General features: G+C 43.0%; 1 protein-coding gene and 1 long non-coding RNA gene across 2 annotated transcripts; both read right to left on the bottom strand.

Annotated features, from left to right (window-relative positions):
- Nucleotides 1-15,534: 15,534 nt before the first annotated feature.
- LOC113960155 (microtubule-associated protein 1B-like) lies at nucleotides 15,535-37,501 on the bottom strand. Its single transcript, XM_027669551.1, has 4 exons — nucleotides 37,367-37,501; nucleotides 18,851-24,965; nucleotides 16,373-16,611; nucleotides 15,535-15,690 (listed from the first exon to the last, which is right to left on the bottom strand). The coding sequence occupies exons 1-4, from the start codon at nucleotides 37,496-37,498 to the stop codon at nucleotides 15,535-15,537; spliced, it is 6,642 nt and encodes a 2,213-aa protein (XP_027525352.1). The 5' UTR covers nucleotides 37,499-37,501.
- Nucleotides 25,906-32,439, bottom strand: LOC113960156. Its single transcript, XR_003531985.1, has 3 exons — nucleotides 32,364-32,439; nucleotides 30,420-30,426; nucleotides 25,906-25,916 (listed from the first exon to the last, which is right to left on the bottom strand). It is a non-coding gene; the product is annotated as an uncharacterized LOC113960156 (long non-coding RNA).
- Nucleotides 37,502-72,089: the final 34,588 nt, after the last annotated feature.

Below are 72,089 nucleotides of genomic sequence, written 5' to 3'. Positions count from 1 at the left end.
AGTGTGTTATCAACACCCTTCTAGCTACCAATGCAAAGCACAGCACTGTGAGGGCTACTGTGGGGAAATGAACTCCAGCTCAGCCAGACCCAATACAGGTACCCAGGCCCCTGAGCTGGAAGACATGGATGCAGAGCAAAATGAAGCACCAATAATCTAAGGGGAAATGGTCAGTGACCTGCTACACCAGTTAGACACACACAAGCCTATGTCTGGATGGGATCCACCCAAGGGTACTGAGGGAGCTGGTGGAAGCATTCACCAAACCAATTTCAGTCACCTACCAGTAACAGTAACATCTTAGAAGGTGTCTCTAGGGTCACCTAGAGCAGATTACACAGGAATGCAGCCAGGTGGGTTTTGAATGTCTCCAGAGATAGAGACTCCACAGCCTCCCTGGGCAGCCTGTTCCAGTGCTCTGCCACCCTCAATGTAAGGAAGTTCTTCCTCATGTTACAGCTGTAACAGCCATACTCCTTCCCCTTCACTGTTGCAAACCCTGAGGGGGGCTATAGGGACAGTGTTTCCTTGATTTCCTTGTTCTGGAAGTTGAGGATACAGAGGACCTGCAGCCGGACCTGGATCAACTTGCACATTTTGAGGATAAGGAGAGGGAAGGTGATGAAGAACATCCCAACCCTCACTGTTTTTTTTCTTTCTTTCTTTCCTTCTCCTTCCTTTTTTCCCCTTACTACATAAACTCCTGCTTCAGTTTGCTTTAACCATATTTTTCCACATTTCCTTTCAACATATCCTTTCCCAGTATCATTTAAATACAACAACAAACTTTGACAGAGACTAGCGTCATATGTCCCGAAAGAGGGCCATTTAAATCCTCTTGGCAGATCATATTCTGGCCACACAAAATAACAATATTTTACCATTATCTCCTGAGTTACCTTCGAGGGAATGCATAAACTATCCCAAAACCTCAGCATTCTCCCCAAAGGACTATCCTGGGTTATTTCAGGATCATCATCCCTTTTGTCGAGACTTCTTCTCGACTTTCCCTTACTGCCCTCCCTGGGCATCCTCCCATGTTTACTCCCTGAAGTTCCCATTGTACTCACTGGTGGGATGTCCGTGACCCTTTCCTAGGACCTCTTCACGGACTGTTTTGGTCCATTACTGGTCTGTCTCCTGGACAGTCTCGGGTATCCAATCAGTTGTCTGGTTCCAGACTCTGTCAAAGGGAGCTGGTGAGGCACACCGTCAACCCCGTTCACCCCCTACCATCCCTGGAAGGATCCTGGACGAGCCCCCAGATTGTGCAGAAAATTCTCGTCACCAGAGGTTAGCGTCCACAAAGGAGACAGAGGAGTTCTGCCTGAGTAACTTTATTCATGAACAAAGGAAGAACTCACTGGGAATAACCAGTGAAAATCTCTCAAATAACTGGAGGACATAGCCTTCTTTTTATCCTAATTTTTTCTGGTTGTATAATGCCATCTTCCTTTCCTCATTGGCTAAAGTACTTGGAAGGTACAGACTTCCTGAAAATGCCTATTACATACAGTCTGCTCTTTCTCACTATTCTTAAACAGCTATTTCCTTTTCTCACTCTTCTTCTACAAGTTATTATTGAATCTTGTGGCGGTTTGAGACCCTCAAAAATCCAATTTCCAAGTCCAAGTCCCCCTCCCAAAATTTGTTTCAGTGTGAGAGGGTTTTCCAGACATAACACAACTCATTATGGGGGGAAGGGAATTATATTACAGTTTATTACTTAAACAAATAAATACTACAATACATTATATCCACAATTCTAATTATTTCTCCTATGGTAAAGTAATATATTTACATTAGATCAAGTCCTTTCCCTCCAAAAAAAGTTCAGAAGGGAAGAAGGAAAGATCCTTTCCACTTTCAGGGCAGCATTGTCTCTCCTCTTCAAGGCAGCAGTCGTAGCTGGATTTGTCATAGTTGGAAAATCTCTCTCTCCATTACAACACAGAGGTTTTTGCTCACCCCTCTCAGCCCTTCGGCTCCAACCGAAGGTCTTGCCCGTGGACTGCCAGCAGGGACAAAAACTCGCTTCACCACGGTCATATCACAGAATGCAGGGCATCCCGTGAAAGCCCCTTGCTCAGGGGATTCAAGCTCCTCCTGAGTCAGAATGTTTGGGGAAGCTCTCAGTTTAGTCTTTGCCCCAAGCATTCTACCAGAGCTCCTTTGCTCCATCTCAAACTGCCAGTATGGTGAAGGGGGGAAAGGAAAGCCTCTTCCCTTCCCCCCGCATTCCTCCTGGCCATCCTGGTCCAGCTCTAGGACATCTCTGACCTTCTCAGCTCCTCTCTCCGGTGCTGTTGCATTTCAGGACTCCCTTCAAGTGGAAGTCCACTCCTTCCTTCTAAAAAGGGGTCTCCAAAGGTTTGGAGAAAGTAAAGCCAAGTCTCACCCCCAAACAGCCTCCACTGAGCTTGGTCCTCTCTCTCTCCGTCAGACAGCTCTGCGTCTCTCAGCTTGGTTCCATGCCATCTCTGCTGCTTGTTATCTTTTTTGGCTTTTAGCCACAGCTTTCTGTTCAGTACTGCTCTGCCGCCGCTTTCAGTGTCTCTGGCTGTCCACTCACAGCAAGGAAACTTCCCCCAGCTCTTAGCCACAGTACTTGGACCAGTTTAACACTGTTTCGAGTTCCTGCAGCCCCCAGCCGGGGCTGGGGGGCCTTGGCCCTCAGCGGGGCTCCTGACCCCTCTCTCCTTGTGGCCTAAAACATGGCTACTTCTCTTCCAGCTACATCATCTTCTCCCTTCTTTTCCGGTCTGGTGTGATATGTTTTAATTTTGCAGAAGCGCTGATTGGGTCAACACTAAGAACACCATCCCCCTGGAGTTGACCACTTTCCAACTGCAGGGGAAAACCCTTTTTAACTCAGGACAAATCTTTTAATCAAAACAGCTATTTTATTCTTAAACAGCTTTTCCTTTTCTCACTATTCTTGTACAAGTTAATATTGAACAGCTATTTTTATTCTTTACCCACAAATAGCCATTTCCTTATCTAGAAACCATTATTTCCTTTCTCACCAACAACCATCTTTTTACCCACAAATAGCTGTTTACACAGCTTGTTTGTAAAGACACATTCATCTTGTTCTTGTCAATAGGGATTAAAAATATACCTATACTGATATATTATACAGCTACATTTCCACTTTTCCTGTTAAATTATCAAACTAATTATATGAATAAATGTTCTTGTTGCTGAACAGGCTATTTCCTTGCTTATTTTCACCAAAGAGGTCTTGATATGATCTATTAGAGATTATATTGTTCAAACATTCCATAGTAATATCTTATTTAGATGTATCTGTGATTGTATATCATGATAGTGCTGTTATCATGATGCCTTAAGCCCCTAAGGGTTTTTTATTTTTCTAATATTTGTAAGCCTTGTAAGTTTTATAAGTAGATTTTAAAAGCAGCAACCCTCACTCCCTTGTCCCTTTCCCTGTAGCACCCTTAGTTTACACATTCCTTAACCCTCTTACCCCATTCTATGCACCCCGTATCACTCCTACCCCTGAATCCAGTAAAAATGTTTAGTCTTTTGTCAAGGCAAGGCCTAGATTGTTTGCAGAACAGCATATCAGGGCCTGAATAACAAAATGAAGTCAAGAACTGGGTGACTATGTACCCTTTGTGCTCTGAAGATGGTGAAGATGATGAAGTAGAGGGTCCCAAAATACACCCCAGACCCATTTCTCGGGGGTGGACCCTGGGCAGTCCAGAGTAAAGGCCACAGGGTGGACACATTTGGGATTGGATAGATGGTATTATAAAATGTAACATCTGGGGCACAGCAGGTGCACCCGTCGTGTAACATCTTTTGCCTTGGCATAATAAATCCTTTCCTTATCTCACCCCTAATTAACTGCTTCGGAAATTTTTTAGCACCTACATCCTACGGCATCATCACTGTGTCTATAATTTAGCATTAGTATTTATGGATGGATAAGACCATACTGAATTTATTGTTGTTTATGTATTTTATGATTAAGTAGGAATATTGCGTCCTATACTTTCAGATAAAGCAAGACTATATCCCTTCCTTTTTAAGTCATAACACTGATGATAACAATATGAAACGCAAATAGTTGTTCCTTAGCACATAGCTATATGATGAGCACATTTTATTTGATGATTTTATTTCGTAATTGTGCTGTGGAAACAACCAAATACTCCAGGTTAAAACTAAACTGTTGTATAATTACAGAAGCAGTATTGGGTTTACGTGGAAAAGTTTTAGTAGTGGAGTGACTACAGGGGTGGCTTCTCTGAGAAGCTGCTAGAAGATTCCCCTATGTCCGATAGAGCCAATGACATCTGGCTGCAAGATGGACACACCACTGGACAAGGCTGAGCCAATTAGTGACTGTGGATCTGGGATAACATATTTAAGAAGGGGAAAAAAACTTGATGCGCAAGTGCAGCTGGGACAGAGGAGTGAGAATATGTGAGAGAAACAATTCTGCAGACACCAACATCAATGAAAAATAGGGCAGAGAAGGTGCTCCAGGCACCAGAGCAGAGATCCCTCAGCAGCCCATGGTAAAGACCATGGTGAAGTAGGCTGTCCCTTACAGCCCATGGAGGTTAAGTGTGGAGCAGATATCCACCTGCAGCCTGTGGAGGACCCTACAGATGCCTGAAGGAGGATGTGACCCTGTAAAGAAGCCAGTGCTGGAGCAGGCTCCTGACAGGACCTGTGGCCCCATGGGGATCCCATGTTGGAGCAGTCTGTTCCTGAAGAACTGCACCCCATGGAAGGGACCCATGCAGGAGTAGTTCATGAAGAACTGCAGCCTGTGGGAAGGTCTCACATTGGAGAAGTTTGTGGAGGACTGTCTCCTGTGGGAGGGACCCCATGATGGAGCAGGGGAAGAGTATGAGGAGTCCTTCCCTTGACGAGGAAGGAGTGGCAGAGACAATTTGTGATGAACTGACCACAGCCCTTCATTCCCTCTCCCCCTATGCCACTGGGGGGAAGATGAAGAGAATTAGGAATGAAGTTGAGCCTGGGAAAAAGGGGGGGGTGGGGGGGAAGGTGTTTTCAAGATTTGTTTTTATTTCTCATTATTTTACTCTGATATGATTGGCAATAAATTAAACTAATGTCCCTGTCGAGGTTTTTTTGCCCGTGATGGTAATTGGTGAGTGATCTCTCCCTGTCCTTATGTTGACCCATGAGCCTTTCATTAGATTTTCACTCCCCTGTCCTGCCGAGGAGGGGAATGATAGTATGGCTTTGGTGGGCACCTGGCATCCAGCCAGGATCAACCCACCACAACTATCTGTTTCCATTGTTGATGTCATGACCTTTGGACAGTTGTTCTGGATAAAGAAAGTTGTTCTTCTAAAGAAATTTCAGAAATTAAAAGACTAGTATCCTATGGTTTCACCTTACAAACACACACTTTACTCTTATTTATTTTTATTTACATATTTTCCACTAATCTTTTTATATTAAACTTATTTTGTAGGTACTTAGAACTTTTTAATTAAAGTGTTTGGGAATCAGTGGGTGCTCAGCATGTGATAATTATCTGCATGCCCAGAGACACCCTCTAGGAAGCCAAACCTTGCTGTTGTGGTTTGACCCTGGCTGGATGCCAGGTGCCCAACAAAGCACCTGGAGCATTTCTTCCCCTCCATCTTCACTGACCTTGGTGTCTGCAGAGATGTTTCTCTCATGTATTCTTACTCTTCTCTCCCCTCAATTACTTCTGCCCAATAACTTTTCCCCCTTCTTAAATATGTTTTCACAGAGGAGTTACTACAGTCGCTGATTGGCTCGGCCTTTGCCAGTGGCAGATCTGTCTTGGAGCCAGCTGGCATTGGCTCTGTCAGACATAAGGGAAGCTTTTATCAGCTTCTCCGAAAGGCAGTCCCGTAGCCTCCCTGCTACCAAAACCTAGCCACGCAAACACAAGACAGCTGTCATGCTATGAACGAGCTGGATCTATTAGGTATCACCATGGTTATTATTCAAGAGATCCATGGATACCTCCTTTCATCCCATCCTAGGAACCATGAAAAGCTACAGTTTCCTCCCAACCATAAAATACTAGAAATCAGTATTAAACAGCCTCTAGGTGTAGGATGCCTGTCATAGGTTTACTTGTTCTAAAAAACCAAGTGGGAATTTATTTTTTCTTTCCCCTGCATCATTACGAAAGAGGGATGTTGAACGTGGGAGGGGGAGGGTGGTTTTTCGCTGGGGTGATTGACACACACAAAAGAACTGGCCGCAGTCTGCATTCCAGACTGATGGTCCTCAGAAGGCTGTGGGGGGGGAGGTAAGTTTTTTTTCTCTCTCCTCGGGAAACAGCGGGCACTTCACTTTTGCCCTGACTCAGGAAGGGGGTGTGTGTGGCTGCTTCTGGCCCCAGTTCACCTCCGTTCCCTTGTGCTATGTTCTGCCCCAGCCCGGATTTGGTCAGATTTCATCGGAGAGGCTTGGCCCTTCTGTGAAGGAACCTTTGGGGAGTCTCGGTTGGAGCCAGTCACTAACAGCGTGAGTTTCTGGGAAAGAGCCCTTTTTTTCCCCTTTTCCCCTTCCCCTTCTTGATGTGGAGGGGGAGATCTCCATTTTGGCTTCTCCTGCGCACCAGGGCTCCCATGTGGCAACTGCCAGAGCCCAACAGCGCCCCCTGCCGACCATCACAGAGCAACTGCAGGCTCTGGTCCTCCAGAGATCCAACAGCGCCCTCTCCTGATTGTGGTTATAATTGCGCCAAAGGGCAAAAAGTACTGAACTGTTTTTTTGGAGGGGACTTTGGGTACAGGATTAGTGTTTAGTTATTTTTGTGTTCTTTTGTTCTTCTGTCAATACACATATATCCTTTAATAAAGGGCTGTTATCTTTCCTTTCTCCATACTTCCTCAATTGGAGCCTCTTAATTTCGGATTTACAATTGCTTAGAGGGAGGAGCTTGTTCTTCCTCATAACTCATCCTCCTTAGCAAAACACTTCAGTCTCATTAAACTGAGACGATGCCACAAATTTGATCCCTCATTTTAGGTAAAGCCAAGAGAGTAATTTTCCCATGCAATCTGAAATACTTCACAAGCTGATTGAATTTATTCATAACAACACTTGTGGAAATAAAATTTCTTAGCATCTGTGTTGAAGAAAGAAGCTTTCATTTGGCCTCTGGAAGCAGCAAGACAAATCATAGAATCATAGAATCATTAAGTTGAGAAAAGACTTCCAAGAACAAGTCCAACCATTAACCCAGCACTGCCAAGTCCACCACTAAATCATGTCTCTAAGCACCACATCTACGTGTTTTTTTAACATTTCCAGGTACAGTGGTTTCCCCATTTCCCTGGGCAGCCTGTTCTAATGCTTTGAAAACCTTTCTGTGAAGAAATTTTCCCTAATATTCAATCTAAACCTCCCCAGCATAACTTGAGGTCATTTCCTTTTGTCCTATCACTTGTTACCTGGGAGAAGAGACCGACACCCACCTCACTACAACCTCCTTTCAGGTAGTTGTAGAGAGCAAGAAGGTCTCCCCATAGCCTCCTTTTCTCCAGGTTAAACAACTTGCCTTTCATAAAGCCATGCTGACTGGGCCTGATCCCCTGGTTGTCCTGTATGTGCCGTGTGATGGCACTCAAGATGATCTGTTTCATAACCTTCCCTGGCATCAAAGTCACACTGACAGACCTGTAGTGTTCCCTGGATCCCCCTTCCAGCATTTCTTGTAGATAGGTGTCATATTTGCTCACCTCCAGTCAACTGGGACCTCCCCGGTTATCCAGGACTGATGATAAATGATTGAAAGTGGCTTGATGAATGCTTCTGCCAGCTCCCTCAGTACCCTTAGGTGAATCCCATCTGGTCTCATAGACTTGCATGTGTCCAAGTGGTGCAGCAGATTGCTTACCATTTCCCCTTGAATTATGGGGGCTTCATTCTGCTCCCTCTGTCTTCCAGCTCAGGAGGTTGCATACCCCGAGAACAACTGATCTTACTATTAAAGACTGAGGCAACAAAGGCATTAAGTACCTCAGTCTTTTCCTCATTGTTGAAGAAATTTTTGACACTAGGCTCTCATCTCCATTAGATAGGTTTATTGGCACATATCAATTATAATATGTGGTTGTCAGAGACCAGATTAATATCTCACTGAATTGTTTGATTGATGGGTCGAATAAACCATGTTGTCTGTGTGTGTGTGTGGGGGGGGAGGGCTAGGCTTAAGCCTGGAGCCAACATAGCTGCACCCAGGGAAAGCCATGTGCCTGGGCTGTCAATAAGGTCCACCTGGTGGCCTGCCCACACTGCACCCCCTGGAGCTTCTGATTGGCTGTGGCACCCCTCACTTTGGCTAGGGGGACAGTGAGTGGCAGTGAGCCAAAGGTCCCGCCTAGAGGGAGTGGCCACAATAGCCAGAACCTATAAATAGACATGCACAGGTTCTCTATCCACCCCTTGGCCTCTGCCCTCCTGATCTGTCAACATGTGATCTCCAGAGTGATCAATATGTCTCTCTCCTCTCTTTCTGTCTTTATTCTTTCCTCTCTTAATCTCTCTTTCTTTCCTCTTGAGGGCAACTTGTCTGTATTTCACTTAAGTTGTGGTGTTTCACTTAAGTTTGGGTTGGTGTTTGTATAGTATTAAGTGTAATGCATTTGTGAAATTGCATGTTATTTCTCTTAAACCGTTTCTACCAAACCCCCTATTTTCTCACCAAATTAAAAGAAATCTCTGAGAAAAATGTGTAGTTTTTGTCTGGACATGAACTCGAGGTACCAAAGAATCAAAAGGCTTTGCGAGAGTTTGCATGGGCAAAATCTCTTGAAACCTGAAATAAAAGTGTAACACTCAGTAAAGCGTGGAGCTTCTGGACCAGGGTGTAACAGTGGTAGCTCAAGCTAGGTGCCTCAAAAGAAGGATCGTGAACAAAGAAACCCCACGGCATTTATACCCTTACAGTCTATGCACCTGTTCTTTACATACTCTTTACACATCTAGCATGTACCTCTTAGTCCAATGGTGATTTTTGGTCTGGGGTCTTTCTGACACCTTATTGGATTCTTTCTCTGTGTCCATGTGGGCAGGTCATTAACACTTCTTCTCTTGTCACGTTACAGTTTCGGGTGGCGACTTTAACCTCCTTCTGGTTTGTACTTCTTGTGTATAAGCTCAGTTGGCAGAGCATGGGAAACTAAAAAGTCCTTGATTTTGAGTAAGCACTACTTGGAAACAACTAAAACATCAGTGTGTTATCAACATTCTTCTCAGACTAAATCCAAACCACAGCACTGTACAACTACTAGGAAAATTACTTACTGCATAACCTCACGACATCTTCACAGTCCTCCTGAGTTGCCTGCCCCTTCTTTCAAAGGTCATAATATCTCTTTTTTTCCCCTGAGTTCCAGTCAAAGCTTTCTGTTCAGCCAGGAGGGTCTTCTTCCCCACCAGCTTGTCTTTCAGCAGTTGGGGATGCCTGTTCCTGCACCTTTAAGATTTCCTTTTTCAAGAATGTCCAGCCTTCCTGGACTCTTTTGCCTTTCAGGACTGCCTCCCAAGAGACTCTGTCAACCAGACCCCTAAACAGGCCAAAGCCTGCCCTCCTAAAGTCCCAGATGGCAGTTTACTAACCATTCTCCTTAATTCTTCAAGAATTGAAAACTCTATCATTTCACAATCGCTATGCCCAAGACAGCCTCTGACCACCACATCACCCACCAGTCCTTCTCTGTTCACCAATAGCAAGGTTCAGGGAGGCACCTTCCCTAGCTGGCTCCCTCACCAGCTGTGTCAGGAAGTTTTCTTACACACATTCCAGGAATCTCCTAGGCTGTTTTCTCTCTGCCGTTTTATGTCCATCAGACATCTGGTAAATTGAAGTCCCCCAGGAGAACAAGGTCTAGCAATCATAAGACTTCTTCCAGATGCTTATAGAATATTTCATCTGCCTCTTCATCCTGGTTGGGTGTGCTATAACAGACTTCCACCATGATATCTGCCTTGTTGGCCTTCCCCCTGATTCTTATCCATAAACACTCAAACTTTTCATCACCATCACCAAGCTCTAGGACAATCCAAACACTCCCTAACATACAGGGCTACCTCATGGCATCTCCTTCCTTGCCTGTCCCTTCTGAAGAGTTTATAGCCATGCATTGCAGCACTCCAGTTGTGCAAGTCATCCCACCATGTTTCCGTGATTGCAACTTTATCATAGTTTTCCAGCAGCATAACAGCTTCCAGCATCTCCTCTTTCTTGCATTGGTGAATTGCCACATGGATCTCCATCCCCTACCTCCACTGAACTCGCAGACTGAAGGACCTTGCTAGCACACTGCCCCTCAAATATTGGTGTGTTGCCCCCAGTCTTATCTTTAGAAAGCCTGGTTTTATCCCTTTCCCCCTTCAAATCTAGGTTAAAGCTCTTTCAATGAGCCCTGCTAACTCCTGTGTAAAGATACTTTTCTGCCTTTGAGACAGGTGTACCCAGCAGGCTCAGTGTTGTGCAGACCAACCATAATGAAAAAAACCAAAATTCTGCCAGTGACACCAGGCTTGGAGCCAGCTATTGATCTGCTGGCCCTTACTGTTTCTTCCCTCATCATTCCTTGCGACTGGAAGGATAGAGAACACTACTTGTGCTCCTGATCCCTTAACCAGTAGTCCCAAGGCCCTGAGGTCTCTCTTGAATGCCCCTGTTGCAACTTCATCACTGCCTACATGAAAAATCAATAATGGAAAATAATATGAGGGCTGTACCAGAGTAGGAAATTTTCTCTTCACATAGAATCATAGAATTGTTTGGGTTGGAAGACACCTTAAAGATCATGTAGTCCTAACCTCCCTGACATGGACTGGGACACCTTCCGCTAGACCAGGTTGCTCAAAGCCCCATCCAGACTGGCCTTGAACACTTCCAGGGATGTGCTGATGTTTAGAGAGGACATAGCCTTCTGCCAGGAGGACACTATTGCTCCCTGTTCAATCCAGCAGAACTACAGTATTCTTGCTGACGAACCATGCTCCCTAGAGGCTTCTTTTATACAAGGGGCGGGGCAGGGGAGTGGGTTTGTGAGTTGGCTGCAGTTGCTCCTGGCTGTGCCGAGGTCCCATCAGCTACTGTCTCTGAACTTCAGCCTCCTGGTGGCTCTCTTGGCTCCCCTGAGGTTCCCCAATTCGGGAAATCCCCCTGTGCACTGTGCTAGAGCGCCCCGCTGTGGATCATGCTGGCATGGGAGCTGCTCACCTCAGCAATGTAGCTTTATGTGGTATCATCTCTAATACAACTCTTTGAATGTGCACTTACTGAAAATTAGGTGTTTTCTCATGCTGCTGAGGGATACAGGAATGAGAACAACAAAAAGAAGCCACATAATGGTACATCATGGTGTTTTTCATCAAAAGAGATAAAAGTAATATTTGGCATTTATTTTTCAGTTTCTAAATAAAGATTGGTTCTTATCTAGCATTTAAATAGTCATTGAACTTTTGAGAAAAAGCACATATAGTAGGTAGTCATGACTGAAGGAAAGGGAAAACTTAGAAGTACTTACATATAGAATGACAAGAAATGTCAATACTGCTTTACTGCTTTTGTATTTTATTGTGGAACTGAGTTTTTTTCTTTTACATCAAATATACTCAATGGAAGAGGGGACATTGTGCACAAATATCATAAAAGCACTGCATATTACTTTCACTGGAAACTAATTTTCTACATTAGATATTACTGGATAGAAGTGATACAGGATTATAAGACATAATACCATAGACAGCTGCAGACTGACACAAACACCATTCAGAACAAGAGAGGAGGTGTGTGAGGTGCTTCTCAGCCAGCAACAAGACTATTTTTTTCCATAGTTTGGAAGATGATGGCTGCATGCAAATGCATGAAAGCATATTTCAGATTTCCTCTTTTACAGTTGTGATTACAGCCCGGTCTGGAAGAGGTAGCTCTGCTATCTGGAGCTCCTAGCTAGTCTAGTTCAGAGAAGCTTTTTATGACATTGTTTTATTTAGTTACTTACTTTTTTAGATTTTTTTTTTTTGTAAAGTCACAACAGACCTTTTTCTTTTTTTATTTTAAACAAAATTACTATTTCTCTCAAAACACCATAGCAAGAACCTCTTGCAACAGATGAACAAAGAGAAGCCTATGACAGAAATGTCCTAAATGCACAGTAAGTGCTCTTTGGAGCTGACTTGCTTGTGGTAGGATGGATTGAAACCTCAATTAACAAATTGATTAAATCTTAGTAAATGAGTACCATAACTCTCCTAAAATGCATAAGCTATTGTAGACAATTAAAAAAACCCATTCATATGCACAGTTACCTCCATTCACCACAGTATACAAGATAATAATAAAAAAAATCAAAAGTGAATTTTATGAAAGAAGACATGAAAAGTAGAGGTCAATGAAGTCAGGCCCACCACAGGACTTTGAAAAGGCACAAAAGAGAGGCCCTGTCCAAGTTAAGGAGTGGGGTGTGATCTCTAAAGTTAATTCTTCATTGAATTTTATGAAACAGTAGAGTAATAGCATAAAGATCATGACTGGAGATGCTGTTATGGGTAATACCATCATTTTAATGGAGTGTCTTATTGAATCTGTATAATTAATCAATAACAAACCATGCTCCTAGAAATTTATGCTGATCAACAGCACTCATCATTAATGTATATGCCACATTTTGCTGACTGTTACTAACCGAATTGTGTAGTGATTAGCACAGTTAGATTAGTTACACAGGCAGGAAAGACATAAGGGCAAGAGGAGATAATGGAGGAGTTCATTGCTGTGTTACACCCAAGGGAATGGATGGAATAGGCATTACAATACCTCAGAAAAGTCAGACTGGGTTTTTAACATTCTTGTAGCAGCAAAATATGTATAAATGTTTTAAGATTGGCTGTAACTGCCTAATTATTATTATTTTAAAGTAAAATAATGCTTGAGCCATCACAAACTTACTTGGAGAGATTTAAGGCTTGATTCTAATTTCATTAGACCAAATGATTGTAACTTCCCTGATTGTAGTGAAATTGCTCCTGATTCACAAGAATAAGTGGCATAAGTGAGATTAATCTGAGGACCACTGCTGCACTTATATTTTCTACCAAAGCAGAGGTACAAACAATTTCAGACATAATCAGAAAATCAGAAAATTATTTCCCACCCACTCAAAAAGTTTGAAATATGACTTATATAAGAAAGTAGACAAAACAGAATTGTAGAAATTGTACAACTATTCTGCTAAACATTTTGCCTATAACTTTGAAGACTATGTATTACAAAAGAAATTTTAAGTGAATGATTATGAGCCCAGCAAACATGCTTGTTTTCACAATACATTTCCATCTGCCTTTTCTGTCATAGTCATTCTGAGTGAAGTTCTTAACAACTTAAATAGTATAGCAATAAATAAATCAGCACTGCTAGAGATACCTAAAATGAAGAAGACATTAAAAATGAATCAAAAATCTCAACAGTGGACAAACAGTAATTCACAGCATTAAATAGGCCTCAGGAGCCCACATTTAAAGGGCCCTAAAGCAGTATTAAAAATCCCTCATAAAAATTAGGAGTGCAAACATATATCTATTAAACAAAAATATCCTAACAATGTAAAATTGAAATAAATTATAAGTAAAGAAAATAAAATGAGGTCATAGTTCACTACATTGTGAAGCTTAATACCAGCCATAATAGTGAATTGTATAGACCAGCACATATCTTCATTTTGGAGGCCTTTACACCTTCTATAAGTTCAGATTTGCAATGTAACAAGACTTTTTAATTGGGATAAAACTTCTGAGACTAAAAAGTCTAAACTGTCTTAAATGACAGAACTGTTCTACATGCTGTTCCACTGCAAGCAGTCTAGAGAAGGAAGGGAAGGGGGAAAGGAAGAGAGAGAGGAAGGAGGAAAGGACAGGGACTTATTTTAGCTTATTGCTTATTCTATCTTTTTTCAAGATCTTGTGAGGATTGAGAACGTAACTTACAACCCTTGTAAATATTAGGCAATCAACATTTCAAATGCCATTTTCTGTTGTTATCAATTCTACCAGCAGGGTGCCCCTTCCATGCTGCTCCCATAAAAGTGTTGACAGTTGACTATTTGCAACAAATTTTACCTCAATATCCATTCTCACTAGAACCTTAAACAACATTAATTTATCTTACAAGACTACTAAAAAATTGCCTTCACCTGAAAAGTTTTTCTTTGCATTTTCCTGTAAATGAAAACTTTTGTTAAAAATCCATTAAAAGTTCACATGGCACTGAAAAAAAGTTTTCTGTACATTTGTTCCCATATTTGCTCTTAAATTAAACAAATAAAATAAGACAAAGGAAGATTGAATACTGTACAGACTTGCAGGTAACCTTTTTCATCATCCTAAATATTTTACCAAGTTTTACAGCTCTGATACTGGACACCACTTCAATCTTGCTTCCACAATACAAAAGAACCTTTCAAAAAAAATGCTCATCTTGCCTTGAGTTGTCCTGGTGTGTCAATGAGTTGTTCACAGAAGTAACATATATAATTCATAGCACCAAGCTGTTTGATCAGTCTGATAGGTTTCTAGTACACATTTCATGCACACTCACACTTCTTTACTGGTGCAACTATGATTCTACACAGTTCTTTTATAAATTTGCTGTCTCAACATTAAAAAATAGGTGCATCAAGTTTCTTTGTACATTCAAGTCACTTTCTAAGGTAAATTGTCTACTGTATGTACTCCCAACTGCTTTGGTATTTTGTTTCAGTTAATGGACAGTGGACATGGGTGTTTAAGCATGTGTACTGGTCAGTTGTGACTGGAGTGAGTGGAGTTTTACTGGAAGCATGTCTTAGACCAACAATTTTGCATGTTGAAAGAAAGGTTTTAGAATTCTCAATGGGGTTCAGACTACATGCATATTTGGCCTACGATTGTTATGGGATGTCAGTATGCAGGGTTCAAATTAAAGTGGAAAACTGCTAATGAGCATTTAGGTTATATGTCCCTTCCTAGCCACATTCTGCTTCTTATTTTGCACCTAACTTAATTCTGTAAAGTAAGGATCTCCTTTGCAATAGCTCAGATTGATACAAATTTAAAACCTCCTTTTTGTGTGAGTGCATAAACTGCTATTGCCACGAGACTACTGGAGATTTAATTATTTATTACTTTTTCCTCCTACTTCTCTCTCTCTTTTTCTCTCTTTGTAATTCTTTAGAGGACAAATGCCTTTACCTGGCAGAAGTCACTTGGAGTTGCTAGTACATGGTTTCCAAACATTCAGTGGAGATGAAACTGGATCTGTATTTTCACCGTAATTTTGACCCTACTATGGGAACGCTGTTATTTCCCTCAGCAATCACCAAAGACTGAAAAATATTAGTGATTTGCATCACTGTGATACGGTATAGCATTTTTCAGGTATACAGTTCAACAGTTGAAATAGATGGGTTGAATTTTTAGAAAAGGTGTTTTCAAACTGAAGAATTTCTGGAAAAAAGGTAAATCTTGTGGTGCGTGGTCTGATTCTTACAGTTCAATCTTGCATGCGGGGAAAGATTCATCTTGCATAACAACAGTGCTGCTGCTTGCCAAAACCATGATGTTGAGGTCCTGCTGTTTCTCATGGGTCTCTTGGTACCATTCTCTCATCACTTCTGAGTCATGGGTTGGGATTAAGGTCACCTGCAACACAAAACAGGAGAACTCCTGAGGAATGGACAACAGAAGCAACTGATAAGAAAAATGTCTTTGTAAGAAGTCCTAACCAACAAGTATGATTCCTTTTTGGAAAGAGTGGATCAGAAAAAAAATAAATAAACATGTAGATAAGATAAAATGACTGAGAAGAAGTTTATCAAAACAAAACCTTGGTTCTCTAAGGTGCTAAGGTGCACCTTTCCAGAGAAGTAGCAGTCTGTAGTCTGCACCAATAGCTCTTCAGATTATGGCCAAATATTTTGTTTACTTATTACTTCATGTTGGAAAGGCACATGATGTTTCCAAGTGTACATGTTTACAATATAAACCATGAAACATTCCTACTTAAAAAATACAAGGTTTCCAAACTTGGATTATATAGGGTATAGCAACAAGATCAAGTAGACAAATGACCCTGTAAACCATTTCCCAATTGTTTTATTTTCCAGAGACAGGTCAGAAGGGCCAGAAATGGGGAAGCAGCTGAGTATGGTGCAGCTCTGTGCCTCACTTGGGTGTCCTCTCATATCACTGGTAAAACAAGGTGTCCAGGCTGGGAACTCCTGTCTCCAGCAGCCACTGCTCACTCCAGAGGCACTCTGGCTTCCTGTAGTTGCTTCCCATAAAAGATTAAATTTCCAGGTAGAAATACTAGCAAAGAGCCTACCTGCATGTTACTGTCCCACTGGGTCTTGCCCTCCAGCAGGGAGTCCAGAACAGCCCTGCTTGGCTCCTCAGATGCAGAATCATTCCCGCTCACCACATAGTAGGATGACCGCACCCTCTTGAAAAACTCAACATCAACATTTTTTCTATTGCTGTGGTTGGGAATGTACACCAGATCCAAATACATCGGAGGCCCTGGAGGGACCGCTGTAGAGTTTGCAGACTTACTATTCCCAGGTTCTTTGGAAATCAAACAACAAAAGAATATCACAGGCTAGTTAAAACATGCATTTGTTAATTACCACTATAACTGCTGAGATTATATTCTTAAAATTGCTAACATTAGTTAAACATTACATAGCTACAATTGTACTTCTGTGTCCCCTGAAACACTTATGGCATTACCCTCCTACATCTAATAACACATTCCAACTTTGTTGTATGCCAAGTACAATTGTACTGGGAGGAAAAAAATGGAATAAAAATAACTATATAATACAATAATAACTCACTACCACATAACCAACATTTGATTGAACCTTTCCCAGTAATATACTACTATTATCCAACAATTACTATGCGGGTCTGTGATTACTGAATTACCATTCCATAAATGGCAGTATTATTTTCCAAGTTAAGAAGTACAGCTTTTTGAAAGTCTCAGGTATGCATGATTATAAAAGCTAGGGTCACACAGAGAGCCATGCAGAAGTGGTCCTAAGATTTGGAGTATCAGCACATACCAAGACATAGTAGCTGTTAATATGCTCACTGTCTTACACATGCATCAGGAAGATACTACATGTGAGCAGAAAGAGGGGCAAAGGGGAACTTGGGAGAAAAGAGAATCTTCCTAAAGCAATTACTGCAGGAAACTGAGAACAAATGTTTGTTTGCCTGCTGGATCCTTATTTGCATACACAAACTAGCCACTTATCACAAAAAGTAAAGGGAAACATGTTTTTGCTGCTATACATAGTGTAGTATTTGTTCTAAGAAGAGGTCAAAAGGAAGTTCAAAGTTTAAACACTCACATTAAAAATACTAGCAAAAATAGCTGCTTTTGCTGCACACTGGATCACGGTGTGAACTGACAATCAGGATTCAATTAGTAATTTTACCTAGACGATCACTATTTATGTTTTATTGACCTCCTCATGATGTTACAGAGGATGAAGCTTGTTAAACTAAATTATCTGAACAACGCACTCTATTTAGGATCACATATTGTAAATACAGGAAAGTCCAATACAATTGTCTAGTGTGACCTGCCATTCATCATAAGACAATATGTCAAATAAACATCATAATATGATAAGATTTCCTGAATTAGAGAGTTTTTAACTATTTGGTTATGTTACAAAATCTTTTATCATCTTTTATCATAAAAAATCTGTGATACATCTTTCTGAATTGTGGATACCAACATTGGATAAAATATTAGACACTACATTTTACACTTAAATGTCATTATCAAATATAGTTTTGTCTTCAACACTAGAATATACCTGTGAAGTATGCTTCAAGGAAGAAGAATCTAATATAAAACTGAAGTGCCGGAGAAATGTACAGCATGAGGAACTGCACTGCTGCTTTGAAAAACATCTACTTAGAGAGACGTGCAAATAATGGTCTAAGAAAGAACAGTGGACCACTTAAAATGATGAAGCTACAGATAGCTGAATGCTGGTTTGCTTGTACTGAATCCTAGACTTACTCCTTGTAAAAAACACTCAGTAGAACATCAGTCTTGACAAGAGCAAAATCCAAGCATCCCCAAAACACTCTCTAACAAGATCTGACAGAAACAAAATATTAGCATAATGTGTCCTTCAGTAATCTAATTCATATTTCATTACTACTTGGAATATACAACATTAATTCAAAATTACACTAGTTTTCTGTATGTTTAGTCATCACTGATGGCATAAAACTTTAACTGAATTATGTGATATACATGCTCAGCTCACTGAAAGTGCTCTTACAACTGTTATATTTTTTTTAAAATACTATTTCTAAAATTAATCCATCAAAGTAATAAAAGCGTCCAATGTCTGATTGTACCTATGCCTCTCACAATATTGAATTGCATTATTTTATGTTAAGAACATTATACCTACATGAGTCTTACAATGAATAAAGTGATTTACTTTACTGATTTCACTTCACCTACAGAAGTAGTACTTTTAATTCTATTAGTTGGTTAACATTTCAGACAGTATTAAGTTCTTTATATTTGATGTACCCTCTCTAATTCTTTACATCTGAAAAAACTGACACATCAAGTTTATCAGATTTCAAAAGTTAATTCAGTAAATTTCATTCATTTAAATATAACCATAATACATCAGATTTATATTTAAAACATGAACTTTCTTTGGGGGTTTGCTACAAATCACATTGTCAGTTGATATAAAGGCAACCTAACATCACTGCAGCAACAAAGAAAATCTTAACATTAGGGAACTCCTATCTATACCTGTGGTTGCAGTCTTTGCTGACTTGTATGTTGTTGTATTTGCTGCATTCTTGGTGTCCTTGTCTTTCTCTTCCAATTGAGACTTTACTTCTGGATTAGAGATATTTTTGGTTGCTTTCTCCACAGACTCCTTCTTTTTTGGAGAAACTGTTTTGGAATTTTTGTCTAAAGATTCTTTTCCAACTGGTTTGGGTGAAGTCATTTGTTTTGATTTACCATCACTTTTTTTAACAGGAGAAGACAACTTGGTCTTAATACTCTGCTTTTTTGTCTTTGTCTTTTCTTTGAGGTCCTTCTTCAAAGGTTTACCCAAATTCTGATCAGTGGGCAAAGTCTCTGGATCAACCATGGAGACATCAGGGTGCCTAGGGGAAGGGCTGTGATCCTGCATCGGTACAGGTGGTGGGTCAATTTGTTTGTACGTAATCATCTTATCTGCCGGAATGGTTTCTGACTCTTCTTCTGAATCAATGTTAGCATCTGCAGTGATGGAAGGGCATTCCTCAGTCTCAGGGGGAACATCTGAATCAGTCTGAGATGGGGCAGACTCACTCATGGATGTGGGAGGGGTTTCGTCACACTTCTGCCCTTGCTGCTTTCCCCCAGAAGGTGGCTGAACTCTCCCAGATTGAGTTAATGGTTTCTTTTGATACTGAGACTGTTCTTCACTTGCAAACCACTCAAGGGGATTTGGGTTGATAAATGAGGGTGAAAGTTCAGTTTTAGGATGTTTATATTCGCAGGAGGACACAAGGCATAAGTCAACATCTTGACGGGATTCAGCTAAAGGTTTTCCTGGAGTAAAATGTGCACTTGCTTCATAGGAATAGCTAGTAGCTTTGGATGATCTGGTAGTTTTCCCAGTTGTCTCAAATGAGTAATCTGTGGCTTCAGGTGAACTGGTGGCTTTCCCTGTTGTCTCATAGGAATAATCTGTGGCCTGAGGTGACCTAGATTTTGAAACTGCCCCATAGGAGTAGCTAATATCCTCTGGTGACCTAACAGTTTTCTCTGTGGCCTTGTAAGAATAATTGAGTTCTTCTGGTGACCTACTGCTTTTCTCTGAATCTTCTTTTTCTGGGCTGATTAAAGGTTCTGGACTGTGCTTTGTTAGGGGTCCCTGGTAACCAAATGCTTTGACAGAGGACACTTGTAAAGATAACGAAACTGACACAGCTTCTGTGATTGCAGGAGATGAATCTGGAAAACTAGGAGAGTACAGAGGAGAAGATTCCCTTGGAGTTAATGGAGATAGGTCAGACTTTGGTGAAAGCTTTTCTCCTAGGCTCTGCATCTTTTCTGATATAAGAGAAGAATGTAGTGTCATATGTTTGGGTGGAACAGCACCTGAAAAGGTTTCTTCTGGCAGTGGTGAAGTTAACTGGGAATGTGTATGAGCTGATGAAGTCGAGGATGAAACTTCAATTTGAGAAACTGAAATAATTTCTGAAATGTCCTTCTCCTGAGAGTAAGATGACTGCTCCACAGGGGAAATCTTCCATGCAAAAATAGAGTCCTGTATATTTGAAGGGCTGTAATCTACTTCTGTTGGTCCATTTTCAGATATATGGTGTATACTAGTGCCTACAGTAGGATAGTCTGGAGATTGCCTACTAAAGTCCATTGTTAAAGACTGCTCAGGAGACTCCTGACCAAATTCTATTGACATAGTCGACTGCTCAGGAGATCTGTGATTGTGCACTGGGGTTCCTGATTTTGTAGTTTTAGGTGAGAAATCTGGTGGAGAAATTGACATGGGCCTTGGGCATTCTTCCTTAGATGGAGACATGTCTGTTTCCTGAAACGTTGTTGGTGTTTGTACAACTGACACTGAAAGGGAATCATCGACTTCAGTAGAGTGGGGTGATCCAACCTCAGCATGCAAAGAAGGAGACACATCATCAGTAGTTGGTTCTGGAAATGAACTAGTAGCAACAGACGCTGTAGAAACAGAAGCTACTCCTTCTATATGGGAATAGGTGTCTTCTGCTACAATCTCATCAACTGGAGTTGCACATGTGTCAGAAACAGTGCCTTCAGAAATTGACATTTTGGTGTCTTCTTTTAAGGAACCAAACTGACCAATATCTATTTGAGTAGGTGAGAGATCACCTACTAACTTCTGCTCATCCAAGACCAGTGAAGACTGGGAGTTGCTGGGTTCTGTATCCCCCATTTTCCTTTCTAGGCTTAAACCTTCCTTAATTACCATAAACTCCATGCTTTTTTCATCTTGTTTTTCTTGGAAAAGGTCCACAGAGCTGACTTCAGAAGCTGGACTCATCTGAACAGGTGATTTTTCTTTTTCAGGTTTACCCTCAGAAGGATTTCCATAATCTCTGGTGGAGGACTTTACATCAGCACTCAAAAATGTATCATAAGTGGTCTCTGAACCTATCAGTGGTGGACTCCGTAGAGGCAAGAGAACCTTTTCAATAGGAGATTCTAAATCTGGCACAGGCTCATCCATAGGGCTTATTCTGGGTTTTGCAGACTGATCTTTGTCTTCACTGAGTTCAAAGATAACAGGAACTTCTGTTAACTTTTCACTGGTTTCAGAGGGAAGCTGACTGGATTTTTCATCAGTGGGAGATGGATAATAAGGCGTGTGGCCAGCACTACCAGCAGCAGACTGTGAGGGAGATGCTACTTCTAACGTTTTATCATCAGGGCTTGCACAGTGCTCTTTGGCAACTTCTTGATGTACATCAGACAATGTATCAATGGATACAGGTTCAGCCAAGACCTTGATCTCACTGGGAGTGAGTGAAAAGTTCACACTGCGTTCACCCAGTGGTGTTTTGGCAATAGGTGATGGAGGGGACAAACTCTTAGCTGGGGTCTTGACTGGACTGTGTTTTCCATCATCTTCTGGATAGGCTTCTTTGATTTCTAATTTGTCAGTGCCTTGGACTTCATTTCCTTTTTGACAGTATACATCTTGGAATGCAGATTTACAGAATTTGTCTTCCTCTAATGAAGAAGGTGGCAAGATGGTAGAAGCTGAGGCATTATAGTCTTTACCTTCTGTGGCCTCTGTTTTGGATCCCTCTGATAATCCATTAAAAGCATCTGGAAGTGGAGAAAGTTTAGGTCTAGTAAATTCTTGAGAGTACAGTGATGTCTCATACTTGGTAATGTACATATATTCTTGAGAAGGTGACTCACTTTCCTCATTGTTAGTTTCATCACTCATGACATCACGGGGTGTAGACATTTCATCCATTGGAGTTGGTTCACTGGATATTTCAATGGTAGACTGTGTATAACCTGAAGTAGCAGTGAATTCCTCAGGTGGATCTTCCCTATCTTCTTCATCAGAAACAGTGGCTTCACTTTCTGAACCACCAGGTAATGTTTCATCACGAATAGAAGAAGCCAGTTCAACTGCTGGAGACTGAGGCTCTGAGTGTTTTGTTGGTGTGAGTAGACCATATTTATCTTCAACTTCACCAGCTTCTGCATCTTTGTCTACCACAGCCATCACATAATCTTCTTCAGCTTCTATTTTTTCAGTTTCCTCTTCATCTCTAATGTCTTTTGCTTTGTCTTCTTCCTCTTCTTCAGTCTCTTCAGTTTCTGCCTTTTCTACTGCTTCTTCCCTGTCTTGCTCAACCTGTTCATCTGATGCCTCATCATTTGCGTTTTCAATATATTTTTCAGCTTTAATATTAGCATCTGCTTCAGTCATTATTTCTTCTGAACTCTCTTCCATTTTTCTTGCTTTCTTCATATATGGTTTTGTGGTGACCAGTTGTGTCTTTACCTTCTCATCTTCACCTTGTTCTTCAGCTTCTTCTGTCTCTGCCTTTTCCTCATAATATCCTCCTTCATATGATTCTTCCAAGACAGTTCCCTCATCTTCAAACTTTTCATGATCATCAACCTTGTGCTTTTCCACAGATTCCAATTCTTCAGGTGTTTGTCCACACTCACCCTCAGCCTCTGTGGTGGTTACGCCTTCATCAGAGGACTCAGCAGGTCCTTCATTATCTAATTTTTCTTTTTGGACTTCAAAGGCCTCCTTTTGTTCTGTGCCAGTGAGTTTCAGTTCATCTTCTATAAGTGCAACTTGAGGTTTCATTTCTTTTATTGCTTTTATTTCTTCAGCTTTTAATTCCTCAAAATCCTTTGTTAAATCCTCTGGTGAAGACATAAGGGATCTCTCAACTTGAAGTTCTTTTTCACTAGCTGTAATTTCTGCAGCTGCTACAGTGGTGGTAGTGGTTCCAACTGCTGCAAGGGCAACTTGAGCTCCACTGATTTCAATCTCCTTCTTCACAGTCTTAATTTTTACTTTTTCCTTTGGCTTTCCAGCAGATATTGCTTCTTTTTTAGCAGGTTCCTCCTTCTTTTGTGGTTTAGGCTTTGCTGCTGGCTTTTTGACTTCAGTCGAAGGAACAGAAGTCTTCTTTGTTTCTTTAGGAACCTTCTTGATGTCTTTTCTGATTCCTTTTTCTTCCTTCTTAATTTCCTTCTCTTCTTTTTTACCTTCTTTTTTAACTTCCTTTGGTGGAACTTCTTTCTTTGCTTCCTTCTTAGTTTCCTTCTTCTCTTCCTTTTTCACCTCTTTTTTAACTTCTTGCTTAATCTCTTCTTTTTTGTGTTTTTCCTCTTTTTTGATGGGTGTTTTCTCCTCTTTTTTAGAAACCTCTTTCTTTGGTTTTTCTTTTTCCTCTTTCTTTTCTTCAGGTTTTGCTTTGACTTCCTTTTTCACTGACTTGTCCTTTACCACTTTTGGTTTTACATCTGTAACTTGTTTTTCAGGAGTTTCATATTTTACTAATTGCTCTTCTTTACTTGTTACATCTTTTTCTGCCACTATAGGTTTGGTCTCCACTTTTGCTGGTTTCTCTTTTTTAACTGGAACTTTTTCTTTGCTTTCCAATTTCTGAAGCTTTTCCAGTGCTGGACTAGGTTTTGCAGGTTCCAGTGTTTCTTCTTTAGATTCCTTTCTGACAGACTTGCTTGGTGTCTTTGCAGCAGACTTCAGACTCTCCTTGCTGTCTGTTCGCTGTTTCAATTTTGCTTGTTTCACAGATGGACTAGCAATGTTTCCAGTTAGGTCTTTTTGTGTAACCATTGGTTGTTTAAGAAAGTCTAAGTGTTTGAGTTTTTCTAGTCCTTCTAGAATATTATATTGGGTACTGTTTCCAGGAAACAGAACTCGGATTATTCTTTCTACAGGATTAGCTGGTTGCCATACAATCAGGGATGAGACAGAGGTGAAATAGGATAATGGAATGTCTAGTTCTTGGCCATTTGGTAGCAGGAATTCAGCTTCATCTTTGCTAGTACCACTCCACTGCTGCATAAAATATTGCACCTCTTTGCTATTTTTAACAGGATTAAGCACATACATCTCAAGTTTGCCAACTCCCATTTTCTGAAATAAAATGATGGGGTCAGTGGTATTCCCTACATTTCTGAAAAGAGGTTCTGGTTTCATAGACAATTTATTTAAATACTGGAGAGTAAACCAAGCTTCTTCTACACTCCTTTTTACTCTAAAGTCAGGATTCAGGTTCTTCAGGTTCTCAGGTATATTAAGGAATACGACTCCTAAATCAGGTGAGATCAGATTTTTCATCCAGTCACTGTTGGTAGTAGACCCTTGGGACTGTTCCTCTTCTAACTCAGCTATCTTTCGTTGAAGCATGCTATTGACTCCTGGCAGGTTATCATCTCCAATGTGAGTGAGTAGAATGGAATCTACTCTGTCCAAGTGCCGGATAAGTTTCCAAAAGCAAGATTTTCTTTCGGATCCTCCATTGATAAGCATGTTGAATCCATTCACTGCAAACAATGCAGAGTCCCCTCTTCCACCAGGGAAAATATAACAGCAGGGTTTGGAGAGTTTCAAGAAACCTCCTGAAGTTGGAGGTTCCAAAATGTCAAAGGGTGATGGCATTTCTACTGATTCTGACAGATACTCAGTGAATTCAGAGAGTCCTTCCATTTTGGGCAATATGGAAGCTGAGTTGAGCTTAATGTTAATAAAGTCTTGAAGGTTGTGTCTGTCAAGGTTGGAATTTTTCCATTCTCCTTCCTCAGGGCAGAAAAGAGTTAAGCTGGCTTTGTTGGCAGGGTGTGTGGTGCTCAATAATTCACCAATCTAGGGTTGTAAAACAAAACCACAAGAAGATGCATGTAAATTATTTTGTTAATGACAATTATTATCAGTACATAATGCTTCCTGATGAGATAAAATCTTTTTCATTCGCTTCTGCACTGTTGAGTACCCATCCTAGAAGCTAAAGGAACCTGTGAGCACAGTTTTCTACTGCATTTTTTTTAAATGCAAAGCTTATGAGGAAAGGTCCCTTCCTCGCGGCCTAAAGGAGGAAAGTACTCCCAGGTTCCCCCACCCCTCCTCTACCCTTTATAGGGCAGTACAAACTTTTATTTAGAGGGGATGAGGGCTATGAAGCTAATGCTGCCAGAGGTGCCACTATCTCTGCCATTGGCTCATGGGTCTCCCTGTTGCCCCTGCCCATTCAGAAGAGCCAGCCAAATATCTAAGGGAAACAGCACATCCTCTTAACAAGAAGGCAATAACTGCAGCCCAGAGAAGGCTAGCATCCTCCTGGGGCAGCTGCCTTCCTCATCCCCTCCTTACACAGGATGTATTCCACAGCACCACAGTTCTTTCTGCAGACTGACTCCTGACTCCCAGATGGTAGGACAGTTTTCCAGAATACTAAGAAATTATTTATTGCATCAAAAATGCAAACAGTTACAAGTTTTGTATTTGTGAGGCAAATATATTTATATATGTTCTATTGTTCTGGTTTTGGTTGGGGTAGAGTTAATTTTCTTCACAGTGGCTAGTATGGGGCTGTGTTTTGGATTTGTGCTGAAAACAGTGTTGATAATACAGTGATGTTTTAGCAATTGCTTAACAGTGCTTACACAGAGTCAAGGCCTTTTCTGCTTCTCACATCACACCACCAATGAGTAGGCTGTGGGTGCACAAGGAGTTGGAAGGAGACACAGCCAGAACAGCTGACCCCAACTGAGCAAAGGGATATTCCATACTGTATGATGTCATGCTCAGCATACAAAGCTGAGGGAAGAAGGAAGGGGAGGATGTGGAGTGATGGTGTTTGTCTTCTCAAGTCACCATTACTCGTGATGGAGCCCTGCTTTCTTGGCTATGGCTGAACACCTGCCTGCCCATGGGAAGCAGTGAACTAATTCTTTATTTTGCTTTGCTTGCATATGTGGCTTTTGCTTTTCCTATTAAACTGTCTGTCTCAACCAACGAGTTTTCTCACTTTTACCCCTCCGAGTCTCTTGCCCATCTCACTGTGAGGGCAGTAAGCAAGCTGGTGTATGGGGCTTAATTGCCAGATGGGGTTAAATTATGACAAATATATATAAAAATACACATTATATCATATTATGCAATATATATTATAATACTTTATATATATATATAGTTTTATAAATAAAATAATATAAATTCAAAACTAAAGAAAGAATCAGAACAAAAGTGTTATGGTTAAAATCAATCTTGTTATTATTTTTATTTTAAACACTTGGATCACAAAAGTGAAAATCTAGAATAACTCCATTAATTTTGACACTGTTTAATAACATGTGTCCTAGTTTCGGCCAGGACAGGGTTAATTTTTTACAGAAACCGGGAGAGGGGAGTGACCAGACCTTAATGTTATTTGATACCCTCTCATGTCATTGCCAGGGGTGGGGGAAAGGGACTGTCTCCGGATTTGGAGGATGTGGTGGGGGGAAACAGTTTTCCCCCTGAGGTTATAAAATGGTAAAACCCCAGGGGGTGGTGACCCTTGAGGTTTTACCCAATGAGCACTTCTGCAAAATATAAACATATCACACGCAGACCGGAAGAGAAGGTAGTTGTAGTTGTTGTTGAAGAAGTAGCCATGTTGTAGTTGGAGAGGTGACCATGTTCTGAAACCACAAGCTGAAGGGACAAGAGCCCCTCTGGGGGACCACGGTCCCCCAGCCCCCAGCTGGGGTCATAGAAATTCGGAAACAGTGTTAAACTGGACTGAGGTCTGTGACTGAGAAGTTGGAAGTTTTTTTTCTCCACCATGAGAAGCAGAAGCGGCGGCAAAAACAACACTGGCCGGAGAAAGTGACAGTGAGCCAAGAGATAAGAACTGAAGAAGCAGAAACAAGCATGCAGCCGAGCAGGAAGACACAGAGTTGTCTGAGAGAGCCGAGAAAGAGAGCCGGCAGCAGAGAGAGCAAAACTAAGCTCTACAGAGAGAGTGTTTGGGTAAGAACGGAACCAAAAACCCCAAACTCCTTTTGTGACCTTTCCTAAGTGGAGATGATGGACTCCTACTGAATGGAAGTCCTAAATGCAGCAGCACTGCAGAGAGGAGCTGAAAAACTCAGGTGTCCTGGAAAGATGGACCGGGATGATTAAAGTAATGTGGAGGGGGTGACCTTGACCCCCCTTGCCGCTGCTGCCAAACTAAGCTAGCAACCTGAGATCAGAGCACAGAAGCTCTGATAGAACTCTTGAGGCAAAGGCCTTCAACTGAAAGCTGCCTGAGATGTTCTGACTCAGGGGTGAATCCCCTGAGGAAGGGACCTTCATCGGGGTCTTACACTCCATGATATGACGCGGTGAAGTGAGTTTTGTCCCTGCTACGCAGTCCATGGAAGAGAAGACCCTCGCTTGGAGACGATGAGCCGAGAGGGCTTGGATACCCCCTTGTGTGTACTGGCAGAGATCCAGCTACAGCTGCTGCATGGAAGAGAGAGACAGAGAACCTGCTGCCTTAGAGACATTGCTGCACTGAGAGTAGAAAGGATCTTCCCTTCTTCCCTCCTGGACTTTTATTTGGAGGGGAGAAGAGATTTGATCCATTGTAAATACTGTTTTGTCATGGTAGAGTTTAGAAGTAGTTAAGATTGTATATGATGTATTATACTATTTATTTGTACAGGCATTGTAATATATAATCCCTTTCCCCCATTCTGAGTCTCATGTGGTGTCTGGAAATCCATCTCACACTAGGTTGAGATGTGGGAGGGGGGCTTGAACTCAAGAATTGGATTTTGGGACTCTCAAACCACGACAGAGGAGAAGGGTGTCCTTTTTCCAGTCGGGAGAAAACATGGTTGGGAAGAGTCAGTCAGTTTTTTTCATGTTTTTCCATGTAAATAATTTCTTTGTCTTATACCTCTTGTTATTAATATTGTTACTGTTACTGTTCGTTTTCTTACCTCATTACTGTTTCCAGTAAATTGTTCTTATCTCAACCTGTGATCTTTACCTTTTGTGCTTTCAGTCAGGGTGGGGAGGGGGAGCAAGCAGCGTCTGGTTTGGGAGAGTCTTGGTGGGGGCACTAAATTGGGGAGTACCATTCCTAAACCACGACAGCCTTATTTAACATTCAACTTGGGGCATGAAGGGTTGAGATAACAGATCTGCCTAGAGTGTGTTGGAAACAAATTTGATCTATGCATTTTTCTGTATTAGGTATGGAGCCACTGGTCACAATATTGCTTGGTTCTGATTGACAGGAAGCTGAACATGAGCCAGCAGTGTGTCCAGGTAGCCAAGAAGGCCAATGGCATCCTGGCCTGTATCAGGAATAGTGTGTCCAGCAGGACCATGGAAGTGATTCTTCCCCTGTACTCAGCACTTGTTAGGCCACACCTCGAGTACTGTGTCCAGTTCTGGGCCCCTCAGTTCAGGAAGGATATTGAGGTGCTGGAACATGTCCAAAGAAGAGCAACGAGGCTGGTGAAGGGACTTGAGCACAAGTTTTATGAGGAGAAGCTGAGGGAGCTGGGGTTGCTTAACCTGGAGAAGGCTCAGGGGAGACCTTATCACTCTCTAGAACTACCTGAAAGGAGGTTGTAACCAGGTGAGTATCTGTCTCTTCTCCCAGGCAACTAGCAGTAGGACAAGAGGGCACAGTCTTAAGCTGCACCAGCGGAGGTTTCAGTTAGACATTAGGAAGAAATTCTTCACAGAGAGAGTGATTGGACTACGGAATGGGCTGCCCAAGGAGATGGCGGAGTCACCATCCCTAGAGGTATTTAGGAAGAGACTGAATGTGGGACTTAGTGCTATGGTCTAGTAGACAAGGTAATGTTAGGTCAAAGGTTGGACTCGATCATCTCAGAGGTCTTTTCCAACCAAGTTGATTCTGTGATTCTCTGTGATTGGTCTGTTCATGTGGGTGTGGTACCCAATCCTGTATATACTCCTGTATGTGCTCCTTGCGGTGTTCTTTTTCAGAGTAGGGAGAGGGATCAGGATTGCTTTGTTGATGTATTGTGGGATATCAGTTTATGACATGATAACATCAAGGGCAATGAGGGTCATTTAGGATGTGTATTCAGTGTTGCTCTCCTACCCTTACCTCAGGCAGTACCTTTGGGAGTCCATTAATAATCATACCCAGTCTGTGGGGGGAACAGGGGAGTATGATCTTTCTCAACTTTTCACTCCCTTTTCCTCATTCACACCTGTTAAAACAGCTTTTGAGAATTTTGAATTCCTTTTGGATGTTAAAAAAAGCATGTTCTTATTGCTAAGTCTGCCAGATCTCCTCAGCATGATCCACACCATGTTTAGAGTCAGGACAGAGATTTCTAGGGAGGTTATACAGAGATCTGCCCTGAGGATGGATAGTCATGAGTGGCATGGAATGTGGGAGGACATGGGCCAGTATTTGGAGGATTATTGTTTTCCAATGGTTTGAAAGTTCACCCCTGAACAAATACAGGACCCTGTTAAAGGGATAAAATATGTGATGAAAAAATGCTGTGGCAGTTCCAGAGAGGCACGAAGTTATGCAATGTGCTGGGCCCTGGCTACTATTTATTGGACACTGCTCATCACTAGACAGCACCCTCAGGGGGAGGAGGAGGAAAGAAGACCAACAGGTACCATACCCACTCAAACTGCAGATGAACCAGAGGAACAACCCGTGCCAGTAGCGGTTGCCCCTATACAGAAGAAGAAATCCAAGACAAAATCAGTTCACTGAGTGAGGGATAAAGAGGAAGCAGGGCCCTCAGAACAGGAGGAAGAGGCAGGGCTGGAGATAATCACCTGATCCCTATCCCCGGGTGAGCTATGAGATATGTGAAAAGATTTCAACTGCCAGTCAGGAGAGCCCCTGGTGACCTGGCTGCTCCAATGCTGGGATATTGTGGCCCACAGTATGAAACTAGATGGTAGTGAAGCCAAGCAACTGGGATCCCTGTCCCAGGATGTGGGCATTGACAAGGGGATTGGGAAGAGGACAGAAACTCTCAGCCTCTGGAGGCGACTCCTGTCAAGCATGAGGGAAAGGTATTCTCTCAAGGATGATCTAGTAGTGCACCCAGGTAGGTAGAATGCCATGGAGAAAGGTATCCAGCACCTGAGAGAATGAGCTGTGGTGGAGGTAATCTATAGGGATTCAAATAACAATCAGTCCCCTGTAGATCCAGATGAGGTCCAGTGTACACGATCCATGTGGTAGAAGTTTGTACAGAGCGTACCATTGTCATGCACCAACTCATTGGCACTGATGTCAATGAAAGAAGGAGAACAAACAGTGCTTCAGGTGACTACCCAACTACAGCAATATGAAGATCATCCTTTTGCTCCCTATCAACCTGCATCTTGGCTGTGGAAAGACTGACCAAGACTGTGGACATATTCGAAAGACTCGAGAAAACTAGAGAGGAAATATCTCATGCCTCACCAGTATGGACCGGAGTCTCTGCTATTGGAAGCAAGCACCCCCCTGCTCAAGAGAGAGGGTGCACACCACGATGTAATCTGTGGTTTTACCTGCATGACCACAGAGAGGACATAAGGAAGTGGGATGGAAAACCCACATCTGCCCTAGCAGCACAAGTACATCAGTTGAGAGGAAGAACAACAACCACAAACAAACAAACAACAACCAAATTCTTCAAGGATAAATGCTGCTCCAATTTCCAGTGGGCAAGTCCTGAGACAGAACATGAGGGCTGATGTTACTTCCAATCCGCTTGAAGGGACCTCCAGTTCCTATTTACAAGAAATGAGCAACGAGTACTATGACCAGAACCAGAGGGACCCTGCCTCCAACCACATGGGGGAAAGGGACAATTAGATCTATTGGACTGTGTGGATCTGATGACCTGGCTCATCAGACCCACAGGAGTATAAAGCCTTAGTTGACACCAGCACACAATGTACCCTGATGCCATCAAGATATGTAGGGGCAGAATCCATCTCTATTTCTGGGATGACAGGGGGATCCCAACAGCTGACTGTACTGGAAGCTGAAGTGAGCTTGACTGGGAATGAATGGCAAAAACACCCCATTGTGACTGGCTCGGAGGTCCCGTGTATCCTTGGCATAGATGATCTCAGGAGAGGGTATTTCAAGGACCCAAAAGGGCATCGTTGGGCTTTTGGGATAACTACTCTGGAGACAGAGGAAATTATACCACTGAATACCTTGCCTGGTCTCTCAGAGGACCCTTCTGCTGTGGGAGTGCTGAGGGTCGGAGAACAATGGGTAACAATCGCTATCAAAATAGTGCAGTCAAAAATACCGCACCAACCAGGACTCTGTGACCTCCCCATTCATGAGATGATTTGTGAACTGGAGAACCAGGAAGTGGTCAACAAGACTCACTCATCCTTTAATAGTCCTACATGGCCAGTGCCTAAGTCCAACGGAGAGTGGAGACTGGCAGTAGACTATCATGGCCTGAACGAAGTCACACCACCACTGAGTGCTGCTGTGCCTTACATGCTGGAAATTCAGTACGAACTGGAGTCCAAGGCAGCAAAATCATATGCCACCATTGACATTTCTAATGTATTTTTCTCCATTCCACTCCAGCAGAGCACAGGGTACAGTTTACTTTCACCTGGATGGGTGCCCAGTACACCTGGAACTGACTGCCCCAGGGGTGGAAACACAGCCCCACTATTTGCCATGTACTGTTCCAGACTGCACTGGAAAAGGGTGAGGTTCCAGAACACTTGCCATACATTGATGACATCATTGTGTGGGGCAACACAGCAGAAGAAGTTTTTGAGAAAGGGGAGAAGATAATCCAGATCCTCCCGAAGACCAGTTTTGCCATAAAACAAAGTAAGGTCAAGGGACCTGCCCAGGAAATTAATTTCTTAGGAGTAAAATGACAAGATGGATGTAGTTAGATTACAATGGATGTGGTCAACAAAATAGCAACTATGTCCCCACCAACCACCAAAAAGGAAACACAAGCTTTTCTATGCACTGTGGATTTTTGGAGGATGCATATCCCAGAGTACAATCAGATTGTAAACCCTCTCTATGTGACCTGGAAGAAGAATGATTTCAAGTGGGGTCTGGAACAACAAGAAGCTTTTGAACAAATAAACAGGAGATTGTTCATGCAATAGCCCTTGGACCAGTCAGGACAGGACAAGATGTAAAAAATATGCTCTACACTGCATCCGGGGAGAATGGTCCTTCCTGGAGCCTCTGGCAAAAAGTACCCAGGGAGACTCGAGGGCATGTTACACCACTGTTACACCCCGACTGAAAAAGAGATCCTGGCACCTTATCAAGGGGTTTGAGCTGCTTCAGAAGTGATTGGCACTGAAGCACAGCTCCTCCTGGCACCCCGACTGCCATTGCTGGGGTGGATGTTCAAAGGGAAAGTCCCTTCCACACATCATGCCACTGATGCTACATGGAGTAAGTGGATCATGATGAGCACACAGCAAACTTGAATAGGAAATCCCAATTGCCCAGGGACCTTAGAAGTCACCATGAACTGGAGGAGGAAAAGGTGATGTGCTGAGGAGGCCCAACTATACAGTCAGCAACCAGAAAATGACAAGTGATATGCTCTCTTCACTGACATTTCCTGACGTATTGTAGGGATACATAAAAAATGGAAAGCTGCCTTATGGAGTCCTATGCAGTGAGTTGCAGAAGCTTTTGAGGGACAAGATGGATCAAGTCAGGTTACAGAGTTGAAAGTCATCCAACTGGCTTTAGATATCCCTGAACGAGAGAAATGGCCAGTGCTCTCCCTCTACATTGACTCCTGGATGGTAGCAAATATTCTGTGGGAGTGGATTGACCAATGGAAAAAGACCAATTGGCAGCACAGAGGTAAACCCTTTTGGGCTGCTGAATTGTGGCAAGACATTGCTGCCCAGGTAGAGAGGTTGGCTGTATAAGTCCGTCATGTAGATGCACCCATACCCAAGAGTCAGGCTACTGAAGAACATTGCAACAACAGACCAGTGGATTGGACTGCCAAGATTAGTGCCTCAGGTGGATCAGGACTGGCGACATAAGGGTGAATTATTTCTGGCTTGGATGGGCCCATGATGCAACATATAGATGGGCTTGTTATCAAGAGGTAGACTTAACCATGGACACTATCTCCCAGGTTATCCATAACTGTGAAACATGCGGTGCAATCAAGCAGGCCAAGAGGGTAAAACCCTTGTGGTATGGTGGATGATGGTCGAAATTTAAATGTGGGGAGGCCTTTCAGATTGATTACATCACACTTCCACAGATACACCAAGGCAAGTGCTGCGTGCTCACAATGGTGGAAACAACCACTGGATGACTGGAGATGTACCCTGTGCCTCACACCACTGCCTGGAACACCCTCTTGGGCCTTGAAAAGCAAGTCCTGTGGCAACATGGCACCCCAGAAAGAGTTGAGTCAGAGAACAGGACACATTTCAAAAATAACCTCAGACAGTTGGGCCAGAGAGCACGGTATTGAGTGGGTATATCATATTCCCTATCATGCAACAGTACAATGGACTGTTAAAAAACACATTGAAAGCAATGTGTGGTGGGACCTTCAAACATTGGGATACACATTTAGCGAAGGCCACCTGGTTAGTTAACACTACATGCTCTACCAGTTGAACTGACCCTGCCCAATCAAACCTCCACGTACTGTAGAAGGGGATAAAGTCCCCATGGTGCATATGAGGAATGTGTTAGGGAAGACTTTGGAGTAGTCCTGCCTCAAGCAAAGGCAAACCCATCTGTGGGATTGTTTTTGCTCAAGAACCTGGGTGTACTTGATAGGAAATGCAGAAGGATGGGGAAACATAATGTGTACCTCAAGGGGATTTGATTTTTGGGTGAGAACAGTCTGTAATGTTGAATTGTATAATATTGGTTGCTGAATGACACTGCTGTAACTACCATGGACAATGAGGATGAACTGCTCTAGATACACCAGTCATGAACTCCTGATGCAGCTTGCAACCAGCCAACAGCACACCAGCTCTGCTGCCCTGGAAGACAACTAGGACATATAGAACCCACAGTCATGAACTAAATGAACTCAACAGACATCTTGGTGGGACAGTCATTGACTATGGAAATGATACCTGTACTTGTGTGTATATATATTTATATATATAAAAGTATATGTATATAGTTGGAAGGATTTGGGCATGCCGTAGATGGTAAAGAATAAGGGATGGATAATGTCCTGGTTCTAACCAGGACAGGGTTAATTTTTTACAGTAGATGGGAGGGGGGCATGACCAGACCCTAATGTTATTTGATACCACCTCACATCATTGCCAGAGGTGGGGGAAAATGACTCTCTGGTTTTGGAAGAGAAGGGCATCCCTTTTCCGGTCAGGATACAAACATGGTCAGGAAGAGCCAGTCGGTATTTGTCATGGTTTCCTGTGCAAATAATTTCTTTGTCTTATACCTTTTGTTATTAATATTGTTGCTGTTACTGTTCGTTTTCTTATCTCATTGCTGTTTCCAGTAAATTGTTCTTAACCCATGATCTTTGCCTTTTGTGCTTTCACTCGGGGAGGGGGGAGGGGGAGCGAGCAGTGTCTGGTTTGGGAGAGTCTTGGTGGGGTCACCTAAACTGGGTAGTACCATTCCTAAATCACAACAACATGCTAGTACCAAAATGATCTACTGAAATAAAGGCACAGAAAACAATAAGTTCTATGCCATAGTATGAAGAGCTATTGCTCTATTCTAATCTGAACTAAAAAGCAATATTTGGTGGTTCCACATAAATATGCAAATAAACATGAAAGGGTATGATATACTTTATATCTTCTCCCAGTTCCACAGACACATTTGACTTTTTACAGGAAATTAGATCAAATGTAGCCCATTTCTGTTGTATTTGCTTTTAACAAAGAGACCATCAAATTATGTAAACATTATAGAATTAATTCAGGCATAAAATTCAATGCAAAACATACCCACGTGGTAGTATCATGCAAAATATCACAACCTTCTTTGCAGACACTCAATTGTGAGTTCAAGCTATAGGAACATTTTTCATAAAGATGATATAGATTAGGTTACAGCTGAATAATTTGAAAGTCATGGACTGCAAACCGAATCAGCAGAAGAAATGAATATATAAAAAAAGATACTTGATTGCAGCAGATCTCTGTGGGCCTCTGTGTGTCTATATCTTGCTTCCTTTCTTTGTGTTAGGTAATTTATTTTCAGCACTTACCAATAATAAAATGCACCAAAGAAAGTGGCTGTTATCTACAGAAAAATTATCAAACCAATAACTAAATGAAGCAGAAAGTACTTATTTTCTATCTTTCTTTGTTGTATTGAAACCATTTTATATGAATATAAATAAATCTCCACTAGGTCAGACATGGCTTTGTCTGTAAAAAAGCAAAGAAAAAAACACAGTAAAACTTCTCTCAACCAGTTCCTCCAGATCCCTTTCTGCAGAGCTGCTGTCTAGCCACTCCTCTTACAATCTATACTCATATCTGGTTTTACTCTGTCCCAGGTGCAGAATCCAGCATTTGGACTTGTTAAATTTCATTGTCCAATGCTCTGATCTATCTAGATCCCTCTGCAAGGCCTCTCGTCCATCAAGACAATCAACAGCACCTCCCACTTTAGTATCATCAACAAATTTGCTAATGGTCCATGCAACTCCTGCATGCAGATTGTTGATAAATATATTGAACAGAACTGGCCCTGGAAGTGAGCCCTGAGGAACACCACTAGTGACTGGGCACCAGCCAGATATAGTCCCATTCACTACAACCCTTTGAGCCCTGCTCTTTAGCCAGTTCTTCACCCGGCACACCATATACCTGCTCATCTCATAGTTGGACAACTTGTCCATAAGGATGCTGTGAGGGACAATCTCAAAGGCCTTACTAAAATTCAGAAAACCTACATCCACCTCTTTCCCTTCATCCACTAGGTGGATGATGACCTTATTGCAGGTCTACATCATCTCTGGGCAACCTGTTCCAGTATTTCACCACTCTCATTGTAAAAAAAATTATTTCTTATATCTAGTCTAAATCAACCCTCTTTTAGTTTAAAACCATTACGCCTTGTCCTATTGCAACAGACTCTGCTAAATGTCTGTCCCCAAATGAATACAACAAGATCACACTGGAGCTCATGCAAACTTTGCTTTTTCAGTGCTCAACTTTCAAACTCACTCTGCTGAAATGCTCCTATTTAATATTGGGAACTGTCAGGGATGACAGCGGGTCTGTTAGCTCTTTGGAAGAAGATTTTGACCTGAGAAAGTTACGGGTGTATCGTTGAGATAGGAGACGTATGTACGCAAACCTGGCTGAAAGAAGACAGCTGTGGAGTGCTTAGGTTTGGTCCTGTGAGAACTCCAGCTTTGGCCTTGAGCTTTGCCAACAGTATTACTAACAAATAATAGTTAATTAAAAAATACAATCACCTGCCTGCCTTCTGATGCTTGCTAACATGGGATATAAAAAGACTTGTGGGAAATAATAAAGAGACTGGTACTTTACTCAGTACTAGACTGTTTGTGTTTTTCTTTACTTTTGACCGCCGCAACAATAACAGGGAACTAAATACCTAGAAACACAACCATATAGTTTATTTAAATATATACTTTACATAGCAGCCAAATTAAGTGTGACAGCTTGTTTACTATGGATTCTTGCCCTATGAGAACTTTCAGACACAGTACATTAAACAAGACAGCAAAATAACAAGTCATGAAAGAAACAGCATTGATATGCTTCATTCTTATATTTTTCGTCTCTAAATCCCACAAAATTTACAGATTTCACTATAAAAATTTTAAACACTACAGTAAAGAAACCAAACAGGTGGTGCAAAAAAACTACAACCATTCCAACAGATAGCCTCTGTTTTATTTAATGTCACTTATTACTTAGCTGCCAGCAGCTGTCAAATTTGACTGCTTTGTATGTACACCTTAGATAAACAAACTGTGTATTTTAAATACAACACTATCTCCTTCCATTGTCAAAATGGTCCTTGGTTTTCTGTTTCTTGAAGCTACAATTTAATCCCTCAAATGAAAATATAATTCTTTTGTGAAGAAACGTACATCAAAACTAAAGTAAATGAAATGTCTTGAAAGAAAGCCTATAACGAAGAGTAAAAACCATCAGTATTAGTTAACCAATGCTAATTCTAACAACACAGAGGGCCATTTTTAATCTTTTAAAACCTTGTGCCATCACATGACAATATATGGAAAACACTTTTCCGAACACACCTCTTGATCCGTGAAGATCTCAATGAAACTATGGAAGGAGAAAGTCCCTGACTGGAGAATGAGTTCTCCTGTGTTTTCAAAGCACTGCCCAGTGAGTACAAGGAGCTTGTGTCTTGCAACATCTGTGATCATTAAGCGCACCTAAAGTGAAGGAGAAAAACACATCAGTAATGGGAGTTACCACGTTTGTACATTCCTCTGAGAACATAAGGTTTACCTCATCTAATTTAAAACATATTTTGCACCAAAGTCTCCATAGGGCCGTCAAAATATTTCAAGTTTTGGAGTGTTTTTATTGTCTAGAGCTTGATGATGGTGACGACTGAGTTGAGTGTTTATGGTTAAGAATCAGGGGGAAAGCCAACAAGGCAGATATCCGGATGGGAGTTTGTTATAGACCACCCAATCAGGATGAAAAGGCAGATGAAATGCAGTTGGGACAATTCTTGTGATTGCTAGCTCTTGTTCTTCTAGGGGTCTTCAACTTACCAGATGTCTGCTGGAAATACAGCAGAGGGAAAACAGCCTAGGAGATTCCTGCAGTGTGTGCAAGAAAACTTCCTGACACAGCTGGTGAGGGAACCAGCTAGGGAAGGTGCCTCCCTGGATGTCCTGTTTGTGAACAGAGAAGGACTGGTGGGTGATGTGATGGTTGGAGGATCTCTTGGGCATAGCAATGATGAAATGGTAGAATCATAGAATTAACTGAGTTGGAAGGGACCTCCGAGATCATCAAGTCCAACCCTTGATCCACTACCGCTGCGGTTGCTAGACCATGGCACTAAGCATCACATCCAGTCTTATCTTAAAAACCTCCAGGGATGGAGAATCCGTTACTTCACTGGGCAACCCATTCCAATGTCTCATTACCCTCTCTGTAAAGAAATTCTTCCTAATATCTAACCTAAACCTCCCCTGGCACAACTTGAGACCATGCCCTCTTGTCTTGCTGATAGTTGCCTGGGAGAAGAGACCAACCCTCACCTGGTTACAACCTCCTTTCAGGTAGTTGTAGAGAGTGATGAGGTCTCCCCTGAACCTTCTCTTCTCCAGGCTGAACAATCCCAGCTCCCTCAACCTCTCCTCATAGGACTTGTGCTTGAGTCCCTTCACCAGCCTTGTTGCTCTTCTCTGGACCTGCTCCAGCACCTCAATATCCTTCCTGAACTGAGGAGCCCAGAACTGGACATAGTACTTGAGGTGTGGCCTCACCAGTGCTGAGTACAAGGGAAGAATCACTTCCTTGGACCTGTTGACCACATTGTTCCTAATACAGACCAGGATGCCCTTGGCCTTCTTGGCCACCTGGGCACACTGCTGGCTCATGTTCAGCTTCCTGTCAATCCAAACTCCCAGGTCCCTCTCTGCCTGGCTGCTCTCCAGCCACTCTGTGCCCAACCTGTAGCGCTGCATGGGGTTGTTGTGGTCAAAGTGCAGGACCCAACACATGGCCTTGTTGAACCTCATCCCGTTGGAATCAGCCCAACTCTCCAGCCTATCCAGGTCCCTCTGCAGAGCCCTCCTGCCTTCCAGTTGATCAACACTCCCCCCGAACTTAGTGTCATCTGCAAATTTGATGATGGTAGACTCAATCCCCTCATCTAAATCATCAATAAAGATATTAAATAGAACTAGGCCCAACACTGATCCCTGGAGGACACCACTAGTGACCGACCACCAACTGGATGCAGCACCGTTCTCCACCACTCTCTGGGCCCGGCCATCCAACCAGTTCCTAACCCAGCAGAGAGTGCCCCTGTCCAAACCGTGGGCTACCAGTTTTTTCAGGAGTATGCTGTGGAAGACGGTGTCAAAGGTTTTGCTGAGGTCCAGACAGACCACATCCACAGTCTTCCCCTCATCCACCAGGAAGTCACCTGATCATAAAAGGAGATCAGGTTGGTCAGACAGGACCATCCTGTAGGTGCTCTGTGATTGCACTGAGGATGATCTACTCCATAACCTTGCCAGGCACTGAGGTCAGGTTGACGGGCCTATAGTTTCCCGAGTCCTCCTTCTGGCCCTTTTTGTGGATTGACATGACATTCGCCAACTTCCAATCATCTGGGACCTCCCCAGTGAGCCAGGACTGTTGGTAAATGATGGAGAGCGACTTGACGAGCTCTTCCGCCAGCTCCCGCATCACCCTTGAGTGGATCCCATCTGGTCCCATAGACTTGTGGGGATCCAAGCAACTCAGTAGGTCGCTAACTGTTTCCTTCTGGATTACAGGAGGGCTGTTCAGATTCTTATCTATTTCTACAAGCTCCAGAAACCAACTGTCCTCAGGACAACCTGTCTTACTGTTGAAAACTGAGACAAAGATGTCAGAGACTGAAACGGTTAATGATTTATGCATTCTAGGAGATTTTTGCAGGCTTTTGACCTCTGATGGGCAGTTGGGCCCATCAATCCCTCCAGTACTGAAGGTGTCAAGCCCTGAAAAGGCAGGACCTCTGATGGTCCATCAAAGCCGATCACCCCCTCTGCCAATCTTGAAAGGTGGGAACCAGGTCAGACACAGAAACTCTGCGCAGGCCCAGGGAGAGTTTGGAGGCTCGAGGCATGGTCCGTGACACTAACCATGGATATAATAACTCATAACTTCTTGGCATGTGGGGACTTCCCTCCTTTACCCCCAGCAAATCAAGACCATCACTTCAACTGACAGACAGGAAAATGGCAACTACCAAGTGTCATCGCTGGACCCCGTGACTATATGCGTTTTTTCCACTCTCATCTTTTCTTTTTCCTTACTGTCCCTTACTCTTATCCTGTTATTCTTTCCCCTATGGATTTTCTCCCCCCCCCAAAAGGTTATCTCTCTGCCACATTGTTATATGACAACACCCAAAATGCTAGCATACCTGTTGATACAAAATTGTTAAAATAAACCTTACCAATATATGTTTTCAGACACCGATTATTCAGTGTTGTTTCACTCTAATCCACCCCAAGGGAATTATTGATAAGAACCTGGGTTACCCCCCTCCCCTTTTTCTGTGGCGGGTCGTAACATTTTTGGCATAGTCGGAAGGATCCTTTGGATGTGGTGGAGTAATCGGTGTAGTCCAAAAGGACGAGTCAAATGGTGACTGTCCCTTCGTTGTAAAATTATAGTGAGAATATTTCTCCTCTCGGTGTGACCCAGGCACATCAGACCTGTTGAAAGGTTTCCTGGTGTGGGCTGGACCTGTTGAAAGGTTATCTGGTACCTAGGCTTGTTGAAAGGTTTTCCAGGAGAGAGTCAAGCCGACCCTCAGAGGGTTAAGGGGGAGAAAGACATTAACCTTATCTGGGTTAATGATTGAGTCAAAAGGGATGACACCCCAGGTTGAGTTATATGGGGATTATTCCCTCCCGATGTTTTTCCTTGGTTTAGGACTGGTTTTTGTAGGTACTGTTTTAGGCGTTGTCCTTAGAACAGTGGGAAAGGAAAGACTGGTTATTCAGAAACCTGTAAGTGAGGTGATAAAATCTTTCTAAGAGTGAATGAGAGCTTTGCAAGACCAACTAGAAAAGGAGGCTATTCAAAAATCTACCAGTGAAGTGATAAGATCTCTTCAAGAGTCAATGAAGGCATTACAAGAGCAATTAGAAAAAGAATGCTTGCAGTTAACTGCTGAGCAAGAGGCAGTTCAGGGGGAGAGAGACAATAACTTGTTGCTTTGGTCAGCCCTGCAAGATGATGAAGAAAAAAATGAAAGGCTTTAAAAGATACTGGAAATGGAAAATTGTGAATTACGGGACATCAATTTAAAATACCCTAAACCCGTAGGTGTTAACAAATCCCTGTACCCCTCTGGGGAATTGGAAGAGATTAAGCAAAGTTATCCGGAGGACGAAGAAATACATATGAGTCCCCTCATTAAACCTGAAACCACTGGCCAAGGGGCAGATTGGCAAACTACCACACGGACTACCCTGTACACGGGGGAAGCACTGGCCAAAATTCAGGAGAAATACAGTCGTAAGGCCAGTGAATCAGAGACTGAATTTGTGGAGGGTGTCCCTTACCGGAGGGGATCGGATTTTGTTGAGTGAAGATGAGACCAGAGGATTTTGGGGCCCAGGGGTCTTCCTGACCGCAAATGATAACGGAGCACAGTGGTCCCTGACCCAAAGAGCTGCCTACTGGGCAGGCAGTTTAGACCCTATAGAAAGGGGAGATCCTCACACAATTTAAACACCCACAATTGGCCACATTGTAAAAAGTGTACAAAAACCCACGTCACCAATTACTGCGCACAAAATTATTAGACCCACAACGAAATTCCCCAATGGAACTCGAGCCGGATCCACAGAGATTTCCAGTCTTAATCTGAGGCCTACCTAATGCACTAAAAGTTTATGCTAAACAATTACAGGAGCGCATAAAGGCAACACCCAGACCTAGAAGAAGGGGTGCTCCACCAGGGTTAACCTGGTTGGAGATAGTTCAAGAATTACTAGCTACTAGTCAGCAACTGGGGCTCTCTGATACAAGTGACCAGAGAATACACTGCAGGAGGGCAGGGAATGTCCAAAAACCTGCCTCGCCAGGTATTTGTCAAAAAAATGTGTCATCTAGCAGGAGAAAGAGATACAGTTTGTGGGTGGAAGGTATTGCAAAAGGAATTCCCCGAGAAGTGATGGACAAATTACCTGCTGCTAATTTGGAATACTTGATAAAGCACTGGGATAAGATCAAAGAGTACGAATCACCCCCTAGGGGCAACCCCCCTAAGGAGTCCAACACTGTGATCCCCTCAACCTCTCCAGAAACCAGACAAACCAGTTTGACCAACTCTGAGTCAAGAAACTGGACTTACTGCTCTCAAGTAAATAAACCAAAAAATGACCAGTGGGTTTATGAGAGAAAACTTACAGAAAACAACCAGGGAGATATGGTAATCACTTTTCCTCTCAGCCCTTTTAAATCTTTGGTTACATTTGTAGTAGACACGGGTGCACAGGTCTCAGCACTCCAAACTGAAGCTACTACTCGTTGTGGTATTAAGCCAGACAAAAAAAAGATATGGATAACTGACACTTTTGGCAAATCCCAACCTCAATACACTGCTTGGGTGAAATGCTGGTTACCTGGAGATGAGACAACCACAGAAACTATCATGATTGTGGGACCTTTACCAGCTAACATCCTGGGGTTAGATCTACTAAAGGGGTGAACCTGGACAGATGCCAGAGGGAGAGAATGGGTGTTTGGTCTCCCATCCCCCTCTGTCCGTCTGTTGCAAACTGCTCCAAGTCTGCCTCCTTCTAAAATAACAAATGTAAACCCCCACCCACTCCCTTTAGGAACACGTGAAGGAATTGCCCCAGAAATTGCAGAATTGCATGAACAAGGGGTAGTTGTCCCCATACACTCACCATACAGTTCTCCTGTATGGCCTGTCCATAAACCTAATGGGTGGTGGCAGCTGCCAGTGAGTTACCTCGATGCTAACACTGGTTCACAAATATCTGCTGTACATAACAAAGCTGAATTGATTGCCCAGATTTCTGATGTCACCACAGTGGACCAGACTCAGACAAGTACTATCACCTACTTGGAAAGTCTGAGACTTCAAATTCCCACAGAAAAAGTAGCAGTGTGTATTCCCTCTGACACCTTGGCCACCCTAGAGCAAATAAAGATGCTGAGAAGTAAAAAGGGGCTCCAGCATGCTCTGAGTTTATTTGTTTTTTTGAGAAAACATGTTCCAGACTTCTCTATTATTACTGCCCTAGTGACATTATGCCAGATAAGAAAAGGAGTTGAATAAATAGATAGTTCCTTCTTTTTAATAATGGGTCCGTTGTGGGTCAGATTTCCTCTTTTTACAGGAACCTGCCAGCACATGAGATCAAACTGCGTGAGGCCAATAAAGCTTTCAACTGCAGCAATGGGCAGAAAAGATAACTGCCCCCACAACTGCTTCTATTATCAACTTACAAGTATCCCATGAGAAAACGAAGTAGCAACAGGACTGAAGACTTATACTGTTCTTTGACATGCGTTTGTGTTTTTATCTTAATAACTTTGTAATATGCCTGTCTGTATGTATTTTTGTCTCAGTAAGTTTGCAATATGTACAAGTTTACCACAAACATTGTGTTTGTGTCTCCTCTACTCCCAAAATGGCTTGTATTATCAGCTTATTAATAATTGTTGACTTATTTGTGTTTTTATCATGAACAACTCGCTGGTAAGATTGTGTAAGACAAGCCATTTTATGTACTGTTAGTTTAGTTTTTGCCAAGTTTGTTTTGTCTTTTTGTTGAGGGGCGGGTTGGCTTGGGAGAGGCTTTTGGATGTGTGTAGTTCTGTCTCAATCAACTGAGAATCAAAAAACTCAATCAAATTTAGCCTGGCAGTTAGTACAAGAATTTATGCATATTTGGAATCATACAAATATGTATTATATGCATTAACCCTCTGCCTTGGAAGGCATCAAATTTTATATTTGGCTAAATTTCACAAAATATTGACAAATGAAACTAAATCTAAACAAAACAAAAGAAAGTGTTACCTGAAGAGAATATAAGAAAACCTTTTACCAACTCCGAAGTTACTCAATGTGTTTGCATAAGAACTGATGTGTAATTTCAAGTACAATTTCAAGACACATTGCCCCCCCTCTAACAGACACATTATTATAGAATCCCTCACACCAACTACGCATTAAAGGATACCCTGATTACTCATGGAGTGGAGACAGTGGCTAGTGAAAATTAGATTTGTGTCAGTATTAAATCCTGATGTTTGTACCTTTGTTAATATTGGAAAATTTGATTGTAGCTATTGAGATCCAATTACATCCCCTATGACTACTCATGGGGTGGAGAGAGTAGCTAATGCAAATTAGCTTACTATTTTATTATAAAGTTGGGTTTTTTTGAGGGGGGAATTGCAGTTCATTGGGGCTATCTCTTCCTTTCCTTTACTCTCCTGTCTTCCTGTCCACTATATGAAAAGCACCGCCCACAAAGAAGATTCACAGAGAACAATGAAAGAAGAAAAACTATTGAATGCATAAATCACGGAGTGGTGTCAGAGACTGAAATGGTTAAAGATTTATGCATTCTAGGAGATTTTTGCAGGCTTTTGACCTCTGATGGGCAGTTGGGCCCATCAATCCCTCCAGTACTGAAGGTGTCAAGCCCTGAAAAGGCAGGACCTCTGATGGCCCATCAAAGCCGATCACCCCCTCTGCCAATCTTGAAAGGTGGGAACCAGGTCAGACACAGAAACTCTGCGCAGGCCCAGGGAGAGTTTGGAGGCTCGAGGCATGGTCCGTGACACTAACCATGGATATAATAACTCAAAACTTCTTGGCGTGTGGGGTTTCCCTCCTTCACCCCCAGTCGATCAAGGTCACCACTTCAACTGACAGACAGGAAAATGGCAACTACCAAGTGTCATCGCTGGACCCCGTGGGTGGTGACTTTATATGTTTTTTCCACTCTCATCTTTTCTTTTTCCTTACTGTCCCTTACTTTTATCCTTTCTCTCCCCTATGCATTTTCTCCCCCCCCCCCAAAGGTTATCTCTATGCCACATTGTTATATGACAACACCCAAAATGCTAACATTGATACAAAATTGTTAAAATAAACCTTACCAATATATGTTTTCAGACGCTGATTATTCAGTGTTAAATACCTCAGCCTTTTCCTCATCTTTGATAACTATATTCTCACCCATGTCCAGTAAAGAATGGAGGTGTTCCTTGCCCCTCCTTTTACTATTGATGCATCTGTAGAAGGACTTTTTGTTATCCTTCACAGAAGTGGCGAGATTCACTTCAAGTTGTGCCTTCGTCTCTCTAATTTTCTTTCTACATGATCTAACTATATTCCTAAACTCTTCCTGAGTAGTCAGGAAGTTGTGGTTTGAACTCCCCAAAATCCAGTTTCCAAACTCCCCACAGTTTGCCTCAGTGTGAGAGAGGTTTTTAGACATAACACAACTACTAACATGGGGAAATTATATCAAAATTTATTACTAACACAGTAAATATTATAATACATGCATATACAACAATCCTAACTATCTCTCTTATGGTAAAGTAATATATTTACATAGATCAAATCCCTCCTTTCCCTCCAATAAATGTCCAGAAGGAAAGAAAAAGTCTTTTCCGCTTTCAGGGTAGCACAGTTTCTCCTTTATCTTCGAGGTAGCAGTTTGATTTTGTTATAGCTGAAAAATCTCTTTCTCTCTCTTCGTTACAACGCAGGGTTTTTTTCTCTCATCCCTCTCGGCCCTTCGGCTCCAACCAAAGGTCTCTCCCGTGGGCTGCAAAGCAGGGACAAAACTTGCCTTACCATGGTCATATCACGGGGTGCAAGGCATCCCGTGAAAGTCTCTTCCTTGGGGGGGTCAAGTTCCCCCAAGTCAGAACATTTAGGGGCTCTCTGTTCAGTTTTTGCCCCAAGCGTTCTAACAGAGTTCCTTTGCTGCAAACATGGCAGGGGGGAGGCCACTTCCCCCGCATTCCTTGGTCTGACTGTCCTGATCCAGCTCACAGGACATCTCCAAGTTCTCAGTTCCTCTCTCTCTCCCTAGCTGCTGCTGCATTTCGGGACTCCCTAAAAGTTTGGAAGCCCACTCCTCTCCAGGAGGTCTCAGGGTTTTGGGAAAGTAATTCAGTCTTACCCCAAACAGTCTCTACTGAGTTTTCTTTGCGTTGTTGCCGGTTCTCCCTCTTTGCAGGACATCTCTGCATCTTTCAGTCTGGCTCTATGCCATATTGCTGCTTGCTGGCTATCTTCTTGGCTCTCAGACACAGCTCTCCACTCAGCGCTGCCTCTGCCGCCGCTTTTTCTCCCCCCACTGAGTGGGGGGGAAAGAAAATGCAATCCAGGGGTCTCCCCTGTTCTTTCGGGGTTCCCCTCGATCACCAACTTTGGGGGGGGTTCCACTCAATTGTTGTGCTGCTCCTGTCCCCACGGTCAGGACCGGAGGGGGCAAAGGTCCCCCCGGTCCACTCTCTAACACATGGTGTATCAAACCATGGCTTCCTCTCTTTCCAGCTACGTACCAGGTCTTCTCCTCTTCCGGTCTGTTGTAATATGTTAATTTCACAGGGGCAAATTGCAGCTTCTGATTGACTCTACACCAAGAACACCACCCCCTGGGGTCAACCACCTTCCAACTCCAGGGGAAAACTTTTTTTCAAACTACCACAAGTTTTCAATTCTCAGAGAAGTAATGAGGGGTGCCAGCAGAACTGCGACCTGGGACTTCGGGAAGGCAGGCTTTGACCTGTTAAGGAGACTGGTTGAGAGTGTCCCTTAGGAGGCAGTCCTGAAAGTCAAAGGAGTCCAGGAAGGCTGGAAGTCTCTCTCTTATTTTGCTAGTATAATATTATAATATTATATTTCATTTGTTTCAATTATTAAACTGTTCTTATCTGAACCCATGAGTTTTACATTTTTTTTTCCTGATTCTCTTCCCCATCCCACTGGCGTGGGGGAGAAGTGTGCAAGTGGCTGTGTGGTACTTAGTCGCCAGTTGGGGTTAAACCATGACAAGCAATTAAAGAAAAAGTTTAACAAAGAAATAAAACTAATAACATGGGGAAAAATAAAGTAAGGAGAAGAAGAGAACGAGAACTGAATGCAAAATACATTCCTTCTATAACTCTGGTTGAATTTTAATAGCAATGTATCAGGACAGCCTTGGTCAACTGTGTCCCACATGCTAATGTGCCAGACTGCTTTTGGAAGGCAAATTTTCTTTTCCCAGTGTACAACATTACTTCTCATTCAGTTGCAAAAATGTCACTAAAAAGTAACAGCCTGTATTGGGTCTGGTTGAGCTGGAGTTCATTTCCCCACAGTAGCCCTCACAGTGCTGTGCTTTGCATTGGCAGCTAGAAGGGTGTTGATAACACACCGGTGTTTTGGCTACTGCTGAGCACAGCACAAACACTGTAACATTCCTTCCTTAGTTGAGGGCAAGATCCTGGGACGGGACCCAAGTAGGCCAACTGGCCCAAACTGACCAAAGGGATATTCCATATCGTATGATGTCAACTCAGATATAAAAAGCTGAGGCAAGGAGCAGGAGGTCAGGTATTCATTGTCTCCAATGGCTGCCTACTGAGAAACCGTCACCTGTACTGAAGCCCTGCTTCTCGGGAGTGGCCAACCATCACTGCTCATGGGAAGAAGAGAATAAACCCCACTATCTTTCGCTTCTGTGCATGCAAGCTTTGCTTTACTTTTTGCTTTAAATAGACTGCCTTATCCCAACCCACGAGTTGTTTTTTTTCCACCTTACTCCCTGTCCCGTTACTTACACCTGTCCTGCTGGGGAGAGATAAGAGCGGCTGGGTGGGCACCTGGCGTCCAACCAAGGTCAACCCACCACACAACCACAAATCACACATACAAGTGCTATACTTAGACTGTCATTCTGTTCAATTATCTACAAAGTTAAAGGATGTTTCTGTTTCACCATAATCATAATCAAGTATTCATATAGTTACATGTACTATTTACATCTCATGATATCACTAACTATGGACACTAACTGTTTTACATGTGCCAGCCCAAGACCTTTTTCAAACCATAAAAATAAATTATGTCGATCCCTGATGGTTCAAAGGAGCTTGCAACAGAGAAATAAGCTGCATTTTGAAATAACTGTTAACTATTTTAAACTAAATCCTTGTTATTTTATTTTATTCTCACTGTAGCTAGCAATAATTACTATTTCCCTCCAGGGAGAGATTTACTTGCATGCTAAGAAAAATCCATATATTCAGTATACTTTTGTTGTCTGAATTCAACTTAAATTGAAGAAAAAAACAAAATAAAATCTTTGTAAGATTCTGTACTGTTGAGTTAACTTTTTGCAAATGTGATGGGTCGACCTTAGCTGACTGCCACGTGCTCACCAAGCCTCTTTATGACATATCATATGCAGTGTCCTATGACTTCATACTCTTCTAAAAAGTCCCTCTCCAGCTTTCTTTTAGGCTTCCTTAAGCTACTGAAAGGTCACAGTAAGGTCACCCAAGAGCCTTCCCTTGTCCAGGCCGAACAGTCCAAATTCTCTCAGCCTTTCCTCATAGGAGAGGTACTCCATCCCTCTAATCATCTTCATGGCCCTCCTCTGGACTCGCTCCAACAGGTCAGTGTCCTTACTTTGCTGAGGACCCCAGAGCTGAACACAAGTACTCTAGGCAGGGTCTCCTGAGAGCAGAGTAGAAGGCAGAGGAGAATCACTTCCCTTGACCTGCTGACCACCCTTCTTTTGATGTAGCCCAGGATACAATTGACTTTCTTGGCTGCAAGCACACATTGCTGGGTCATGTCAAGCTTCTCATCCACCAACACCCCCAAGTCTTTCTCCTCAGGGCTACTCCAATCCATTCTCTGCCCAGCCTGTATTTGTGCTTGGGATTTCCCTGACACAGGTGCAGGACCATTCTCTTGGCCTTGTTGAACTTCATGAGGTTTGCACAGGCCTCTCTCAAGCCTGTCAAGGCCCCTCTGCATGGCATCCCTTCCCTCTAGCATGTAGACCACACCACACAGATTGGTGTCGACGGCAAACTTGCTGAGGGTACACTCAATCCCACTGCCCATGTTGCCGACAAAGATGTTAAATAGCACTGGTTCCAACATCGACCCATGAGGAATGCCACTTGTCACTGATCTGCACTTGGACATTGAACCATTGACCACAACTCTTTGAGTTCAACCATCCTACCAATTCCTTATCCACTACAAGAGTGGTCCATCTGTCAAATCCATGCCTCTCCAGTTTAGAGACAAGGATGTTGTGTATGACAGCGTCAAATGCTTTGCACAATTTCAGAGGCAAGTGTAGCGGTCTTCATCACATAAATGTGCCTGTTTAGAGCTTCATGTGTGACTGCCTCCCTCTTACACTCCTTGGCATCAGTAACTGATTATCTTACAGGGTGGGTAGTTGATTTTTGTAAGAGCAATGCAGGCTTACCGCTCCGGTTGATACTCAGATGTTTGGTTGGAATGAAGGAAAGTCTCCCCTGGAAAGACTTCTACCAAACAGATATGAAGTATCATAGTGTGGGAGCAGAAAGCAGCAATAGTCTTTCACAAACTGGCAAGAGACCGAGACACATAAATGGGAGAATCTGAGACTTGTGCAGAAGATATGGGGTTGCCTTAAAGTAACTCTATCAGGTTTTTACAGCATATCTCTACACATTGGACAAAACAGTTTTGTGACACGTCAAAGGAAGAAAGGAAGAAATTTCCAAGTTGCACAGAAGTGGTTGAGTAGCTAGATTGTACCCACCTCTAGTTTCTGTAAAGTAGGTCAAAATCCTATCTAAAGACTTCTGGAAAAAATATTTATCTGTTTGGAAGAAATCTAAGTATTTCCTCATCCTTGATTTTATTCAGTAAAGCTTCAAATTAAAAACAGATATGAATAAAGAGTCTTGGCTGCTGCTTGATTCAGAATCAATCCAATATAGAGAAGTAGTAAATACCATGTGACAGTTCTTAAAAGGGTGATTTCCATGTGCATCATCCTAGTTCCCACAACCATGAAATCCCATTGGTCACCTACTGAAATATTGATGACATTTATGGTAGAATTATTGAGATTGGGATAGTGTATGTAGCATTTTCTAGAGAAGTGACTGAAAAGGTTCCTAACTTACATAGTTGTTCTTTTCAGGCTGATCAAGCATCATGATCACGGAGCCCACTTTTTATGGTGATTATGTTGCAGGTTATTTTGTGCAAAACCAAAATGTAAATGAATAGCAAGGGAAAGAAAGCAAGCCCTGCTTCAAGTCTTGTTTACCCTACATGCTGTGGGAGGAGATAAGGTCCCCATACTACACATGGGGAAGTGGCTGGGGAAGTCAGTGTGGGTTTCTCCTCCCATGGGAAAAGGCAAACCCATCCATGGGATTGTCTTTGCTCACGGACCGAGGTGTACCTGGTGGGTAATGCGGAAGGATGGGCAGACCTGGTGTGTGCCTCAAGGAGATTTAACCTTGGGGGAAAAATAATCTGTGTTGTAAGTTGTATGTTGCAGGAAGTAAAGTAGCATGCCAATGAAGAATGAATTTTGTGAGGAGCAAGGAGAGTGTGACCATGACCAAAGCTGGGTTGGTGTCGGTGCCTGTAAAGTAAGATATACACAGGTATCCCCCAAAAATGCCAAGGCAGTGGAAAGAATTCAAAAAGGTTTATTTTGAAGGCCAGAACACTAAAAAACTTACAAAGGAAACCTGCACCAGACTGCAAAGCAGCGCTGGACCTGAGAGAGAGAGAGAGAGAGAGAGAGAGGCCTCCTCCTTCTTCAGTTTTATTATCTCTCTGACCTCTCTGCTGCACTTGCTTGTAACATCTGTTTTATCTCTCTGCATTCCAGGGAGCTGCCCACAGGGGGAGCTTTTCTCTGGCATGTAAGAGGGAAAGACAAAAGTAGTTGTTCTCACACATTCTCTCAACGTATATTTCTTTAGCCACGACAAGTTTCTTGAGCAAAGACAAATTTCCAAACCAATTCATCTCCTCTCCTATTTCTTGCGCAGGGTCCCCCTCAACCCCCACAGTGCCCAACGATAGATTGTGTTGCTTCTACGGTCCTGAGTACCCATCCTGATGGAATGGAGTCCAAGATCTGGAGGGGTGGGAGAAGACCATGAAAATGGGAACATAATATCTATCTGTGAAAGGAGGGGAGATCGTCAGAAGATATGTAAATTAGGTGGGATCTGAGTATGACACAAATGGTATGGAATAAGGGGTGAAGATTGTATTGGATCTGACTGAGATGGAGTTTGTTTCCCCATAGCAACCCTCACAGTGCTGTGCTTTACATTGTTAGCTAGAAAGGTGTTGATAACACACCAGTGTTTTGGCTACTGCTGAGCGGTGCTGGCACAGCATCAGCACTGTAACATTCCTCCCCCCAGTCTAGGGCAAGATCCTGGGAGGGGACACAACACCGCTTGCTAATGGGAAGTAGAGAATAAACCTTGTTATTTTCCTCTTTGCTTGTGCGAGTGCAAACTTTCGCTGTTGCTTTAGTAAACTGTCTTAACCTACGAGTCCTTTTTCCATCTTATTCTCTCTCCCCTGTCCAAGGTCAACCCACTACAATACCTTTCCCCTGGGTCCTATCACTGGTCGCTAGACAAAAGAGATCAGTGTCTGCCCTTCCACTTCCTCTCATGAGGATGTTAAAGACCACAATAAGGTCTTTCCTCAGTCTCCTCTTCTCTAGACTGAACAAACTGAGTGATCTCAACCGCTCCTCATATGGCTCCCCCCTCTAGACCCTTCACCGGCTTCACGGCCCTTCTTTGGACACTAATGGCTTTATATCCTTCCTATATTGTGGCAAATATATCCAGAACATGCCAAACCTGGGCAGTAGCCACAGGTGAACCAAAAACAAACAGACAGACAAACAAACAAACCAATCGTTCTGGCCCCCGTACCCATCCAAGGCTGGGGTGCCTTTCAAGGCCCCAGCCTGGTCGGGACCCCCATCACTCCAAAAGAACCCACTATCCACCCTGACCTTATCCTTCCCACACTGTGTTACCACATATCTTCAGGTGCACTGCTCACCTGCGACATTTCATACAGGCTTGTCCCGCTCTCCCTCCTGCCAGTCGGAGGACTCCCTCGACCAGTTCGACACCCTTCCCCTCTCCTTCCCCCCCCCCCCCCCCCCCCTCCCCCCCCCAAACCTGGAACAGCAAAACTCTGTATGCTCTGAAGCTCCCCTCTCCTCTTTCATGGGGGTGCAGTACCCGCCGGCAAGGGTCCCCCTCTCTCTCCTTTTTCCTGCCCCGGCCGCGCCCGGGGTCCCGCCCACGCGACGCGGGAGTGTCCCAGCAGCCCGAGGTCCCGCCCGCGCAGCGCGGTAGAATACACCATCCAAGGAGTCTTTCTGCTGTGCCTTTTGCAACAGGACGTGTCTATCTTGTATTGACCTTTTTAGCCACCAACGTGCTTGCAACAAACGTGGGTAGAGCCTATCCCAAATCTTCATTCGCGAAACCTTGCCATGACATGACATTGTGGCACCCAAAACTACACACAGGACTTGAGGTGAGGCCACACCAGTGCAGAGTGGAGCAGGACGATCACCTCCTTCGACTGACTGGCAATGCTGTGCCTGATGCACCCCAAGATATGGTTGACCCTTTTGGCTGCCAGGGCACACTGCTGACTCATATTCAACTTGCCATTGACCAAGGCCCCCAGGTCCCTTTCCACACTACTGCTTTCCAGCCTCTTGTTCCCCAGTCTGTACATACATCCAGGGTTGACCTGTTCGAGCTGCAGAATCTGTCACTTTCCCTTGTTAAACTTAATACAGTTGGTAATTGCCCAGCCCTTTAACTTGTCAAGAGGCCTCTCTGCCTTCGAGGGAGTCAACTGTTCTTCCCAGTTTAGTGTTGTCAGCAAACTTACTCATTATACCTTTGAGTCTTGCATCCAAATATTTTATGAAGCACTGGCAGTAAAATGGAGCCCTGCGGAACCCTGCTGGTGACTGGTCATGAGCCTGATGTAACCCCATTTGCTATAACCCTTTTTGCCTGACCCATGAGCCAGTTGCTCACCCATCACTGTGACCAATGACTGCATTGTCTTTCAGATGTTTTTCAATAATTCCCAGAATAATCTTCTCCATAATTTTACCAGGCACTAGTGTCATTGTCCTGGCTGGGTGGCCTATAGCAGACTCCCACGATGACATCCACATTATTTGTTTGTCCCTTAATCCTTACCCAGAGGCTTTCAACTGTGCTATTGCCAACTGCAAGCTCCATACATTTCAGTCCCTCCATTACATATGATGCCACCCACCCACCTCACCTGCCCTGCCCAAAATTCTGCCGATGGCACCAGCCTTAGAGTCCGTTCTTTTCAATATTCTTCCCTGCTACTGGAAGGATCGAGGAAAACACTACCTGTGCTCCTGATCCTTCAACCAATCCTCCCAAGGCCCTGAAATCCCTTTTGATTGCCCTCAGACTTCTCTTTGCTATCGCATTGCTGCCAACATGAAGAACCAATAGTGGATAATAACCAGAGGACCATACTAGACTTGAGAGTTTTCTAGTAATGTCCCTTACCTGGACCCCAGGGAGGCAGCAGACTTCCCTGTGGGATGGGTCCGGTCTGCATACCAGGGTCTCTGTTCCCCTTAGAAGGGAGTCACCTATGACAACTACCCTTCTTTTTTCTTAACAGAGGCAGTGGAGGGGTAGACTGTCTTGCCCTAGGTGACCCCTCCATCCAAGAAGGACCTCTGTCCACCTCATTAGTTACCTCTCCTTCCAGTTCCAGGACCTCAAACCTGTTGTATAAGGTACCAAATCTATTTGTCAACTGTAAGTTTTCAGGTGGAGTAGGAGCCTTCCTCCTAGTATGGGCAGTGACCAACTTCCAGCCTTCACATTCAACAGACATTTGAGTTAGTGCTTGACATGGTTCTGAGTCCACATGCGTCTCCACTTCAATGGGGGTTTGAGACTCCTGAGACTGTAGGGTCTCTGAAAATAACCTGTCAGTCTCTCATACCTTCTCATAAATGCTGCACAGCCTTCTCACTTCCTCCTGTAACTCCTTCACCTGGTGACACAGCCCATCAACAACATACCTTCTGCAAAAGGAGTGATTGTCAGCCCCAACCTCACGGAGAGGCATCAGGCACTCCTGGCAACCTGAGACCTGGAGAGCTACATCTACTGTCAAAAGGTCTGCCTGGTTGGAGGCTTCTGACATGGCTGGTGCAGTGACTCCAGCAGCTACCAGGGAATGAGCTCTGCAGCACGTCACAACCATACCTGAGGGAGCCTACACTAGTAAGACTGGGGATGAAGAGACCTCTTTGTGCCTGTCTGTGCCAACTACTGTGTCTGTTCACTGCCAGATGGTCACAGACTGGTGCCCGGTTGCTGGGTTGCATGTACTTTGATTCTCCAGAAATGTGGTCTCCTATGGAAAGGAGCCCTTCCTCGCAAACTGCGGTGCAAACTACCGTGACATGCCGTGTTTGCTGCGCTCTGTGCTCCCTGGGGGCTCCTAATGAGAGAGTGGGGGTAGCCGCTGTCACTGCTGGCTCCGCCCATTCTGACTCAAATGCTCTTGTGCAAGCTGCTGGTTCCACGTGGGTCTTGTTGCTCTCCTGGGGTTCCCCCGGCTCAAGGAACTCTCCCTGTTCACCGTGCTGTGGGAAGTGCCTGCACTGAAGCTGTTCGCCTTGTCTCACTCATTGCATTTTCACATCTTTCATGCTTCATTTTGCAAGTACAAGTGCTCATTTTCAATGAAATCTCACTTGTTTCCATGTTGCAGAACTGAGTTTTGAATCACTAACAAGATTTAGTCATAGTCTTAAATCAGAAGAGGAAAAAATGGTAACAGAGCTTCAACTTATTAAATGCACCTTTTCACATTGCTCTGTGCAAAAACATCACATCGGTAATAAAGTTCCAGCAACCTTACAGGTTGGTCAGATGTGATGCAAAACAGGCAGTTCTTGTTTCAGACAAGGGTTGTATACATTGTCTTGACTGATGTATATCAGGCAGGGGGAGGAGGGTTCATTAAAAATGTACTTTCCTGAGCCAAAGGTGAGCGTTGGGACCCCTCTGTGCCATGTTGTATGTCACAAGGAGGAGTCTGGAACATGAGACTCATCAAACGATAAAGTGATAAAAGACAGGAGGTACATTCATTACTATGAAAGTTCCCACCTCAGCAAAATCGTACTTGTTGCAGAGAATAACCTGAACCAAAATCTGAGATGTGAGTGGTTGTGAGTGCAGAGGAAATACTTAAAAGGGTCTTATAAGAAAGATGGGGACAGACTTTTTAGTAGGACCTGTAATGATAGGACAAGAGTTAAGTGTTTTAAACTAGAGGGTAAATTCAGACTAGATATAAGGAAGAAAGTATGAGGGTGGTGAAACAGTTGCACAGGTTGTAGTAGAGGTGGTAGATGCCCCATCCCTGGAAACATTCGAGGTCAGGTTGTATGGGGCTCTGAACAACTTGATCTAGTGAGTGGCATCCCTGCCTAAGGCTGGGGGGTTGAACTAGATGACCTTTAAAGGTCCCTTCCAATCCAAACCACTCTACAATTCTATAATTCTAAGATTTTATGAAATATAGAACCAAATGTTGTGACTGGGAGTGTAGGAAGTAGCATGTAGGACCAGCCTGCAGGTATAGGTACCCAAAGATATGTCCCAAAGCTCTCTTTCCTCAGTATTATAAGAAACTCTGATATATCCAGTATTAAACAAGTACCCATTATTATAAGATACTCTGCTTCCAATGCATGTGCATCATGCAGGTTGTTTACATACTCAGTCCACAGAAGAGTTAATTATTGGCATTGGAATATTGTTCTGTCCCAAACAAGAAAGCAGAAGTATTTGTCTTGAATTAGATGGAAAGATGCAGTAGCTGGAAATATCCTGGTATCAAAAGAGGGAGTTCACAAATTGTTAACGAGACCTTTGTCTCAGCCTCGAAGTGGTAAAGCTGCCTTTGGATGCAGGGGTCCTTCCTCCAGTAAAGGCATCGGCGAGATGTTTGGGAAAAATGAGAGTGAGTACTCCTGGTCTGTCAGTCAGCATGAGTTAATCATGCTGCTGCTCTGTTGCTGCTAATGTTCAATTAGCACTTGTTGGAACTGTACTATGTCAGACTTTAGCTCAGGGGATAAAGGCACCAAGAACAAAATCAGACATTGCCTTTAATTCACTGTTTTCTGCTGTCAAAAGGAATGTACCATTCTTCATGGGTAGGTGCTGATTATAGGACTTGCAAAGGAATAGTGAAGTGAGATTTCTAAGCAATTGTCCTGATCATTAGAGAGGTAAATGCTCAAGGAGCCACTTCTTAATTCACTGGGAACAAAGGAACAGGAGTTAAATATGTAACTAATTGCCAAAGGTACCAGTAGAATGTGAGATTTGTAATTTTCTTTGTGTTAAGAATAAAAGACAAGCTTGATCAAAATCCTACTTAGAAGCAAAAAAAGTAGAGTTCTAACAGTGATTTTACTCTGAACAATCTCTCTGTAAGGCCATCAATTCTTTTATCATTTCCCACTTTTCTGGAATACTTTGACTAGAGTGGCCACATGGAAACATCTTTGCATGAATCCTCTGTATGGTGAAAAGCTGCAGAACTGTAGTAGCTGTAGTAATTGTGGTGAAACTTCATCCCCACTTGTTGGACATAGATCTATGCCCTGGAATAAATGCTGCACGGGATGAAATTTCCATGGCTAGCTGTCCATGGCAAAACAGCCAGCAACAAGTCTAATGCAACAACATGTCTTGCAACAAGATTTTGTTGTGACCAAATACCTGCTGTAGTGATTTTTATAATGAAAAACATGCAGGAAAAGGATGAAAATCAAAATGGCACTCTTGTTCTTGATGTCTTGATGTCATATTTGCAAGAGACAAAATATCTTTTGTGGGAATTAAATTGGAAAACACTGGCATGCATCTTTAAATTTTAGCACTCAACCTTAATAAAAAGGGGAATACTAAAAGAAATTGGACAGGTGTTCGATGTAGGCCTTGCACACCTCAGTGCTATTAAGGCAGGGAGATGACTGCTAAGCTTGGAATGCTCTGTCAATGCTACTTGAATTAACTTGCCAACCCCAGCCTTTCTCTTGCTCCTGCAACTATGCCAAATCTAGTAGGTGGAGCGTGGATGCTGCTGCCATGGGGAGAAGCAATATTGGCAGGTGCTGTGAGGACCCGGTTTGTGACCATTCCGCCTGCGTGGTGAGTTTTCCTGCTTTCCTCTGAAGAGGGGAGTGGGAAGGGGGCACCAATGACAACCCTCTTCAGTTCCAAAAGCAAGATTTATTGATTCTTGAGAATATTGCATTTTACAGTGATCTATTTTTTCTGATTACTGCAACTTGAATCTGAATCTGGAAAATTTATGATGAGTTTTTCGATCAATATAAGACTGTCTAGAAGCATGTCATTTATGCAGTGACCAAAAAAGGGAGAGAGGACAAGGTTAGGTATTTCAGCTGCAGAGCAAGGAACAATAAGTATGCTTTGGAGATGAAGCCTAATTTCATTACGAGGTGACCCAGCTGTTTGATAATCCAACAAGAGATCACAAAATATGCCACAGCATACATGTAATCTTGCACTGTGGTTTAACCCCAACCAGCAACTAAGTAACATGCAGCCACTCGCTTATTTCTCCTTCCCCCCCACCGACGGGATGGAGAGGACAATCAGGAAAGAAAAGAAAATAAGAACTTGTGAGTTGAGATAAGAACAGTTAAATAATTAAAAGAAAGTAAAATATAATAATTATGCCACTACTACTAATAGTAATAAAAAGGAGAGGGATAGAGTGAGATAAAACCCAAGAAAGACAAGTGATGCAGAATACAGTTGCTCACCACCCACTCATCAATGCCAAGCCCGACCCGAGTTGCAATCGGCCCCCACTCCTGGATAATTCCCCCCAGTTTATATACTGAACATGGTGTTCCATGATACGGAATATCCCCTTGGTCAGTTCTGGTTGGGGGTATGCTGGTGCAACAGCAGCCCTTGGGGATGTATGCTGTAGGCAACAAGCTACTCAAGAGGGGGATTCCAATTGTCACCAAAAACCGGGAAATAAACTCTCCAACCAGTTTACTAGGTTAGAAAGCCAACATTACTTTATTAGCAACGCTGGATGCATGGGGATTTGTGGGGTGAAGTCACAGCCCCACAACTGAAGCTTGAGGGTTTGGAATATTACAAAGTGTTGGGTCGTTTTCCATGAGAGCAGTGGAGCTAATTAGATAGTTCCCATGGACACAGCCTTGAGTTATGTCATGGTTTGAGATCTCCAAAATCTAATTCCCTAGCTCCATCCCCCCTCCCACATCTCAACCTAGTGTAAGATGTGTTTTCCAGACAATCACTCAAAATGGGGGAAAGGGTAATATTACAAGACTGTACACATAAATAAATATTATAATACATTATACACACGATCTCAACTATCTCTACCATGACATAAGTATTTACAATGGATCAAATCTCTTCTCCCCTCCAAATAAAAGTCCAGGAGGGAAGAAGGACAGATCCCTGCTTCAGAGCAGCAATGTCTCTAAGGTAGCAGGTCTCTCTGTCTCTATGGAGCAACTGTAACTGGATTGTTGTAGCTGGATCTCTTTCCAATACACACAAGGGGATCTCCAAGCCCCTTGGCCCATCGTCTCCAAATGAGGGTCTTCAAGACACAAGGGGGTCTCCTTTCACCCCTCTTGGCTCTCCTTCGACTCCAAGCGAAGGCCTCACCTGTGGACTGCCAGCAGGGACAAACTCGCTTCACCACAGGCATATCACGAAATGCAAGGGGCATCTTCGTGAAAGTCCCTTTCTCAGGGGGGTTCACCCCTGAGTCAGAACATCTTGGGCAGCTTTCAGTTCAGTCTTTGTCCCAAGCGTTCTACCAGAGCTCCTTTGCTCTGTCTCAAACTGCCAGGGTGACAGCATCAGCGAGGGGGGTCAAGGTCAACCCCCCCTGCATTCCTTCTCCGTCCCAGTCCAGCTTTCCAGGACGCTCTGAGCTTCTCAGTTCCTCTCTCTCTCCGGTGCTGCAGCACTCCAAGACTCCTCTCCTTAATAGGAGTCCATCTCCCTCCTTTCTCGGAGGTCTTAGAGGGATATGGGGTTTTATTCCAGTTCTTACCCCATCTTCCTCTCTCCCTGCTACTCTCTCAGCTTTCTGAGACAACTCGGTGTCTTCCTTACTCAGTTGCATGCTGTTTCTGCTGCTTCTCCAGTTCAGTTCTTATCTGTTGGTTTTTAGCCATAGTCTCTGGACGCTGCGTCTCTACTCCTGCTCTGTCTCTGCTCACTCACGGTGGAAAAACATCTCCCAGCTCACAGCTACAGACACATAGTCCAGTTTAACACTGTTCCAAGTCTCTGTAGCCCCCAACTGGGGCTGGGGGGGGGGGCAGAGGCCCCCCCAGAGGGCTCTTGCCCTCTCCTCGTGGCTCCTACAACATGGCTACCACTTCTACACCCAATTAAAACAACTTTTCTCTTCTGGTCTGGTTGTGATATGTTTATATTTTGCAGAAGCGCAGATTGGTTCAAATCTCAAGTGTCACCACCCCCTGGGGGTTTTACCATTTTATAACTGCAGGGGGAAAACCTGGTTCAAACCACTACAAAAGAGTACAAGGTTAAAGCTGTTTGACTGAGTGCAGGTGCTGCATTCCTGGGTGTTTTTGTAGGAATACGTTTATGTTGTATGTGTGGGAAAGTAGAAGTTAGAGAACTTAATAAAAGGATGCCTGCTGCGTTGAGCAGGCAGACATCTCTCTGTCTCATCCTAGTGTGTCTCATCATCCTAGTGTGTGTGTCGTGTGTCTTTCTCCCCCCACAGACCAAGGCCTCCGACAGGTACCCTACGACAGAGATTACTCCTCAAAGCACACATGAGCAGCAACCTAACAGACCAGGTTATATTTATGAAACTAATACATATTCATCACATTTCTATTACATATGCATTACATTTCCTGAATATGGTAATTATTTTTGTGAACTTATTTGGATATGAATAGGTATCTTTTGAGGGTCTTTGGTGGTCGTTTGGGAACATCCCATTCCCCCAAATTCCCTTTTATGGTCCCGGATCTTCTGATGAATCATTTTAAAAGGTTCTATCACTACCATTAACCTGTAGCAACATTTAGAAGGAAAATTTCAGATATTATTTATCTTACTGGGATCTATAAATCTTTGCAATTACTTAAAATTGGACCAGGTCTCTTGTTGAACACAAATAACTCATTCTAATACATAGGAAGGAAAGAAATAATTCACAGATTAAATAACCCCCTTTTAAGTTGCAGATGTTTTTGATCCTGGCATGACATAATGCCCCCTGAAACAACAGAAGCGTCATGTGAACCAGTTGTTTATGTTTCTATAGACTGGAGAAGTTATAGTGTTGAGATGAAATTATTTCCTACCATTGGTGTTACCTTTTGTTAAACAAAGTGTGACAAACTCAAGTATATTTTAGCACTGTGGCACTAAAGGCATAGTTTTTCAGTGACAAAAATTTCCAGTTGTGGCTGTTTAATAGATAGACAAAAATTTCCTGACCTCATCTAGACAAACCTCTCCCAAAACCATATTTTTGATACGGTGTAATACCCAGCATATTCTGAAACCACTCAAGTGAATGAGCTACCACTTAATTCTTTGGGTCAGTACAATCTAAAAAATCAAACATTTGAGAAGTTTTCTGTAATATTTAGCCTGCATTTCCTTTAGTTAAATGTTCCTAGTTCTGCCTTTTTGTCCTTTACAATAACATAGCTCCACCCGCTTTGGTAATTACACTGCTTCAGTACTTGTATACAGGCAATGTAACATACCTTTGCCATAGATAATTAAGGACAATAGATCAAATTAAAATAAAAAATTGTGGAACAAGAAAAAGTTACATTGATAAGAAAAGGACCATGCTATAATTTTTCAATTGATTTACCATGGCCTCTTAATTTCTTCAAGCAATTAGACAGGCAAAATGTAAATAAATTCCAGGACTAGAACCAAAGTAACAGAATAAATCAGCATGTAAGCTTTCCCCCAAATTAGGTAACAACAATAAAATCCAGCATCTATCTAATTAATAAAAAATTAATATTAATAAACAAAAATCTGACATGTCTGTGAAAAGACACATAATTTTTTACTTCGGAGGAAGTGGGACACTGCATAGTGTGAGGTGAAATGGAACATAACCCACCCAATTTGTACAGCAACATTTGAATTTGTTTACAGTCGTGGAATCACAGGATGATTGAGGTTGGCAGGGTGGGCTAGAGCAGATTGCTCAGGACAATATCCAGTTGTTTCTTTAATATCTTTGAGGAGAAATGGCCACAAGATGGCACTCTAAACTATATATGTTGTTAAATTGGCTATTTTCTATTAAATATAATTGTAAGAACTATATGAGTTTCAAAAGGTGCAGGTTCCAGTCCCCATCATCTGGATAAAAGGTCTGGGTTCGAGTCCCCACCGTCTGGTTTGGTCAGACACAGGTGCAACTTATTCAGTTCTTAACACAATAGAAGGAGGATTAAACAATGACACTGTAAAGGTTATTGGCTTGTCAGGGGTTCATGAAACACAACCTTTTTTCCAACCTATAAAATTTAAATTGGGGAAACAATGGGTAACTCATCAGTTTCTCTTATTTGCCAAACTCCCCATAACCTTTTCTAGGAAGAGATTTATTGGAAAAACTTGAGGTAGAAATTAAATTTAAAAATGGGGATATTGAAATTTTGATTCCTGAAACTAAATATGTCGAAGCAGCAGCTCTTCTCATGCAGGAAATAACTCCAGTTAGCAACAACATCCTGACAGGGAGGAAAGCCCAATTTACCTGGACAGTCTTGCCTCAAGGATTTAAAAATAGCCCCACTATTTTCAGAAACCAGCTGGCAAAGGAGTTAGAAGATTGCAGAAGACAGAATCCAGGAGGAGTTATGTTACAGTATGTTGATGATTTCCTAATAGCTGTCGAAAATAGAGAGCAATGCATTTCACTCACTTGTTAGTCTTTTTAATTTCTTAGGGCTTAGTGGGTATCGAGTATCAAAAGAAAAAGCCCAAATTGCAAGAGACAGCAATCTATCTGGGATTTGAAATTCTTAAAGACAACATCAACTCAGGAAGGAAAGAAAAGAAGCCATCTGTTGCCTCCCTGAGCCACAAACAGTTCATGAACTGTGCATCTTCCTGAGAATGGTAGGATGGTGTTGATTCTGGATTGCTAACTATGGACTTTTGGTAAGACCGTTACATGAACTTTTAAAAACAGTCTATAGAATTTCCTCATTTGGACAGACGATGCAAGAGCAGTCTTTAAGCAGCTAAAGCATTCCCTGATGAGAGTACCAGCTCTAGGTCTGCCAGATCTCTCAAAACTGTTTGAACTGTTTACCTATGAAAGGCAGAATGCTGCCCTCGGAGTGCTTGCATAATTTCTAGGCGATCAGCGAAGAGTTGTAGTTTATTTTTTTAAACAAGTTGACAGTGTCATCCGGGGATGGTCAAGCTGTCTGAAGGCGGTAGCAGCCACGGTGCTGTTAATTCATGAAGCTCGTAAGCTGACTTTGGGACAGAGCATCACTGTATATGTGCCTCATATGGTACTGATGGTGGTTGAACAAAAGGGAGGTCACTGGTTATCCCCCCAGTCGAATGTTGAAGTACCAGGTGACCTTGTTGGAACAAGATGTTGTCACTCTCAAAGTAACATCGATTGTTAATCCTGTTATGTTTTTATCATCAAAGCAAGTAGAAAGTATCCCCGAGTACGATTGTTTACAGACAACTGAAGAAGTCTGCTCCAGCCAACCAGACTTAAAAGATGTTCCTCTGCAAAACCCTGACTGGGAATTGTATACTGATGGAAGCAGCTTTGTTCAGGAGGGAAAACGACTGACAGGGTATGCAGTAACCACCATCGATAAGGTAATTGAATCAGGAACCTTACCATCTAATGTTTCCACTCAAAACGCAGAAGTAATCGCTCTTACGAGAGCCTTCGACTTAAGGAAAAAGAGTAAACATTTGGACTGACTCTAAATATGCATTTAGCACAGTGCACTCTCATGGAGCCATTTGGAAAGAAAGAGGACTGCTATCAGCCCAAGGAACCAAAATCCAACACGCCACACAAATTAAGGAACTCTTACAAAGTATCCAGAAGCCAGCAGAGATTGTTATAATGCATTGCAGAGTACACCAAAAAGGAAAAACTTTCCCTGAAATTGGAAACCATTTCACTGACAAATCTGCAAAAGAAGTAGCAGAAAAAGGCATTCTGGCTTTAGTCCCAGAAAAGGAAGTAGTGTTACCTAAAATTGCCCCAAAGTACAATAAAAAGTACTTTCAGTTAATTGAATCCCTCAAAGCTAACTTTCAAGCTACAGGATGGGTTGTTACCCCTACAGGGCAGGTGATAACCCCACCTAAAATTATGGGAGAAATAGTTAAAAGAGAGCATGATACCACCCACTGGGGTGCAGAGAATTTATTAAAACATCTTAGGAAAACAATTATGAGTGTAAAAATTACTGAAATCATACAATCGGTTGTAGGAAAATGTGAAATTTGTCACAGAAATAACCCAAATACTAGCAATAAGATAACTGTAAGAGTCACAAAAGTTGGAAATCTTCCTGGAGATTGTTGGCAAATAGACTTTACTGAGTTACCCCAGAAAGAAGGAGATTGATACATTTTAGTGTTAGTAGATACTTTTAGTGTATGGCCAGAAGCCTATCCTTGTCGCAGCAATAAAGTAAGAGAAGTAGTGAAAGTTCTCTTAAACCACATTATTCCCAGGTTCAGAATTCCTCTAGGAATGTCATCAGATAGGGGATCACACTTTATTGCAGCAGTGGTATGCAAAGTTAGTAAAGGGCTGGGGATGGCTTGGGATGTGCATACACCCTATAGACCCCAGGCAAGTGGTAAAGTTGAATGGATGAATTTGATGCCTTAAGATTCTTTTAGTTTTTTGATTTTTCTAATTTTTATAAGTTTTATAAGTAGTTATATAGTAGAAGTAGATTTTAGAAGTAGCTGTATTATATCACTCACCCTTTAGCACAGTAGTTTACACATTCCTCAACCCCTATTACCCCCTTCCATGCTCCCCATATCATCATTCCCTGAATTCCAGTAGAAACTGTTTAGTCTCTCATCAAAGTAGGCCCATTTTGTTTAGAGAACACTTGTATCTTGGCCTGAACTGCAAGAGTACAGTCAAGAACTGGGTGAACGTGTGCCCCCTGTACCCCGAAGAAGATGAAGATTGATGAAGAGGTGGTCTTAGAGACCCTATCCTCAATTCCCAAGGGCAAAAGCCAGTGGGTGGACAAAACTTCGAATTGGACAGACAGTATTATAAATTGTAACAACTGAGGCACAGGAGGTTGCGCGTCTTGTAATCTTTATGCTTAAGCACAAATTAAAACCCTTTCTTTATCTCACCTCCAAAACTAAATTGCCTTGGAGTTTTTTCCTCCCTGCATTTTCTTTAGGCATCAAATTATACCCCTAAATTACAGGGTGGTACTAAGGGAGGGACAGTTTTGGAAGTGGGTGTAACAGTATTAGGTAATGCTTTGAATTGTTAATTTGGTAACTAAATAAAAGCAAGAGGCTTTTGTAACTCTGCATGCACACTTTGGAAAATCATCCGGCATGCCATAATAAACGAGTGCTTTTTGCTTTCTAATATTCAAAAAGAGTCTTAGAGGGTTATTTTCTGGCTTTTAGGCATCAACAGGATCTGATTGGTGGGGATGGACCAATAAAACTTTCATTCCCACAGTTCCAAACAGTATAATCCCTAACCATGAAAACTATACCATTCCCTGGATAGTTGTTAATGTTACAGGAGTAGTAAAATGCAAAAAAGCTATTTTTCCTTCATATTGTAATAGAACTAAGTCTAACACAAGACTAGCGCCAGAGTTTGTACAGAAATTGTCAAAAACACCCTTCAGAATCACTCCTCCACATGGTTCAGGATGGTATTGGATAAGTGAAAATGAAGCACTGAAAGGTTTGCCCCTTCATAAAGGCAGGGTCTGTGCTCTTGGAGCCTTAGTCCCAAATATAACTATCTTCAGCTGGATTAATGAACAAGGGAGATGGGCAATGTTGCCGTGGGATTTATGGTGCTGAAAAAATCTCCAGAGCAGTTAATTAGGGGTGAGATAAGAAAGGGTTTATTTTGCCAAGGCAGTAGATGTTACACGACGCGCACCTGTGCTTGAGATGTTACATTTTATAATACCATCCATCCAATCCCAGATGTGTCCACCCTGTGGCCTTTACTCTGGACCGCCCTGGGGTCCACTCCCTGAGAAATGGGTCTGGGGGTTTTGGGGACCCTCTCTTCATCCCATCTTCACAATCATCAGAGCACAAAGGGTAAATAGTAACCCAGTTTTTGACCGTGTTCTGTGGTTTAGGCCCTGATATGCTGTTCTGCCAACAATCTAGGCCTTGCCTTGACAAAAGACTAAACATTCCTACTGGATTCCGGGGTAGGACTGATATAGGGAGCATAGAATGAGGTAAGAGGGTTAAGGAATGCGTAAAAAAGGGTGCTAGAGGGAGAGGGAAAAGGGAGGGAGTGAGGGATGCTGCTTTTAGAATCTATTTCCACTATTTATAAAACTTACAAGTATTAGAAAAATAAAAACCATTAGGGGCTTAAGGCATCAGTCCCCCCTTTGGAGATTAAACAAGGTTCAAAGATCTTGTTCAATCTCTACTAATTATACATAGCACTAACCATATAACAAGCTATGCAGTTTTACACTAACATGAGTGGCTGCTCTATTCAGATTCAGCTTGGTAACTATGAAGTAAGTTTGTGGAAATAAACTTAATGAAACATCTCTAAGAATTACCCAATATATAACTTAAACTCGTTGCCAAATTTTAGCCAAATCTATGGTGCAAATTCAGCACTCACCTTATAAAGAATGTTTGGTGCATTTTGTTAAAGCCAAATATAAATTTAGGTTTTAAACTTAATTCATAGTTCCTGGCAATACTAAGCAATACAAACAAGAGAGGTAAACTTAAACACTATTTTAACAGTCCTTGTAACAGTCTTTGCTGCTCTACTCGTCTCAGGAACAGAGGTTTTCTTCTTCCTGGGTGAAATTCAGGGTCCTTGATGATAATTTTGTCCACGTTGGAGATGGTCTGTTGGACTTGAAAACAGTTCTTTCTATTTGGCTTGCAGGAGTTTCAGTCTCAGTTTAACATAAACTCAGTCCTTGGGCTGGAACAGATGAGCAGGAGTGTCCAGCCTCACAGGCTTAGATGACATGATGAATTTCTGCAGTTCCTGCAAAGCAGATCTTAAAACATTAAACAATTCTACAGATAAACCTCCTTATATAACCAGGGAGTCGATGAAGTGTGACTCTCTGTCTGATGACAATTTCACAGGAATTTTGGATCTTGGAATTCCTGTATTTCAATCTTCTGAGAGAGGAGCTTGTGCTTTTATCACATAAAGCGATTAACTGCCAGTCACAAATTTAATAGGTCAGTCAAGAGCTTACTCGAAGCAGACTGCATCTGGATGCAAGAAGCACCCTGGCAGTGCCAGTAACTCACCACAGAGAGCTTATACTCTCTGGACAAATTCTAGGCTTCACCGGGGGTAGGTTGTCCTGTTCCAACCTGTCCCAGACTGCAGTCAATCATCTTTACCTCATGGAGTAGTCTTACAGGGACTCCTTGCCTCCATGGATAAAAGCTTCTTCACCTGTTAAAATAGGTGCATTTATAGATATATGAATATCAGTGAAGCAATAAAGTTAAGAAAGCATTCTCAGTGAACTATTTAAGGAACTTTAATTATTCCAACAACGATGTTACTAGATTGTCTCAAGGATTGTAAGCAATGGTGCAAGCCAGATTTTTAGGGCCTTATTGGAGAGTCCACAGAACTAGTGCTGTTGCAGTGCCGTAAATTCTTGGTTAGCAGTTAGAACCAGGATTCCCGTGATGCAGTGTTGAGCATGCTAGAGCAGTACTGAAAATACAAGAATATTAGACTTAGATATAGAAAACATTATTTATGCCACTGGTAAAGACATAGTGAACATTTAGAATCCTTCATAGCTCTGTACTTCGTCTCCTTTAGGAAAGACTTAATAGAACTGGAAAAGGTAGAACAGAATGATTATCACTCTGCTAAAGGACACTCCGTAAAAATAACAAGCACCAGACTTCTATTAACAAGGAAATACATTTTCTCATAAGTACAACACTACTGTGAAATTCCCTGTCCCAGAGAACATCTGTGATAAGTGAGAAAAGGCCATAGAAGGTTCATGCAGAGTGTTTCTCAGAAGCTGTTCAGCGTGGCTGGGAAAAGGCAGCTCTTGGCTTCAGGTGGCTTTACCCGCTGCTTTACAGAAGTTGTGATGGCATCCAGGCAAAGGGTCACTCTGTGCTTTCTCGGCTCGGTTGCCTTTCTTATCCATCCTTCGTCTCAGTGTAGGACTTCTTATGCAAATTCAGGTTCATATACATTTTTAGATGACACTAGATAAAAAGCATCTTAAAACATAGATAAACATGATTCCACAATCACATGAAAATTCTGTGGACTTTTCATCAAACTGCTTTTAGGAGAAATTCTTCCACAGGCTGCAGAGAGACATAGATGTTTACAAATTGTCGTTGGAACAAGATATGCCCAAGTATAAACATTGCAGGCTTTAAAGCAATTCATGTAACAAAAGCAAAAGCAATATAAGCTTTCAATTCTTAGTAATTAAACTAACAATAAGCAAAGTCTAAAATAATATAAAATAGAAAGTAACAAAAGAAACACAATAATTACAATATATGTATATGTTTCTGTACCACCTTTAGTGCAAGTTGATTTTCAATTGTGTCAGAAGGTCTTTATCTACTCACTCTTGATCTGGTGTATTTCATTTGCAGTTAAGACATTTGTCTACTTCTGCATAAAAGTTGTTCTCATGGCTTCTCAGCTTGAATTTTAGTGGTACAGCTTCCAGGTTTGTTTGCTGGAAGAGACTGTCTGTGAACAGTTAACTTCTGACATATTGTTAGTCTATATTTAAGACAAATCAGTATTCCCCCCTTTCTGAGGGTAGGAATGTTCTTTCACAGGTTATGAGCCTGTGGCAGTTTTAAAAGACAGGGGATGCAAGGGTTAGTAGATAGTTTCTTTTCCCCTTAGACTTAGCTCCTACAGTTTTCAAAGCATCACCTTATCATCTTATGACATATATTGCACCGGCGGGTTTAAGTTTTTGTGTTCGTCGGGAATTTACACTGATTTTGTGTGTGTGTGTCCCCCCTTCCGGTCTGATGGGAGGGCACGGATTATGCAGGTTTGGGAGGGCTGGAGGGGGAGCGACAGCTCCGTCTCCGCCCCTAATGGCGGAGCCAGAGGGTCCTGTGTTAGACTGGGCTGGGACTCCAGCCACAGACACCATTCTAGGCTCTCTTGCAGCTTCTGCACCCCAGCCGATTTCTTGCTCGCAACCACTAAGGTGTTATGAGTTGCTCCGCTCGTGTTGGCCACAGCCAGGAAATAATTTGCCTTTGCCCCTGTTGCGGCCCACGCTGCGGCCCCCGCTCCGTCTGTAGAGGCGGTAGCAGCTCCTGTATCAAACCCAGATTTTGCCTGTCCCGCAGTTGGACTTACTCTTTCTGTGCGCGTGGTTAACGCTGCCCCGGCACTCGCATCTGCCGTCTCTGCCTGGACCACACTAGCAGGAACTAAAACTTCTTCACTAGTCAGAGCAACAACTAGGACTAGCTTTTCCTGTCTCCGCTTTATTGTGCTCGCCACAGTTTTAAACTTCGGGATCACTCTCTGCTCTAATTTCGCTTTCTCTGTCCCCGGATCTTTTCCTGTCACACGCATTCTCACTGTATCACACACAGGTAACACTTTTTTCTTCACGGCGCCAGCCAGTTCCGTCGCCGTGGTAACGGCCGTTCCAGAAGCCTCCCCTGCTCTCTGAGCCGGGAGTTCCGTTACCGCGGCAACAGCTGTTCTTAGAATCATAGAATCGATTGGGTTGGAAAAGACCTCCGAGATCATCGAGTCCAACCCGTGGTCCAAATCCAGTCCATTTACTAGATCATGGCACTCAGTGCCACGTCCAATCTGCGTTTAAAAATCTCCAGGGATGGTGAATCCACCACCTCTCTGGGCAGCCCATTCCAATGCCTGATTACTCTCTCTGTAAAGAATTTTCTCCTGATATCCAACTTAAATTTCCCCTGGCGGAGCTTAAGCCCGTGCCCCCTTGTCCTATTGCTGAGTGCCTGAGAGAAGAGACCAACCCCCACCTGGCTAGAACTTCCCTTCAGGTAGTTATAGACGGTGATGAGGTCACCTCTGAGCCTCCTCTTCTCCAGGCTAAACAACCCCAGCTCCCTCAGCCTCTCCCCATAGGACTTATGCTCCAGTCCCTTCACCAACCTTGTTGCTCTTCTCTGGACCCGCTCCAGCACCTCAATATCCTTTCTGAACTGAGGGGCCCAGAACTGAACACAATACTCAAGGTGTGGCCTCACCAACGCAGAGTACAGGGGAAGGATCACTTCCCTGGTCCTGCTGGCCACGCTATTTTTGATACAGGACAAGATCCCATTGGCCTTCTTGGCCACCTGGGCACACTGTTGGCTCATGTTGAGCTTCCTGTCAATTAGTACCCCCAGGTCCCTTTCTGCCTGGCTGCTTTCCAGTCACTCTGTGCCCAGCCTGTAGCACTGCATGGGGTTGTTGTGGCCAAAGTGCAGGACCCGGCACTTGGCTTTATTGAACTTCATCCCATTGGAATCAGCCCATCTTTCAAGTCTATCCAGATCCCTCTGCAGAGCCCTCCTGCCTTCCAGCAGGTCGACACTCCCTCCCAATTTGGTGTCATCAGCAAATTTGCATGAAGGAGACTGTGACCCCGTGGGAGGCCCAAGATGGACCAGGGTCCTGCCAGAGACCTGCAGCCCGTGGAGAGGGAAGCCCACGCTGGAGCACGTTTTTCCCGGGTAGGACTTGTGGCACCTGTGGGGGACCCATGCTGGTACAGCTCATTCATGAAGGACTGCACCCCATGAAGAAGTGACCCATGGGACAGCAGTCTGTCTGTGGGATGGACTCAGGCCGGAGATGTCCGTGAAGGACTGTCTCCCATGGGAGGGACCCCACGGGAGCAGGGGAAGGACTCCTCTCCCTGAGCAGCGGCAGAAACAACAGCTGACCGTAACCCTCATTCCCCATCCCCATGCACCGCTGGGGGGGAGGAGGGAAAACATGGAAGCAAGGAGGGGTGGGGGGAAGATGTTTTTAAGATTATTTTACTTCTCACTCTTTTACTCTGATCCTGTTAGTAATAAATTCAATTAATATCCCCACTTTGAGTCTGTTTTGCTGGTGATGGTGACTAGTAAGTGACCTCTCCCAGTTCTTCTCTCAACTCATGCATCCTTAGCTGTTTTTTTTTCTCCTCTGTCCAGTTGCAGAGGGGAGTGAGAGAGTGGTTGTAGTGAGTACCTGGCATCCAGCCAGGGTCAACCCACTACACCATCCCAGCTTAACCTTGATGAAATGGTATTGCTCTGAGCCTCCAATAAACTCTGGTAAGCATGAATTGCATGTTTTACTAGGATGTAACCTTAACTCTCAGTTGTATGGACCACACATAAATACCACTGCCAACTTCTTCACTGTGGTTGTTGATTATGTTTTGTTGGGGGATTTTTATTTTTTCAAAAACATGTTCCAAACATACCTATCCCAGAATCTCAAAGCCCTCCAACTCCAAGCCTTCAGGTTCAGTAAAGATGCTGTTGTTTTTCTGACTGGTGCCAAGGCTTTTAGAACTTGTATGAGTTGTCAATAGATAACAGGAGACCATAAGCACCAGAGCTCAGTAGCCAGGTAAATAAGCAAAGGTCTGATTTTCTGACCTCATTGCCCTTTTTTCATGTCTCAGCCCTTTGCCACTCTGAAGACTGTGCCCATTTTTGGGATGCTACCACGGGGTTTCTGTTCTGCTGCACCCAGAGGAGCAAAGATATCTATCAGTGGCCCCCAATGCAAGCAACTGCACATGGCCTTGCCACTGCACACTTCCAGAGCATTACCAGTGGGGTGGGGGACAGCAGGCAGAAGATTGACTTTACCTGTGGTTGCCCTCCACAGATTACTTAATCCAGTGTTGGCTTCCACCTAAACACCTGGGAAACTGCACAGTCTCCTAAAAGGCGCTCTCAGGTAGGGCTTGCTTAGCTCCAAGTCTGGGTATGAAGAGACTTTTGTTATCGGCATATCTGCAGCAACAACATACATAGACTAGCAGCCTCCAACTTGTTCCATCCTCCTCCTGGCAAGCATACTAAACCCTTCCCCTTGTCAGGGGCACTGGTGCAGAGCTCACCCTGCTCTGCTCTGAACACAAGATGCATGCTGAGTATGCATTTCTTAAACTGAGAGCATCCTTTAAGTTGCTGGGAAACAAGCAGACATTGTAAGGACACAAATGTTTAGGTTTTAGTGGATTGTTGAAATAAAAGTAAAATGGATTTTTGCCTCTGTTTTGTAATGTGCGATGTCCCGGCACTGCTGTCGAGTCCCTGCTGCCAAACTCTGATGAGTTCTGGAATTCACCCAGTCCCCTTTTGGCTTCTGAAACGCTTTGTGCAAGCACTTAGGATCCATTAAGGAGGACCGTGAGTTGCATGAGCAGTAAAGGTATGAAGAAAAGGACAGAAATGCTTTTAAAAGACTGAAAAGTCAACAATGGAATGCGTTAGGGGAGCATCAAAATGTTTTTATTTTGGTGAGGGTTTAAAATGTGCTTGGCCTTCCTAAGGAAAGTTGGGGTCCTCCAGAATAAACTTTTAATCTCAGGCAGTTTATGGTTTTCCATCACTGCTTTCCTGATACAGCTGCAGTGGATTGCAAAGCATTTCACAGATGCCAAGCCCCTGTGATTTAACCCTTTTGCCTGACAGTCTGCAGACAAAAATGTATGCTATCTGAAACACTGTGAAAGAAACAATATAGAGCAGATATTGGTAATGCAATGCAAACATTGGATGCAAGCCCAGTAACAAAGCTAGAAAAGT

Source organism: Corapipo altera, unplaced genomic scaffold (genome assembly GCF_003945725.1).
Source record: "Corapipo altera isolate COAL_440 unplaced genomic scaffold, ASM394572v1 61504, whole genome shotgun sequence".
Taxonomy (NCBI): Eukaryota; Metazoa; Chordata; class Aves; order Passeriformes; family Pipridae; genus Corapipo; species Corapipo altera.
Note: the sequence above shows the minus strand (reverse complement) of the source record. Positions and strands in the feature narration are given on the sequence as shown.

Bases quoted from the DNA above. Each gene is read 5' to 3' on its own strand.
- LOC113960155 (XM_027669551.1), bottom strand. From the start codon at position 37,498: ATGATCACAGATGTTGCAAGACACAAGCTCCTTGTACTCACTGGGCAG. The intron at 24,966-37,366 runs GTGTGTTCGGAA...TTACAACCCTAG, and splicing joins AGATCTTCACGGATCAAGAG to ATTGGTGAATTATTGAGCAC. The intron at 15,691-16,372 runs GTAGGCTCTTTG...TTTGTGTTGCAG, and splicing joins AGTGGGACAGTAACATGCAG to GTGACCTTAATCCCAACCCA.